The 71453-nt window shown below is 44.4% G+C and overlaps 2 protein-coding genes across 3 annotated transcripts; one reads left to right on the top strand and one right to left on the bottom strand.

Annotated features, from left to right (window-relative positions):
- Positions 1–8005: 8005 nt before the first annotated feature.
- CLIC2 (chloride intracellular channel 2) lies at positions 8006–25049 on the bottom strand. The gene is made up of 6 exons (XM_001512716.5): positions 24752–25049; positions 17166–17275; positions 16323–16448; positions 11544–11650; positions 8778–8959; positions 8006–8321 (listed from the first exon to the last, which is right to left on the bottom strand). Exons 1-6 carry the CDS (start codon positions 24806–24808, stop codon positions 8160–8162), a joined length of 744 nt encoding a protein of 247 aa, XP_001512766.1. The 5' UTR covers positions 24809–25049; the 3' UTR covers positions 8006–8159.
- A 16982-nt stretch (positions 25050–42031) lies between these two features.
- On the top strand, positions 42032–70364 carry LOC100083945 (protein eva-1 homolog C-like). 2 transcript variants are annotated; one of them, XM_001514447.4, is made up of 8 exons: positions 42032–43274; positions 56066–56265; positions 62170–62293; positions 63102–63254; positions 64130–64273; positions 65852–65923; positions 69064–69153; positions 69911–70364. In XM_001514447.4, the coding sequence occupies exons 1-8, from the start codon at positions 43169–43171 to the stop codon at positions 70297–70299; spliced, it is 1278 nt and encodes a 425-aa protein (XP_001514497.1). In that variant the 5' UTR covers positions 42032–43168; the 3' UTR covers positions 70300–70364. The 2 variants fall into 2 exon arrangements, with proteins under 2 accessions (XP_001514497.1, XP_007669752.1); XM_007671562.3 differs by lacking the exon at positions 69064–69153 and having other exon boundaries at positions 42034–43274.
- The last annotated feature ends 1089 nt before the right edge of the window (positions 70365–71453 follow it).

The following is a 71453-nucleotide window of genomic DNA, read 5'->3' as shown; positions in this document are numbered from 1 at the left end:
TCAGCCAGAAAGTGCTTGCAGGGCCCGGGACTCACCTCTCTCGACTGCTGTCTTCCTTCCCCCATCAATCACCCAAGTTTTGATTTCCAGCCTGAAAGAATCTGCCACTTTTTGTAAACAACATCTTCAAGGCATCATCTGTGTAAACCACCTCTTGAATATTTGAGCAGAAAAATATGATTGCTTAATCATTTAGATCAAGTATTCTAAACTGAAATAACTAAAGTTACTCAACATTGGTTACGTTTCAACAGTTAGCAATCTACCAAGGCAAAGAAGTGGGGTGGAGTTTTCAGACCTTGGTTTATTCAATTATTTTCAAAGTCATTCTTTTTATAAGGGACTTTTTCTTTTCCCACCACCTTTAATAGGCAGGGTGAAGTGTGGACAAAGAGAAATATTAGCTTCCAGAACCTCGAACGCTAGAGACGACGTCTCGGTGTACAGATGGCTGATAACCAAACACAGTTATTCAGGAAATGGATAACAACCAGCTGAGAGTGAATGAATAAATGCCTGATATCTCCCAGCCCTAAATGTGAAATTAAACCAGAAAAAGAAGAAAAAAAGCCAAAAAATTTCCAGGCTATGAGGCAACTTTTAAAATCTTTTTTTTTCCTGTAATGATCTTTAGGTTTCTTGCGCTAGTTCCCTGGGAATGAATGCCCCTTTCACCCATTTTATTTAATAAATCCTGTTATGTTGAATTATTCCTGGATTCACTGTGGGTTGAATTTCAATTCTACTCTCTCAGTCTTTCCCTTCTTACGTGCCTGGCTCCAGCCGATGCTTTTTATGTTCATGAATATAAAACGCTCATGGCCATAGGGAGATGGGTGCGAGAATTCCTTCCTATTTTCTTCTTTATCCAGACTCCCAATAGATGGTGTTTCAGAGCCCTGCAGTTTGTCCAGTGGGAGGAGTGCTGCGTGGCTCGGTGGAAAGAGCCCGGAATTGGGAGGCAGAGGTCATGAGTTCGAATTCCAGCTCCGCCACTTGTCAGCTGTGTGACAGTGGGCAAGTCTCTTAACTTCTCTGTGCCTCAGTTACCTCATCTGTAAATTGGGGATTAACTGTGAGCCTCACGTGGGGCAACCTGATTACCCTGTATCTACCCCGGTGCTTAGAACAGTCCTTGGCGCATAGTAAGCACTTAACGGATACCAACATTATTATTATTATGGAATTCAGGAGATCCGGATTCTCATCCCGATTCTGCCTTTAGCCGGTTTATGTGGTGATCCTGGGCAAGTCACTTGACTTCTCCGTGCCTCATTTTCCTCATCTGTAAAATGGGAATAAAGACCGTGAACCCCATGTGGATAGGGACTGTGCCCACTCCGATTATCTTGTATCTATCCCACCACTTAGTACAGTGCCTTGCACACAGTACGTGTTTAGCAAATACCACAATAAGACCAAATACCACAGTAAGACCACACGTGCATTTTGCAGTGATGAGTGTCTCTGTCTACCTCCTTGCATTTTGCACTCCTTGTCCTAGTGGAAACATGCCTGGCAGGATGAGAAGTTATGGGGTGTGAGTGGTCCTGCCTATTCACCATTATCAATTCTTCAATGTTGTTAGGTGGCCTAGTGGGAAGAGTGCAGGTCGAGGTCACACAGGCTCTGCTGCTTGCCTGCTGTGTGGTGTGACCTTGGTCAAGTCACTTAACTGCTCTGGGCTTCAGTGTCCTCATCTGTCACGTGGGTATTCAGTATCTGTCCTCTCTCCTATTTAGACTGTGTGCTCCATGTGGTTCAGGGATTGTGTCTGGCCTGATTACCTTGCATCTACCACAGCATTTAGTACGGTGCTTAAGTTACAGTTAGCACTTAGTATGGCAATTTATTATTATTATTAGGATCTCAGTCCTAAGGCTTTCCAGATAGGAGACTCTATCAGATAGGAAGAGTTCAGCTCTGCCCTGTAGCTTGATCAAGCCATCGCTTTCAAAATATGGGCGGGGGTGAAAAGGAGGTGTACTTGACATAGGTAAGCATCTTTCAGAGGATAAATGACTTGCCTTTATGAACAAGCTTTTTAAGAGAATAGGGTGTCCATTTCACAGTTTTCTTCTATCACCCCAAGGGGAAGGAGCCATATTGGATTTATTAACAGGTTTTACAAAATGTTTGGGTAAACACCCGAAACAGGCTCAAAAGGAGTTGATCTCCTATTTGGAAAAGATTGTACTCATGTTAACACTAGGGTTTTAGGGCTGACATGACTGAACCTTCTGTATATAAGGGATGCTAATGTGGGTCATAGATTTTTCCGCCTGCCAGCAATATGGGGTTATGTCATAGCTGGATCTTAGTATTCCTGGGCCTGTAGCAACTCTATATTTCAAAAGATTGCCTCTTTCTTTGTTCAAGTTGCTTTCCTCACATGGGATAAGGGAAGCAGTCCTCTCCCCCAATAAAGTATAATAATAATGGTATTTGTTAAGCGCTTACTATGTGCAAAGCACTATTCTAAGCGCTGGGGGGATACAAGGTGAACAGGTTGTCCCACATGGGGTTCACAGTCTTCATCCCTATTTTATAGATGTGGTAACTGAGGCACAGAGAAGTTAAGCGACTTGCCCAAAGTCACACAGCTGACAAGTGGTGGAGTTAGGATTAGAACCCATGACCTCTGCCTCCCAAGCCCGTGCTCTTTCCATTGAGCCACGCTGCTTCTCTATGTGTGACAGGGATAATTTGTTTTAGGGTCATGCTGCTCGAAAGAGGAACCTAAAGGGAAGATGGGAATTTTAGCAGGCTTTTCTACACTGAAATACAATTTGGAGTGAAAGGGAATGAAACCCTCTAGGATTTAATTAAATATTCCTGGTTTGCATAGCACCTGACCAGGATTTGCTATTAACCTGATGCACTTAAAAACAACTGGAGGGAAGCTTGGCCAACATTAACAACTGAAGAATGGCTAGGTCTCTGGCTTAAATTCTCACTGTTCATCCTTATGAATAATCTCTTTTCCTTCCTCTCTTGTGGCTACGATGCCTTCAAAGTTGCAAAGTTTAAATCTACAATGCTGTGAAACTTAGGTGCTCTTCTAAGCATTTGCATGGAATTTCATCCCAATTTGAGTCTTGGACAGCAACTTTTAACTGAGTAAAGGAAGCTTAAGGGCTAAGAGTCAGGAGTCTCTGTAATCTGTACTTTTGTTAAGTCTTTATTATGTATTAAGTGCTGGATAGCTACAAGATAATCCTAACTGTTCCACATAGGGGTCATAGCCTAAGTAGGAGGGAAGGCAGATATTGAGGAAACTGAGGTACAGAGGCATTATAAGTGACTTGCCCAAGGTCACCCAGAAGACAAGTGGCAGAGCCACCATTAGAACCCTGATCTCCTGACTTGTAGCCTGAGCTTTTTCCATTAGGCTACACTGCTCTAGACCCAGCTCCAACTGCTGGATTAAAAACAGCTTAGCTGACGAGCCCCAACCGACAATGATTCTTACTACAGGGAGTTCTGCTGAAGGAAAGACAACCGCATATACTGAATTTGCAGCATCCTAGTAATAGAAGTGCTTAGATACCAGCCCTACAGCTCAAATCTCCACCCAGATTTTCCTCAGCCAGGAAAAGTTGGGCAAGGTAAAGCAGCTCTGTGAACAATTATGTGGGCAAATTGGACATGCTCCCGGCTAACTTCGGGAGACGGGGTCTAGTTCTGAGGATGATGCATCTGACCTGATTCAAGTACTTAGTACAGTGCCCTGTACACAGTAAGTACTCAACAAATACAATCGTCCTGATTATCTTAGTATAGTACTTGATATAGAATACACTTAACATATCACAGTTATGATTATGCAGGATCCAGGAGGCAAAGGACAGAATCATGATTGGTCTGAGCTTTAATGAAGGGACACCTATGTCACATGTCCTGATTACCTTGTATCTCTCCCAGGCCTAAATACAGTGCTTGACATAGTACACATTTAACCAATACCATAGTTGTCATTAAGCAGGATCCAGGAGGAGAAGGGTAGAATCATGATTGTTCTGAGCTTTACTAAAAAGGGACACTTCTGTCAGTTGTCCTGATTTTCTTGTATCTACCTCAGAATTTAGTACAGTGCTTGACACAGGTGCTTAATGAATACTATGATTATTATTATACAGGAACCAGGAGGCAAAGGGTAGAATTACGACCACTCTGAGCTTTAATAAAATGACACCCGCATCAGACCAAAGGACTGGGAGTGCATCTTGTCTTCCTCTGTCTTCATTGCCAGAGCTCAGATCTGCAACCTCTATCAGGATCCTCCTGCCAAACCTTGATTCTCCTCAGACAATAGCCTGCAAGAAATGGAGGAAGTGATAGAATTTGGACAGTAGCTAGAAACCTTTAATGGTTTTCCTCTAGTGCTCCCATCCGCTTTCACTTTGCATCCTCAATGTAGATGGAGAGAGAAGTGGAAATAGAAACTGTGGAAATTCCCTCAACCAAAAGGAGTAGAATGTAACCAGCTGAATTTCTGTTTCACTCATCAGGTGAGGTTGATCTAGTTCCAGCTGAAACTTGTTGATTTGAATCTGGACTAAAACTGAGTCAACCTAATCTCAAAGTTGGTGAGAAGACTGGGCATTTTGAAAGGGTTGGGGTTCCTCTCCTGCATGCTTTGGGATACTCTTTTTGTTGTCCCTCTCCCAACTTGGTGAGATGGCAAGACTGGAACTAACCCATGGATCCGTCAGCACAACGTGTCACTTGGTTGGGGGGAAACTAAGGCTGAACAGGATTGAGCTGAATTCATTTTCCCCACTGTAGACTGCAAGCTTCTTGTGGAGAGGGATTGGATCTAATAATAATAATTAATAACCATGGTATTTGTTAAGCGCTTATCATGTGCCAAGCACTGTTCTAAGGACTGGGAGAGATGCAAGATAATCAGGTTATCCCATGTGGGGCTCACAGTCTTAATCCCCATTTTACAGATGAGGTAACTGAGGTACGGAGAAGTTAAGCGGCTTGCCCAAGGTCACACAGCAGACATGTGGCGGAGACATGGGGGAGCCCACATCCTCTGACTCCCAAGCCCGTGCTCTTTCCAATAAGCCATGCTGCTTCTCAGCTAACTACTAACTCTAATGTATTGTACTTTTCCAAACACTTAGTACAGTGCTCTGCACGTGATTGGCTCTGTTTTTGTTTTTTGGCTTCCCATGAGGCAAACAATAGGAAGGAGTTACACAAACAAGTGGCTTGTGTTGTCTTGAGTGGGTGGGTTATCCAAGTCAACCACTCCAGAAAGGAGCATGGCCTAGTGGGTAGAGCAAGGGCCTGGGAGTCAGCAGATCTGGGCTCTAATCCCAGTTCCACCACTTGTCTGCTGGGTGACCTAGGGCAAGTTGTTTAACTTTCCTCTGCCTCAGTTTCCTCACCTGTAAAATGAGGGTTCAATAGCTGTCCTCCCTCCTACTGTGAGCCCCATGACGGACAGGTAATGTGTCCAACCTAATTATCTCATATCTCCCCCAGTGTTTAGTACAGTGCTTGACATTCAGTAAGCTTTTGCCAGATACCATAAAGAGGAAAGTCAGGCCAAAGAATATCAGAAGTATGATTCTGATTAATTCCTGGTGGTGAAAAGAGAGTGGGATGAGCCAAGGTGGAAATAATGGCAGCCTCGATGTCAAGGACGGATGTCAGTAGCAGGGTTATTCATGATGACTAGATCTGGAGTTGTGAACCCCTCCTCCCACTGCATGACTTACACCCAGAATATCTGGCCACCCAGAGAGGCGCTGCTGCTGATGCACTCAAAACTAGGTTGCTTCAGTGGAAAATAAAATGTTTATTAATATTATCATTACAAAACAATCTGAAAAAAGAAAAACTAAGCATACATATCTTTTAGTGCAAAAATATAAATATTTTAGAAAGCTTAGTGACTTGCCTATTGTGCTTTACGTGTTACGTTCTTTTTAGTGCAGAACATATCCATATTTTAATATCTACTAGCGTGAATGTACAACTGAAATTGGCCTTTCGGGAGTTCAGCCTTTCAATTTTTCTCCAGAGTGAGCTAAATCCTCCCTTTCCCTCCCCACCGCTGAACCAAAGTGCCTAAAGAGCCCACCAATTTTAGGACCAGAAAAACATACATCTGTTTTATATGCATACACCGTAGCCCCTGTAAAGCCAAAACATCTATTATGTTTTTCTCCCCAGCCAGATATGGGGGTTGCAGATGGAATCTGCCATAGAGACCACATTGGCCTTCCTGACTAGAAAAGCATTTCCAGGAAAAGTTAAATTGGGAGGGTGACTGCATTCATGGGCTTCCCTCCAGAAAAGCTTGCAACAGCTCCAAATGGTGAGGAAAGAAGCAGTCATTGGCCTGGTTTCAAGATGAACACCCAACCCGGGACCAAAACCTCCCCCTGAAGAACGATTGCAGTTGATGCCCCTTAGCCATGTTGCAAATCCTCCCTTCTCAGAGCTCCGTAACTTGGCTGCAACTTCTTAGTCTTCCCAGCAAGATACGTTTACCAGTCTGCTGGATACATGCCAATTTGCCCAGCAATTGAATGGAGTTACAGGGCTGGGTTCTCATCTCTGTGACTCTCCGGGAAGCCCCCAGGCTCCTCGCACTGAAGAATGCTCCAGAGCCAGCTCAGACGGGCCACTAAAGGTTCCCATGGTTTCCTTGGCCAAGTCTCCCATCACAGTTTACCAAGTCATCTGGGTGATTCGAGCCGAAAAGCCATTTTAGTTTGAGTTTTAGTGGATAATTTGCTAAGTAGCCATGAACTAGACTATCTTTTCAAAATCTGTCTTCCAGTCTTCAAATTCTACTACTCCAAAGTACCCCAAAATAGCCATCCCTGATGTATGAAAAAAACCAAAACAACATAAGCTGGTTATGGGCAGGGAACTTGTCCACCAACTCTTTTGTATTTTACCCTCCTAAGTGCTTAATACAGTGCTCTGCACACAGTAAGTGCTCAATAAATACGATTGATTGATCATACCCTGTAAGCAAAGAAGTGGAAAGAACTATAAAATTTAAAGTCTTGGCCTTTTGGGTTCCAATTTGTGGGTTTGGGTTTTCCCCATCATAAACCACATTCCAAATGGACCACGAGCTTCCAGGTCTGTGACCCTTCAAGCCTTGAAGCCACACCATTTCTCCAGGCAAGCCAACTCACTCAGTATCCTTCAATCTCAACTTCCAAGGTCATCATCCACTCTTTTCACTGTGGCCTTTAGGGTTCGACTGCAAATCACTTCAAATGGGGAAACGGCTCTGCAGAGGAGAGTGGCCTACCAGAAAGAGGGTGGGCATGAGAGTCAGAGGACCTGGGTTCTCATCCCGACTCTGCCATACACCTGCTGTGTGACTTGAGCTAGTCACTTCACTTCTCTTGTCGCCAGTTTCCTCATCTGGAAAATGGGAATTCGATACCAGTAATTTCCTTCCCTTTTAGACAGCAAGTCAGGCACAGGGACCGTGCCCAACTTGATGATCTCGAATCTACTCCAGTGCTTAGTACAGTGCTTGGCACATAGTAAGCACTTAACACACTCCACGGTGATGAGGATGATGATGAAACAGCTTGAGACTTCCTCCTCTTAGAAGGTAAGCCCCAAGTGGGTCGGCAAGTACGTCTGATTAGTTTTCCTGAATTAACCCCACGCTTAGCACAGAACCTGGCACATAGGAAGCATTTAACAAATAACACAATTATTATTATTCCTCTTGACCTAAACCCTGGCTTCCTAGAATCCCGAGGAGAAGGGCTGGAGTACAAGACTCACTGTGACCACCGGAACTTGTATTCCTCCAGGTTTGCCACATCGAATGACTCGGGGATTAGAGAATAAGGCCAAGAAAGCTCTCCAAGCCACACTAAACTGAAGTGGAGCCAGCTTCACCGAGAGGATGGTAATTTATGCAATATTAAAGGGAAAATGGGCTCACCACAGGCCAGCTAAGCTGGGTGATGGGGCTTTGGAGGGTAAATGAATGCAAAACACAAACTTCCTTTACAAAGGAGTCTTTGTGAATGCAATGTTTCCCTTCCTTGAATGTCTCTAGTGAGCGACAAGGAAGACAGCGTACAGAAGAGAGCTTGGAGGGGAAGAGAAGGAGCTTCAAGGGGAAGAGGACTCCAGAAACACACAGTCTTTCATTCCTAGCTCATCTTCTTAGCAACACTGGCATACGTGCATTCAATCTCCTTGTCATCAGGACACGTGTGGGTGAACTCCTCCTGAGCATAGGCATTGTGGAGATAGCGCCAGACTCCTGAAAATTCGGCAGGGATGTCAAAATCACGATATTTCTTGGCCGCAACCTAGGGAGTCAGGAGGTAGAGACAAAGGTAAGAGACTTGGCAACCTGAAAAACTTTTACCCTGATGGTGACTGTTCTGTCACATGGCGTAACCAAGGAGCTATAAATAGTCTGTCTACCTAACTAAAGTAGATGATTACAAAATGGAGAGCTTTAAGGCAAACTGACAGCATCCTGCCTTTGTTTGAGAAGAAACAAGGCTTAGTGGAATGGGAACAGGACTGATAGATGCTTTGTGACCTAGTCGCTTGACTTCACTGTGCCTCAGTTTTCTCATCTTTAAAATGGAGATTAAATACGTGTTCTTCTTCCCCCTTAGTCTGAGGGTCCCATGTGGGACAGAGATGCTTAATCCAAATGTATTGCATATACCCCAGCTCTTAGCACATAGTAAGCGCTAACAAATACCACTATCATTATTATTGTCATGAATGAGTGGTGCAGGTGCATCATTTACCTTAATGATATTTAATTTGGGCAACAGGTTGCAGTCTGCTAATGTCAGATGATCCCCATCCAGGAACCTTCTTCTGGAAACCAAGACTTCATCTGCACTGTCCTGGTCAATTTCATCCAAAAGAGGGCTGTTTAGATAGTTGTCCAGGCGCTTAAACTCTCTCAGCAAAGCCTTTTCAAAATCTACATGAAGAGATGCAGGGTTAGTCCCAAAGGCTTTCACTTCTTTAAACTTTCATCCCAAAATACACTTTCTCCCTCTATCCCCCACCTCCCAAATCCTCATTCACACACCTCACTTCTCTACAAACTCACCACGGCTAAATCTGTAACTACTATTTCATTCTATGAGGATTCAATACCCGTTTTTCCTCCGCCTGTGACCGTAAGGCTCATGTGGAATGAAGATTCCATCTGATTTAATTATTTTGTATCTACTCCAGCACTGATTTTAATACTTGGCAAATACAAAGTGCTAACCAAATACAACAATCCAAAATCCTCTCCTGTTCTGGGTATAACTGAAAGTCCAAGTTATGTTGATAGTAGAGAGGCTTCTAGGATCGGATAGGTGTTATGTGTTATTGAAGAGCTATCATTGTAAGCTTCAAGCTTGGCTCCTTCCTGAATTTTCTGGGGTTCAATCACTAAGGGACTAGATTAACTCAGGTTTTGCAAACATGGGAGCTTGATTTATAGGCTTTGGTAGTGAGAACTCAAATTAGTTCTTAGTATTCTGAGTACTGGATTTAAGAGTATTGGATTGATGAGAAGTAGCATGGCCAAATGGAAAGACCCCAGGCCTGGGAGTTCGAGGACCTGAGTTCTAATCCCAACTCCTCCACTTGTCTGTTGTGTGACCTTGAACAAGTCACTTATATTCTCCCTGCCTAAATTACCTCATCTGAAAAATGGGGATTGAGACTGTGAACTCCATGTGGGACAAGGACTGTATCCAACCTGATTAGCTTGTATCCACCCCGGTACATAATACAGTTCCTGGCACATAATAAGTGTTCAACAAGTACCACTTAAGAAAAACAGAGAAGATTTCAAAGGAACAGCCATATCCAAAAATTGGAACTTGTTTATGCCACATTGGTTAATGCTGTGATGACTATTTTTACTTTCATTTGAGCCAGATTCCTTCTTTATTATGAATAATAAATAATCTGTCAAATGAGGATGAAGACTGTGAACCGCACATGGAACATGGACTGCGTCCAACCTGATTAGCTTGTGTCTACCCCAGCACTTATTACAATCCCTTGCAGATAGTAAGCACTTAAATACCATAAAAAATAATAATGCTAATAAAAATAATACCTTATTTTGGGGTATCGTTTTCATTTTCTTAAACCACTTTTTAATCAGTTTTTTTCATTTTCTCCTCACAATTTCCCCATAAGATACTTTGAGACTTAGTATCTCAAGTATTTAATACTTGATTGGGCAACTAATCTTTATCAATTGGATCTTAAGAGATACCATCTGGGTTCCTGTTTCCCGAGGACAAGTTACAATCAGCTGCCAATGATTACCAAGTTGATTGTGGAGCAGCTTCAACAAGTTTGTGGATTATCAAGGTCTTTTGCTTCTCTCCATCTTTGGATTATCAAGGTCTTTTGCTTCTCTCCATCTTTTCCACTGCCTGATTTTTCACCGTTTCCTTGCTCAATAACCCCTCGTTGAGGAAGATGACCAAGAAGAATGGTGAGTTGAAACTCAGTAGATGTGTTAGAAGCTCCAGTGTCCAATACGGTGAGAAATGAGGCTAAATTAGAGAAGCGGCATTGACTAATGGATAGAGCACAAGCTTGGGAGTCAGAAGGACCTGGATTCTAATCTTGACTCTGCTACTTGTCTGTTGTGTGATCTTGGGCAAGTCGCTTAACTTCTCTGTGCCTTGAACTTGCATCTACAGATTTACCTCATTTGTAAAATAGGGATTAAGACAGTGAGTCCCATGAGGGAAATGGATTGGGTCCAACTTGATTAGCTTCTATCTACCCCAGAGTTTAGAACAATACCTGGCACATAGCAAGCACCTAACAAATACCATAAAAGAAAAATAGATTTTTGGGTGGCAATAATCCATACTCTCCAGGACTTCTATCACCACAAATAATCGGTTGAAAATGATTCTTGAGCCCTGGAAGTCATTATCCCATTATCTCAGAGAAATGAGAGGCAACGTAGTCCAGTGGGAAGAGTGTGGGGCTAGGAGTTAAGTTACCCAGTTTTTCATTTCAACTCTGCCACTGGCTTGCTTTGTGTTACCTTAGGCCAATAACTAAAGCAGGCTGGGTCTCACTTTCCTCTGTAAAAATGGGAATGATAAAATCAGTCTCAAAGTATCTTATGGGGAAATTGTGAGGATAAAATGAAAAAAAACTGATTTAAAAGTGGTTTAAGAAAATGAAAACGGTACCCCAAAATAAAGTATTATTTTTATTAGCATTATTATTTTTTATGGTATTTAAGTGCTTACTATCTGCAAGGGATTGTAATAAGTGCTGGGGTAGACACAAGCTAATCAGGTTGGACGCAGTCCATGTTCCATGTGCGGTTCACAGTCTTCATCCTCATTTGACAGGTTATTTATTACTCATAATAAAGACTGGGGTAGAAAATACATCCACTCGTGGTGGAGGGGAGGGTGACTAGTAAGAGGGGTACCAGAAAACGAGACATGCGGAGGAAAGACTGTTTAGTTACTTCGGTGATCGCCAACCCAGAAAAGTAGAGGGAGATAGGAATGACTTACTCGGATTTGCCTCCTTCTGGGTGTTCTTGATGTAGGCTGAGAACTTGGCAAAGATGTCACTGCCCACGTCAAAGGACTCCTTGTATCTGGGACTCAGGTGTGGATATCTTAGGAAAAGGGAAATCATATAAGCAAAATAATTCATTTGCTCTAGCTGGTTGGCAGTCAGAGACGTGGATGACACCACATGCCCCAAATGCAGAGGCAGCTTTAAATAAATGAAATTTCTGCCAGACAACCACAACTCCTAAACCCTCTTTTCCTTTGCTTCCACTCCCTTCTGCGTCGCCTTGACTTGCTCCCTTTATTAACCCCCCCTCCCAGCCCCACAGCACTTATGTACATATCTGTAATTTTATTTATTTTTATTAATGTCTGTCTCCCCATCTAGACTGTATGCTCACTGTGGGCAGGGAATGTGTCCGTTTATTATTGTATTGTACTCTCCCAAGCACTTAGTACGGTGCTCAGCATAAAGTAAGCACTCGATAAATGTGGTTTATTGAATGAATGGATGGGCAGGGAATGTGTCTGTTATATTGTACTCTCCCAAGTGCTCAGTACAGTGCTCTACACACAGTAAGTGCTCAATAAATTCAATTGTCCGAGGGATAAACTGCTGTAGCTTCCACTGTACAGGTGGTAGGAACTGCACACAAGGTTTCGAGGTGCCCGCTAGCAGATCTGGCCCCAACCAGGTCCAGGATGATTTATTTAGGGCTTGAGGGATTATAGTGGGCTTGGAGAAGCAGTATTGCATAGTGGATAGAGCACAGGCCTTGGAGTCAGAAGGTCATGGATTCTAATCCAGGCTCTGCCACTTGTCTGCTATGTGACCTTGGGCAAGTCACTTCACTTCTCTGTGCTTCAGTTCCCTCATCTGTAAAATGGGGATTGAGACTGTGAGCCCCACATGGACCAGGGAGTGTGCCCAACCTGATTTACCTGTATCCATCCCAGTGCTTAGTACAGTGCCTGGCACATAGAAAGTGCTTAACAAATACAATAATAATAATAATTATTAAGGGGGTTCTCTCAATCAGGAATACTTATCAAGCCCTTACTGTGTGGGCAGAGCATTGTACTCAGCACTTGGGAGAGTACAAAACCATAGAATGGGGTAGACACAGTCCTGCCCACGAGAACCTCCAAACTGCAAACAATAGAATTGGCCTAGAGAGCCAGAAACCATCAGATTTCTGCCAGGCTACACATTTTAAACAGCGAGGCTTAGTGGATATAGCACAGGCCTGGGAGTCGGAAGGATCTAATACCGGTCCCGCCCCTTGTCTTCTGTGTGACCGTGGGCAAGTCACTTCATTTTCTGGGCCTCAGTTACTTCATCTATAAAATGGGGATTAAGATTGTGAGCCCCATGTGGGACAGGGATTGTGTCCAAACTGCTTAATTTGTATCTACCCCAGCACTTAGAACAGTGCGTGGCATGTGGTAAGTGCTTAACAAGTATATAGTAACTATTATGTTATGGATTATCCAAAGAAGGTGCCTCCTTTTTAATTACAATTATTATCACTGTATTTGTTAAGCACTTACTGTATGTCAAGCAGATCTGATGAGTGATTTTTCAGGGAACAGAGAATTACCACATGTCAGGAAGCATCATGCCTAGTGGAAAGAGCATGGGCCTGGGGGTCAGAGGCCCTGGGTTCTAATCCCAGCTCTGCCACTTGTCTGCCGTGTGACGTTGGGCATGTAACTTAGCTTCTTCATGCCTCAGCCTCCCCATCTGTAAAATGGGGATTAAATCCCTCTTCCTCCTACTCATGACTGACCTGATTATCTTGTATCTATCCCAGCGCTTAGTACAATACTTAGCATATAGTAAATATTTAACAAATACCATAATTAGCATTATTATACCCCATTTTCACCTGGGCACAACCAGGATTTGAAGGTATTTTTCCAGCATCAGGACGGAGTTCCAGTTTGGATGCTCAAACTGGGAGTCCAGCCATGGGGACTCCCTGTGGAGATTTGGGAGGCCCAGTGGATACCTTCACAGTCACTAACAACTTGGAACCAAAAGTGACCATCCTAATAGCCTTCAAAGGGCCTGAGTCCTCCAGTCAGTCAGTGGACTAGCGGATAGAGCACAGGCCTGGGAGTCAGAGGAGCTGGGTTCTAATCCCGGCTCTGCCACTTGTCAGACGTATGACCTTGGGCAAGTCACTTTGCTTCTCTGGATCTATTATCTCATCTGTAAAATGGGGTTTGAGACTGTGAGTCCCACATGGGACAGGGACTGTGTCCAATCTGGTCCAATTGGGGAAGCAGCGTGGCTCAGTGGAAAGAGCCTGGGCTTCGGAGTCAGGAGTCACGGGTTCGACTCCTGGCTCTGCCACTTGTCAGCTGTGTGACTGTGGGCAAGTCACAACTTCTCTGTGCCTCAGTTCCCTCATCTGTAAAATGGGGATTAACTGTGAGCCTCACGTGGGACGACCTGATTACCCTGTATCTATCCCAGCGCTTAGAACAGTTCTCGGCACATAGTAAGCGCTTAACAAATACCAACATTATTATTATTATTATTATTATCTGGTGTGCTTGTATCCACCCTGGCTCTTAGTACAGTGCTTGGCACATAGTAAGCGCTTAACAAATACCAACATTATTATTATTATTATTATTAATTGAGCATTTACTGTGTGCAGAGCACTGTACTAAGTGCTTTCTGTTCCTTTTGTGCCTCCTGTTTACTCCTGTAGCACATGAAAGTTGGCCATACAGATGAAGACTCAGCCCCTCCTTGGCCTTCCCCACTATCCTGGGTGGCTGGCTACACCCTCCTGTTTTTCCTAGATTAGCTAAACATGTCCAACTCCGTCCTTTAAGCTGAAGAAAATACGCCACTGTCTGATTTCTGTTTTCACTAGCTTCTTTTTGTCGCTCAAATGGCTGCTGCCAAGAGATAAATCTGGCTCAGTTTGACCAGGCCTGAATGAGGAGTCCTTTTAACTCTGGACTCAGAGTCCTTCACAGACCTCCCCGGCACCCCTCACAACAGGGACACTGAACCATCCATTTCCTCACTGCGCTATCTCTTAGATCCAACTGTTTCCTCACCGACCGGCTTTTTCGTGGATTAGAATGCAGCCAGGCTAAACCGTTCACCAATAAATCCTTCCTCTGACAAGAAGTTATCCATGATTGGTAAATAGGGAGATAAAATGCTGCCCTAACAAATCCCAAATCTGCATCTGGGATTAATCTGGAGCTGGATCCCACTCATTTTACAGGACAAGAAGTGTTACAAAAGAGCAATCAATAGTATCAATCAAAAGTTCAAGGAAAGGAAATCCCCTCGAAAAGAAGCTAATCCAGGAATATTTTAGAGTTTCCACAGGAATGATCAGAGGCTGGTAATACTGTGGGAAACAAAAGGCCAGCCCTCATGAATCAGTGATCTAGGATCAGCTTTTATACAAATTAAATCTCTTAGACAAGAGCATAAGTGGTGGCTAGGGTTTTCATAAACTCAAACAACAGGAAGTTAATGAATAAGACAATAAAGGCTGAAGCTGGAGCCAGGGGGAAGAGAGGGAGGACCCCCCACACACTTTTTTCTCCTTTCTCCTGATAAATCTCTCTCCATAACTCATCCCTCCACCATCCCCTACCTTCTCCATCCCAGATGAAGGAAAAAGTCAATAGGGCTTGGGCCAAAGATATTTAGAAATGAGTGGGGTAGTGTTTATGTCAAATATACCCTTTATTTTGCTTTCAGAAATCCAGTCTGTGGGATGAAATTTGCTCTTCCTTAATGTGCATGGTCCCTCTTGCACCTTCCCTCTCCCCTCAAGCGTTTTCTGATGCTGCTACTGATAATGCCATAGCCTTTGAGTCCCTTGAATTATTTAACAAATGAGATAATTAATGGAAGGACTTTGAAAAATTAAAGCTGGCAGGGGCTTAACTGAATAAAAGGGGATGAGGCTCAATTTAAATAGTCCTAAATTCTACTCCTTTGCCAGTGGACCTGACACCTGATATCACCAGCTGTGAAAAGGGTCTCAAAGAAGAGGCTAGCTGGACATTCATAATCTCCACCCAGTAGCTACTCTGAGAGGAGCTTAATTAGCTCAGGCACCTTTAGACCAAAATAAGCCAGATCAATTGCTTGCTAGCCTTAACAACAAAACCCCCCAAAACAAAAACTGATGAAAAAACAAACAAAAAAAAGGAGTTTACAGTCTGCAGGGGGAGACATCAAAATAGTGAATGGATAGGGAACCATCCTTGTCCAACAGTAAGATTCAGCTTTCCCCTCCCTTCCCAAGCCGAGTGGGCTGCTTTTCTCTGGACTAAGCACAGTCCTGGTCTCCCTGTGAAAGTACAGAGAGGCTTGCGGCACCATGGTTTAGAGAAGTTGCGTGTCCTAGTGGAAAGAGCATGGGCCTGAGAGTCAGAGGACCTGGGTTCTAATCCTGGCTCCGCCACGTGTCTCCTGTGTGACCTCTGGCAAGTCACTTAAGCTTCTCTGTGTTTCAGTTACCCAATCTGTAAAATGGAGGTTAAATCCTATCCCCTCCTACTTAGACTACGAGCCCCAAGAGGGACAGGGACTGGGTCCAAACTGATTAACTTCTATCTATCCCAGCGCTTAGAACAGTGTTTGTTACATAGTAAGCATTTAACAAGTACCATAATCATTATTATCATGGATGGAGTTGGCAATTCTGAATCTTGCCTTCCTGTATGCTATATTCTTGATTATTCTAAAGCAGCCTTTCAGCCACTTGAATTTCCCATATCTACTACCTTGGAGGAGCCAGTGTCTGTTCCAGGAACTCCTCAATTTTAATGAAGTCTGTTTTCAGTTCCTTGTTAAACACCAAGAAAGGAGGGTTGGTTCCTGGGGCTAATTCTTTCAACTCTTCCGGTTTCCTATAGGGATTGGAAAGAATGAATGATTAGGCACTAGTGCAGAGAAGTTCTTACCCACACCTCCTCACCAATTCCATGGCAGCCTTCAGTGCTCCTCCCTAGAATGATGAATTTAAAGGATAGTGTAGACAACTCTAGATTTTTCAGAGTGCAGATTTTCCACGGTGTGGATTATCCAAGTCTTTTGTTCCCCCTTCTCTGTCTCTGTCTTTCTCCTGCCCCTGACTATTCCTTGGTACTCCCATCGTAGGATGGGGAAAGGAGAATATAGTAGGCAACTCCAAATATTACTTTCCTGATTGTTCACTGCCCCAGTTAAAGCCTCGATGGAGTAGGAGATTAAAACCAATGTTTGAAATGAGCCGTTCTTCATCCATATTCACCCAGACACTTCTCTCCCAGATAATTAAAGATCAAATATATTATAAAGTGATGAGGGAAAAAAAAGACTGAATCTCCCTGAGCTACTATATTAGCCAGAAGGGGGGCTCGAGAGTACCAGTGCTTATCAGCAAAGAAAGCGACGAGAAATATAATTTGGCTTGGAGGTGAGTGGTGGTCCTTTCCCGAGGAGATAACAAAAGTAGAGACTCCTCCATCAACCCTGAAGACAGAGGCTACTGATCTTAGCCAATCCCAAAAGAAAACAAAGGAGACATCTCTGAGACCTGAGGAATTCCCAGCCCTCAGCATAAACGGTAACCCTACTTCTCTTACCTGGTCATGTCCACCGTGGTCACATTGAACTTAACCCCTTTGAGCCAGAGGACCATGAAGAGGCGTTGGCAAAAGGGACAATTCCCAATGCTCTCCCCGTCAATTCCAGCCTGCCAAGGGAAGGCAAGAAAACACTTAATAATATTCACCCCAAAAGAGGTCATCTAGTTACATAATGCTCACGATTAGTTGTTGCTGCAAAACAACAGCTGGACACAGATGCTGGTTCTCCCCGGATATTAGCTGCTAAAGGTCAGGGATGGAGGGTTAAAAAGAGGCTTATGGATTGTCCTTTAGTTCTAAAGAAGGGGTTATGACCGGTCCTTTGGAGGCATACTGAGTTTGAATTGGGTTTCCAAGTTTTCTTTCATCCTTGAAATGCACTCAGATTTCCCTCTTGAGTGATATTCCATTAAGGATGAAACCAGATACTTAGATAATAACTGTGGTGATTGTTAAGAGCTCGGTATGTGCCAAATATTGGGGTAAATCCAATACAATCAGATTAGAAACAGTTGCCGCCCTTCATGGGACTCACAGCAAAGAGGGAGGGAGGACAGATATTGAATCCCCATTTCACAGATGAGGAAACTGAAGCAAGACTTGCTCAAAGTCACACAGGGAGGGAAGTGGAAGAGTCAGGATTAAAACCCAGGTCTCATGATTCCCTGCCTGCACTTTCCATTAGGGCACACTGTTTCTCTGTCATCACTACCATTATCTAATTTTTTCTGAAGTCCCTTATACACCTAGTGTTTTTAACCTCAAGGATATTGCACTGCAGGGCAGGAAAGGAGGCCAGGCATGTTATACGGAGGAATAACCGATCCAAGGCTGAATGTAGACTTTGCGATTCTGACCAAGAATAGCATGGGGCTTGAGGAGTCTGAGGCCTCAGTTCGCTCCCCAGCTTCCTTTCTTCCCCAGTGCATTACACATTGTAGGCACGCTCCAAGCTCATTGATGCTGTGGTTCAGTACAGTTCAGAGAACAGGCACTAGAGAGAAACAGCATGGCCTTGTGGAAAGAGCACAGGCCTGTGACTCAGAGGACCTGGGTTCTAATTCCAGCTCCGCCACGTGTCTACTGTGTGCCCTTGGACAAGTCACGTCCCTTCTCTGTGTCTCAGTTGCCTTATCTGCAAAATGAGGATTCAATACCTGTTTTCCCTCCTACTTATATTGTGAGTTCCATGTGGAACCTGATTATCATCTATCTATGCCAATTCTTAATACCGTGCTTGGCGTATAGAAAGTGCTGGGAGAAGCAGTGTGGCTTAGTGGAAAGACCACACCCTGGGAGCTTTGCTACTTGTCTACTTTGCTACTTGTCTGCTGTGTGACCTTGGGCAAGTTGCTTAACTTCTCTGTGCCTTAGTTATCTCATCTTTAAAATGGGGATGAAGAAGGTGAGCCCTTTGTCAGACAGGGACTGTGACTAGCCTGATTTTCTTGAATCTAACCCAGCGTTTAGTATAACGTCTGGCATAAAGTGCTTAACAAATATTACAAAAAATAAAAACAAATGCCACTTTTACAGACACAACTGCAGCAACGTGATATGACTTACAGGCCCAGAAGATGTAGCTGGTTTAAAATCAAAATCCTTCAAATGATTTGAGGCTGCTGAACTGGCAGTGAGGCCCCCAAATCAATTAATCAAGCAGATTTATTGAGCACTTACTGTGTACAGAGCACTGTACTAAGTGTTTAGGAGAATACAACACAATACTACAGACATATTTCCAGCCTACAACGAGCTTACATTCTAGAGGAGGAGACATTAATATACATTATATATATATACACATATAGATATGCTATAAGTACATTATGGATGTGTAGAAAAGTGCTGTGGAGCAGGTGAGTGGGTGGTGAATAAGGGAGCAAGTCAGGGTGACACAGACTTGGTGGGAAAAGAGGAAAATGAGGGTTTAGTCAGGGAAGGCCTCTTGGAGAAGATGTACCTTCAATAAGACTTTGAAGGTGGGAAGAGTAATGGTCTGTCGGATATGAGGAGGGAGGGCATTCCAGGCCAGATGCAGGACGGGGGCTTGAGGTCGGTGGTGAGATAGACGAGATCGCAGTACAGTGAGTAGGTTGGCATTAGAGTCTGCTTGGTGACCTTAGTGGATGTTCCAGTGATGCAGACATGAGATACATAACCTAGCAAGATGCATCGGAGTAGTGGTGGGTAGTGGTGCCAAGTGGCGTATAGTTGGACCATTGCTGGGAAGGTACCGATCCCTGCCTGGGAGAAGCAGATCTGACTTTGGATCAAATGGGATTCATCTCACTCACCCTTCTATCGGGTCATCGTACCGGCAATCGGGAGGAACGTGTCAAAAACGGAATGGGAATCAGAACCCTGGAGAATGTAGCTTGATGGCAGACTGTCAGGAGCAAGTCTAGAAAGATAATGCTATGGGCCCTCATCTTGGCTCCATTCATATATATCTGTGTAAAACTGGATCTGTGCAAAATCAGTAATGGTATTTACGAGAGATTATTGTGGGCAGACTACTGTATTGGGCACTTGTGAGTGTACAATACAATAGATGAGGTAGAAATGATCCCTGCCCTTGAGGAGCTTACAATCTAATAGAAATGTTTTAATTTACTATCTAGTGGAAATACTTAATATCTTATATAACTGGGCTGGTTCCATCTAAAAAAGAGCAGGCTTAGGGGACAATAATTGCCTTTAAGGTAATTAAATGGTTGTATGATAAGTTGCTGGCCAGATATTCTCCACTTCCACTGAAGATCAAAAGGAAGTAGGCTGAAATTAGATCAGGAGAGACTTTGGTCAAAAGCAAGTAGAATCTTAACCGTCAAGGTGATAAAACAGGTTATTCTGGAGACTCCATCTCTGGAGATCATTGAGTAAATAATAGACAATCCTCCTTCTTGGATGATTTATTCATTCTCCTACCTAGAGACTGGGCCAGATGATCTCTTGGGGCTTCTAGTTCTGACTCCAAGGTTTAAAGATAGCAGAAACAAGATCACTTACTGAAGTGGCCAGGTACTCTACAACCTAATCAATCTGGATGGGAGGGCAGAAAGACCTGATGGGGTTCAGGTTCTGGGAACCCCCAGATGAGGACTGGAAGCCTGAGCCTTCAATAGGTCATTACCATTTTAACCTCAGTTTGTCTGTGGGAGTCTGTGGGAGTGAAAGTTATTGGCTTTGTGGAGGTTATGAGTGTGATGAAAGGGAGACAGGAGACTAATGAGGGGAGCAAGAGGAAACAGGAAATCCTTAAAAGGAGCAGAGTTCTCCCTGGACTAACCCCTAACCACTGAAATTGGGCTACTTTGGGTTACAGCTCAAAGCAGCTCTGTGAAAAGGGCAGAGTAAAGACTATGGGATATATCTGTATATACTTTAATATATTTTATAATTTAGATCTATAAATTATATATTATGAATTATTCATTTATATTAATGTGGTATTCATTAAGTACTTACTATCAGGCACTGTAATAATGTCTGTCTCCCTCTCTAGACTGTAAGCTCATTGTTGGCAGGGAATGTGTCTGCCAACTCTGTTGAATTGTACTCTCCCGGGTACTTAGTACAGGGCTTTGAACATAGTGAGTGCTCAATAAATACAATTGATGCTGATGATGCTGATGATATCCACCTCAACCAAACAGAGGATTCAACCCCAGGCTACAGGGAACCCTTCAGTGAGCTCGGGTTAAGATCAGACACAAAGTACTTCCAGACATTCTGATGTATTCTCCAATCCCCTCTTCCCCGCCATTAGTGAGAGCGGAACTAGGCAAGGGGGCAATAAATTATCCCTATTTCACAGATGGAAAAACTGAGGCTCTGAGGGTCAAGCAAATTGCTTCAAGCACAGATCCTCTGTCTCCCAGTGTTTTGGGAGGTTTTTTGATAGTATTTCATTCAATTGTATTTATTGACCGCTTACTGTGTGCAGAGCACGCTTGCATTTGTTACAATACTTACTATGTGCCAGGCACTGTACTAAGCACGGGGGTAGATACAACTTAACCAGATTGGACACAGTCCATGTCCTACACGGGGCTCACAGTGTTTATCCCCATTTTACAAAATTAGCGAACTGAAGCATTGAGAAATGATGTGTTGCTAGAAGCTATTACCGTGGAATAGAAGAGGGACAGTAGCCTTCTGCCCCACCTCTTTACTCACACTGAATTTGTTTCATTTCCCATTTCCCAAGAGGTGGGCTGCACTTTCAAAAGGAAGGTCCTTTTTCTCACTGCCTTTTTTGGAGACTCTATCTTTAGGAGAGTAATTTCTCAAGGAGGGAAGGGAGACCCAGGGACGGAGAGTGGTACATTCAGCACTGAGGTAAGTGGGTGGAAACTGAGGGATGGAGAATGGAATTTGATAACAGGAAGGGAGGCTCCTTTCTAGCAGGAGGAAAAGCTGCAGAGGGTGGGGAGGGTAAGGGGAAACGCAGTCAAGTTTCCAGGAAGACGGCCGTTTTGTTTTTTCTCCCCCCACTCACGGGCATGCTCACTTAAAGAGACACCACACAAATTTTGGGCCTGTGATTTTTCCAGTCTCATGAGTCACCTCCTAAGTGTGAGTCAATGAGAGCTTCCTTAGGGATGAAATAGTCTCTTTCCCCTCAGTCTTGGCTGGAGGTTTTGGTCCCCATAGCAATAACTTTAAAAAATAAATTCAAAATTTCAAAACAATGGACCCCTCCTGCTTCAAATCAGGAACCAGAGAAACAGCCAAGTTCTCCATACAAACAGCCACCTGTGGAGAGCTCCTCTTAGGAAACAAGTTGCTTGCTTACAATTACCATAATAATTCACAGTGTTCTCACTGAAAGTTTGACCCCACAAAGAGGCAGAGAAATGAGTAACAAACATCAAACCTCATTGCCCTGGTGGGGCAATGCTCCGATAAACCCACGGACTCTTGCCCACCCTCAGCTTCTTCCTGGCATGATAGACCAGGGCTCACCAAGGGCAGGGAGCTATGTACCACCTCCGGTGGCAGAAAGCAAACTTCCCTCTCTATAGTGTGTGCAGCAATTCCATTAACACAAGCTCTGGAAATCACTGCTGTAAGAAGTACAAAAGCCAAACAGAACACTTGAGTCCACTCAATTGAAGGCAGGTGAGCGCTTGAGATTGGGTGGCGAGAAAGAGAGAGGCTGAGTGGAGAGTGGAAGAGGTTAGGTAAAGAACAGTGAAGAGATGAAGAATGTGAAAAGGGTGGAAGGGGATAGGTTTATGAGAGGCTAAATTTGGCTTATTATAGACCACACTTCTTGCCTGCCGGTTAGTCGATCAGTAGTATCCATTGAGTGCCTACTCTGTGCGGAGCACTGAACTAAGTGTTCAGGTGAGTTCAAAACAGTTGGTAGGACATGTACCCTTTCTTCCAGATGCTTTCACTCCAGTGGCAAAGAGATGGGCATGATCTAGAGAATTCAGTTCCCAAACACTTGGAATTGCCCAGGTAGATTGAGAGGGGGAAAAAAAATTGATTTTTTGCCTGAATGATCTGATTTGATGGCTTCCCCAGCTCTAGTCTGCCACGTAAATACCAACTCTACTTCACTCTGTACTTGGCAGACTGGCAGAAGCTTCCACTTTGAAGTCTGCCTCTCCCAGTCCTTGGCCACTCTCTTCTCAGTGAATGTTTTCTTCTTAAAAAAAAAAAAGATCATGAAAATGCTCTGATGAAACTCTGGAAAATTCTTGCAAGGTCCAGCCCATGGAAAACAGTTCAAAAGGTCTGGATCTAGCTATTTTTATCAGAAAGTCCCTACTCCTTAAAGTGTTGAGTTGGCACGCCCAAGACACAATGCATTAACCCCCAGTGGCCTGGAGGGATAAATCAATCATATTTATTGAGTACTTACTGTGTTCAGAGCACAGTATTAAGCACTTGGAAGAGTGCAATGTAATAGAGTTGGTAAACACATTCCCTGCCTACAATGAGCTTACGGTCTAGAGGACTGTGAAGGATCCCTCTACCTGCTCCTCTCCTGAATTTCTGAGAAATGGAAGGAGTCTATCGGGGAATCCTAGAGATTCAATTTCTGCTTAAAAGTCATCTGGAGACCCAAGGCAAGGCCCAACATGTAGATCAAATGGCTGGGAGAGGAGTACAGTATTTTGCATACAGTAAGCGCTCAATAAATACACCTGAATGTTTTCTTATGCTCTTCCGAAAGAATACACTGGGCCAGTTGTGCCATCCCTGAGAAAGCATCCGTGCAGTCACGGCATAGTGGATAGAGCATGGGCCTGGGAGTCAGAAGGCTATGGGTTCTAATCCTGGCTCCACCACATGTGTGCTGTGTGACTTGGGGCAAGTTACTTCTTTTCTCTGTGCCTCACTTACCTCAACTGTAAAATGGGGATTGAGACTGTTAGGACCCAAGTGGGAGAAGGACTGTGCCCAGCTCGATTTGCTCGTATTCAGCCCAGCGGTCAGTTCAGTACTTGGCACTTAGTAAGCACTTAAATACCATTATCTTTATTATTGTTTCCACCTCCCCTTTGCCCAAAGATGAGCAATTACAAAAGAATGTAGGATTTTGTGAATATCAACTGTTTATGTTCAGGATTGGTAAAGATCTCGTTGGCAAAGTCCACGTAAGTTGCTACGAAAGTACCCTTAACAGGAAGGAACACGTAAACGTAGGGAGATATTTTTGAACTTTGGGTTGCACATCTATATATATGTTTGATTTTGCATATAACGTTTGTGCTCGGTGTGACCATTAATTTAAAAATACTAAGCTCTGTCATCATCTCCATGTGGTTTCTTAGGGTTTTACTTCTTAAAATCAATACCCCGAAAGAGGAAGTAGGGTTCTAAAAAAGATAGTCCCTGCAGCTGTGAAATTTCCCCATTCTAACTCCTGCTGTTTTATCCCTGAGATCCCAGGGCTCCCCAGCCCAGTAACTCTAGCACCGGGGAAAACTTTAGACCTGGGGGATCTCAGCAGGTCTGATTTCTCTGGGATGAGGAAAGTGTAGGGCAGGGAGGCTTAAAGTCCCGTCCCCTAGGTGTGGCTCTCTTCAAAGCCTTCCTGAAGACACATCTCCCCCAAGAGGCCTCCCTTCCTCTTCTCCCACTCCCTTCTGCCTCTCCCTGACTCGCTCCCTTTATTCATCTCACTCCCAGTCCCACACCACATAGGTACATATCTGTAATTCATTTATATTAATGTCTATCTCCCTCTCTAGACTGCAAGATGGTCGTGGGCAGGGAACGTATCTGTTTATTGTTATAGTGTACTCTCCCAAGCGCTTAGTAAACACTCACTAAATATGACTGACAGACTCCCTGCCTACAATTGCCTTGCTGACCTTACCTGAAAATGCCAAATCCACAGGAATTCCCCAGAGCTTAAAGAAGGGAAAACTTTAGGGGGGGAATTCTCTCAGTCCTCTCCCACCCAGACTCCTTGTAAGCTGCTAGGCAATAGTGGCTAAAATCAGATCCACCGGACTATCCCCATGCCAGTGCAGAGGACTGGAATATGTACTCTCCCAGGCATCTGTGCTCTACACCACAGTAAGCGCTCAGTAGATACCACTGAGTGGCAAACTCACCTTCACGAAAAGCTCAATTTCTGGTTCCCTCTGGGAGCTGGATCTCAGGTCTGCCATCTTTTCTTCTCAGCTCACAGTGCTCAGCAGTTCCACCAACTCCAAAGTCTCTCCGTCTGCTGCCACTAGAGCTCCAGAGGCCTTTGCCTAAGAAACAGGTAGTGCCTTAGGGAGCAGGAAGCGGCCCTGTAAAGGAAAGAGTCACTTTAATCCAGATGCCTGGCAGGCTGAACTCCAGTTGCTTGAGAGCAGTTCTTTTTGGAGTGTTTTTTTTTTTCCCCTCTCGACTTTAAATTTTGAATCAAGGAGGAGCAAAAGGGGTGTGAGCAATGACCTACTGGAAGAGAGGGAGGGGGAGTTTCCAGTGAGACCTCAGAGCCATGACTCAGCACCAGTCTATCAGAGAACACACACGAGGTCCTGCTTCCATATATCGAGCAGACCAGATGCTATCCTGGAAGCTCTCTGAGCCCGGGCTTCTGTCCCAGAAAAAGAGCCTCCCATTCTGTTCCTGTAACCTGACAGCAGCTTAAAGTGTCCTTACAGGAAATTGACTGGAAATGCCTTGGGCTTCATCTTTGAGGAGGTCACTTATCTAATTATCCTGCCCAGAAGGAAAAAGCTTGAAAAAAGTTTCCCTACCCCTCCTCAACCTTCCCTACCCAAATATATTCTTTTTTTTTTTCCTGGAGGTCAATGTTCAGAAACAGATTTACCAAAGGAAGAGACACCCATGTGATATACACAAAGGCAGGGTTGTGTTGCTTAATAGAGAGAGTCTGGGCCTGGGTATCAGAAGGAATTGGGGCCTAATTGTGGCTCTGCTACTTGTCTGCTGTGTGACTGCTGGGCAAATCACTTTACTTCTCTGTGCCTCAGCTACCTCATCTGTAAAATGGGGATTAAGGCTGTGAGCCCCATGAGGGACACGGATTGGGTCTAACCTGATTAACCTGTATCTACACCAACACCAACAATGCCTAGCCACATAGTAAACACTTCACAAATATCTATTTGTATATATATATATATAAAAAACACTTGAAAATTTCCCCTCATTATGGACACCAAGCATAATTATGTGAAAGGAGTTTACTTTTATTTTTTTTAGCCAGCTTTGCAGACTGCCACACGTTTTGGCCAAGTCCCGCTCAGAGGCAGGATAGACTAAATGACCCTCAAAGTCCTTTCTGCAGTCTGTGATTCCACAAGCTACTGGCTCTCCATGGCCTTGCTCATCCTATTTAAACCCTAAAAGGTGGATCCGAGTTCAGGAAACTCCCAGTTTAGGCAGTCAAATCAGTTAATTGTATTTACTGAGCACTTACTGTGTGGAGAGCACTGTATTAAGCACTTGGGAGAGCACAGTATAACAATATAACAGACACCTTCCTGGCCCGCAACAATTCAATTCAGTTTCCTGAGCACTGTCTAGTACATAGGTAGTATCCAACTTGCCAAGTGATTATTTCTGAGCCATAAATGTCCAGCACGGTGTCCACACTAATTGTGTAAGGTGGCTGACCTCACCCAAGGCCAACTCAGAGCCATGGGAGGGCTGAGAGTTGGTGGTCGTGGCAGCTCAGGTCATGGCAGGATGACTTCAGGTGTGGTGACAGTTAAAAATGTGAAAGCACCAAACTTGCCTCCAGTTGGGAAACGAGGCCTGTGTCAACAAGGGCCTAGACGGGGAATTTAAGAGATGTGGAGCAAGTTGGGAGTATTCGGGGGGGGGGGTCCCCCTGGGACAAATGTTCCAAACGCTGTAGGTGACATCATAACGCTCCACTGCCTGCTCACTCAGCGTAACATAATGATATTATGTGGAACGGTAGGTGGAGGGTGGTGACAAAATTTTCCCTTCCTTAATACAGCCCCAAATTAAAAACTTGCCCCGCCATGCATGTGGAAGGTGAAAGAGACTTCCTTGTCTATGATTATGTGTTCTCCAAGAAGGACTCGTGCAAAAGCAGTGTGGCCTATTTGTTAATTCATTCAATCGTATTTAATGAGCACTTTCTATGTGCAGAGCACTGTACTAAGCACTTGGGAAAGTACAATATAACAATGAACAGTGACATTCCCTGCCCACAACGAGCTTACAGTCTAGAGGCGGGGAGACAGACATCAATATAAATAAATAAAATTACAGATATGTAGACAAATGCTATGAGGCCTAGTAGAAAGAGCATCAGCCTGGGAGTCAGTGGACCTGGGGTGTAAATTTGGGCAAGTCACTTAACCTTTCTGTGCCTCTGCTTCCTCATTTGTAAAATAGAGAATCAATACCTGTTTTCCTTAGTGTGAGCACCTCATGGGACAGGGACCTGATTATCTTGTATCTACCCCAGCACTTAAAATGGGGTTTACAAATACCACAGTTATTACTGATCCAGGGGCAGAAAGACCAGAAATTAATCCAAGAAGAGGTACAATCCTGGCCCATTAAAGAGTTTACAACCAGGAGGGAAAATAGTACTGGTATAGGCAAGCTTGAAAGGAGAAGCGGTCCCACCTTCATCAAATTGCTAAAATCCACCCTTTCCTCCCCATCCAAACTGCTACCGTGTTAATATAATCACCAATCCTATCCTGCCTGGATTACTGCAACAGCCTTCTTGCTGACCTCCCAGCCTCCTTTCTCTCCCCACTTCAGTCCATACTTCACTCTGCTGCCCAGATAATTTTTCTACAAAAATGTTTAGGATATGTCAACCCCTTCTCAAAATACTCCAGTGGTTGCCCATCCACCTCTGTATCAAACAAAAACTCCTCACTATTGACTTTAAAGCACTCCATCATCTTGTCCCCTTCCATCTCACCTCACTTGTCTCCTTCTACAACCCAGCCTGCACACTTCTCTGTTCTAAAGCTAACCTTCTTGCTGTTTTTCAATCTCATCTGTCTCACCGTCGACCCCTAGCCCATGTCCTGCCTCTGGCCTGGGATACCCTCCCTCCTCAAATCCAACAATTACTTTCCCCCCCTTCAAAGCCTTATTGAAGGCACATCTCCTCCAAGAAGCCTTTCCAGACTAAGCCCTACTTTTTATCATCTTCCACTCCCTTCTCTGTCACCCTGACTTGTTCCATTTGCACTTTCCCCTCCCAGTCCCACAGCCCTTAAGTACATACTTGTCATTTTATTTATTTGTATTGATGTCTGTCTCCCCTCCCTTAGACTGTAAGGTACGGAATATCACTGTTCATTGTTGTATTGTACTTTCCCAAGTGCTTAGTACAGTGCTCTCACATAGTAAGTGCTCAATAAATACAATTGAATGAATGAAGGAATAAGAACCAGCAGAAAAGATGAAAGCCAAACACTTTTACCCTTCTTTTTGCTGCTTTTTTTTATATATCATTTAATTTTTCCCCTGAGTGCAGTGGGTGAGGGGTAAGCAGAGGGGAATAGTCTTGATAAAGAATGTACTTGGTAGTATCACATGGTTTTTCTTCTATTCCCGGAAGGCTTCAGGTGGCTGTTGGAGTTGCTGGTTCTTTCACTTCTGAAACAAAGTGAAACTCTGGGGGCCACTAGCATCTTGAGCTAAAAAGAGAAGCCTACTGACTCTCAGGACACAGAGAAGATGGTAGCCATCTGTGTAGGCAAGAGTTTGCGGGAAGTGTGTTAAGTTCTTAGTTGGGACCTCCTCTGGGCTAAGGGAGGGAGTCTCATTCACCGTAAAGTCAAGAATGTGTTTTGTGAAAGAAATACCTTCTTCTATAAATACCCACCCTGAGAAAACAGGGATGGAGTCTCCCAGTAATAATAATGATAATAACTGTAGTATTTGTTAAGCGCTTATTATGTGCCAGGCACTGAATTAAGCGCTGGGGTGGGATACAAACAAATCAGGTTGGACACAGTCTTTGTCCCACATGGGGCTCACAGTGTCAATCCCCATTTTATAGATGAAGTAACTGAGACCCAGAGAAGTGAAATGACTTGCCCAAGGCCACACAGCAGACAGGTGGCAGAGCCAGGATTAGAACCTACGACCTTCTGACTTCCAGGCCATGCTCTATCCACTACGCCTGCAAGGATGGGTATGGTTCCAAGGTCATCAAGGTCCCCGAACTTCCACCAGGGCCCAGAATTTCCACTAGATTGAAGCTCCTTGTAGACAGGGATTGTGTGTACTTATTCTATTATCCTTCTCAAACATTTAGTACACTGGTCTGCCCAGAGTAAACATTCAGCATTATTAATTGATTGGTGCCTAGTACCTCTATTAGATCAGAAGCTCCTTGAGGGTAGGGATCATGCTGACTTACTCCATTGTCTTCTCCCAATGCTTATACAATGCTCTGCATATGACAAATACCACTGAATGACTTTATTATAGTGCTCAAAAAAACACCATACTAGCTTAGAAAACAGGAGGCATTTCTGACGGAAAAAACCCTATAAAGCAAAAAACGGATAAAGCAAAAGCCTTCATCTCTTCACGCATTTTTGTAGCCCTTAGGTAAAAATCCTTCTTTGGTACACATCTTGTGCAGATGGAGGGGAGAAGGGAGGGTGTTTCTGAAAGAAGCAAACACTATCTGCATTGAAGCTGGCAGGGTCAGTTTGGTTGGTGTGGTATTAGAGAACGAACCCAGTGCCTGTTTAGGTCACTCTTGATCGTTAAACCTGCATTCCAGAATTATTACAACAATCTTTTGAGTTTATTTTATCCTTCTCCCAAGGGCTCAGAGCACTTCAACCTCCTTATCTCAGAGACCCTGGGGGAAACAGGAGGATTGTCCTTGTCAGAGATACAAAAAGGAAGCAGAAGACCAAAGAGATTAAGATGGGCAAGAATCAGCATAATAATGATGATGATAATAATATTAATAATTATGGCTTTTGTTAAGCACTTACTATGTGCAAACATTGTACTAAGTGCCGGGGTAGATACAAGATAATCAGATCAGACACAGTCCCTGTCCCACGTGGGACTCAGATTTAATCCCCACTTTACAGATGAGGAAACTGAGGCACAGAGCGGGCAAATGACTTACCCAAGAGAATATTTTGTCAGGGCTCTGACCCTGGAGCCTGAAGGATTGGAGTCCCGGATGTAGCTGGGCATCAACAGGAAGCCAGAATCATCACTCTCCCTTCTCAATCTGGCCCAGGCTCAGAGAGAACATACCCTGGGTTGCCCAGATCACATACCCCCAAGCATTATTAATAATAATAATAATAATAATAATGTTGGTATTTGTTAAGCGCTTACTATGTGCCGAGCACTGTTCTAAGCGCTGGGGTAGACATAGGGGAATCAGGTTGTCCCACGTGGGGCTCACAGTCTTAATCCCCATTTTACAGATGAGGGAACTGAGGCACAGAGAAGTTAAGTGACTTGCCCACAGTCACACAGCCGACGAGTGGCAGAGCTGGGATTCGAACTCATGAGCCCTGACGCCAAAGCCCGTGCTCTTTCCACTGAGCCACGCTGCTCAAGCATTTGTCTCTGATGCTCAGATTGGCAGTGACATGCACTTATCAGGGCGTTCAGCTTTGTGAATGTATAATAAAGGACAAATATTGTCCTTACCAGGGTGAAGGTCCAACACAAATATTTTCCATTCTTCACTGTCATCCTGAGAAACACAAGGAGTAGGCTGGTGGCTTCCTGTGGGGGAGAAAACAGACCCAGAAAGGGAGATAGAGGCAATGCCTAGTGGGGAGCACAGAGGAAGGGGTAATGCAGAGTGATACAAAGCCCTGCATACCACAAAAACAGAGAGTTAATAATTGTGGTGTTTGTTAAGTGCTTCCTATGTACTCAGCACTGGGGTAGTTAAATACAAGATAACCAAACTGGACACAGTCTCTGTCCCACATGGGTCTCATGGTCTAAGGAGGAGAACAGGTATTGAATTCCCCTTTTAAAGTTTAAAGTTAAGGAAACGGAGACCCAGAGAATTGAGGCGACTTGCCTAAGGTGACACAGCAGTTCAGGATTAAAACCTAGGTACTCTGACTCCCGGCCTGTGCTCTGGAGCAGAACGTCCCTGCCAGGATATCCTTTAAAAGCTGGCTCCTGGAAATGAGGTGATCAAAGTGGAAAAAGTGACAGACTCCCTCTCCTTCTCCCGGTTAGGAAATGGAAGTCGGTATCCCGGAGCCCCGGCTGTCTCTTTAAAGGCACGGGGTGGATTTTGGATGTCATTTTCCTGGAAGAGAGCAGAGGCCCTCTCGACTTTCCAACTTGAGAGAACTCACTAGCCAAGGGTCAGGATGGAAATTCTCCCTGGGGTTCTGTAGTGTCTAATTAGCTGCCCTCATGGCCCACCTTGCTCAGCAGGGCCCAGCCCGTTGGAGACAGGATGTCGGGCCAGACGGATGGATGGCCTCTTTTCTGCTTTGGCGCCTTTTCTCTTCCTAGGTCTGAATGCATTTCAGAAAGGCACCGGGTGGCTCACCTCTGGAGGGTGAGTCAGCCCAGAACTGTAGGCAGGGGCCGGAATGGAAGGCAGAGGGGAGTGGGACAGGGGGTGGTATCTTCCCACTGACCAATAGAAGAGTCAGAGAGGGGGCTGAGGAAACCATAGCAAACCAAATCGGCCTTCCAGAGGAAACTCGTTTTCCTGCCAGTTACCATGCGAAATGTACCGCTGCTTCTCAAGATCGAACTATGTGTTGCCTTTGATGGGAATTTTAATTACATGTCTTCAAGCTGGTATCTTTTTCCTATGCTAGTTTAAAAATATGGATACATTCTAAAAGAAATCTGTAGATTGGAAGCAGCATGGTCTACTGGAGAGAGCACAGGCCCAGAAGTCAGAGGACCTGGGTTCTAATCCCAGCTCTGCCCTGTTTGACCTTGGGCAAGTCGCTTTACTTCTCTGGGCCTCTGTTCCCACATCTGTAAAGTGGCAATTAAATCCTACTCTCTCCTACATTCTAAGAATGTGAATCCCATGCGGTACAGGGACTGAATCTGACCTGATTATCTTTTTATCAACCTCAGGGTTTAGTACAGTGCTTAGGACATAGTAAATGCTGAACAGTACCATTAGAAAAAAATAGCCTGTGGTTTAGGGCAGCCATTAGTCCCAGTGCACCTCCCAAACCACTTCTGTGTTTAGATGACCTAGCCTGAGGTCCTGGGACACAATCAAAGCAGGGCTTGCCCCTTCACACTTTGGCTAGGTAGGACAGGTTGGGAGAAAGGACAGGATCAAATAGCTGCTCTCTGGTGAGCTGAAATGGAGTAATAGTGGAAAGCGTTGAGAAGAAACACTTTAAAGAAACAGTGAAGCAACACCATAACATGATGTAGCGGGGAAGTGGACAGCTGAAAGACATCTGTCGAAGGCAGATTAGCTGGGGGTGCAGCAATCAGAAATGGGGCATCCCTTCTCCATGGGAGGCTTTGGCAGAAAGAAATGAAAACAGCTGAAGGCACTGTGGGTCACAACTGCAACAGCACAGCAATGACCATCTTTACATGTGGAGGATGTGGAAGAGACTGCAGCTACTTTTGATCTTAGCCACACTCCCGTGCATCAATAATAATTGTGGTCCTTTTTTTTAAATGGTATTTCCTAAGTGCTTACAATGTGCCACTCACTGTACTAACCATTGAGTCCTCATCATCAGAATCATCCTCTTTGAATTTGTTCAATCAATTAAGCACTCAGTCAATGGTATTTTTTGAGGGCTTACTGTGTTCAGAGCCATCAGTCAGTCAATCAACAGCACTGAACACTTAACTCTACGCAATGCACTGTTCTAAGCGCTTGAGACGGTACAAAACAATAGCATTTGTAGATTCAATCCCTGTCTTGTAGGAGCTCACACGTTAGCTGGGGAGTCAGACATTAAAAGAAGTTACAGATAGAGGAAGCAGCAGATTATAAAGATGCGTATATAAGGGTTGAAGCACTGTGTTTCAAAGTGCTTAGGGAGCAAGGGCCCAAGTGCAAAGCGGCACAGTAGGGAAGAAGAATAGGATGGGAAGATGGGAGGTTAGTCAGGGAAGCCTTCCTGGAGGAGATGGGATTTTAATAGGGTTTTGGGAATGGGGAGAATGGTGATCTATTGAGACTGTACTAGGAGAGAGCGACAGACAGGAGGACATAAGCAAGGATCCAAAGCAAGAGAGATGAGATTGAGGCATGGTAAGTAGGTTGGTGTTAGAGGAGTGAAGTGTGCAGGATGGGTTGTAGTGTTTATTCATTCAATTCATTCAATAGTATTTATTTAGCGCTTACTATGTGCAGAGCACTGTACTAAGCGCTTGGAATGAACAAGTCGGCAACAGATAGAGACAGTCCCTGCCGTTTGACGGGCTTACAGTCTAATCGACGGGCTTACAGTCTGGAGATCAGCATGGTAAAGTAGGAGGGGGAGAGCAGGCTGACTGCTTTAAAGCTGATGGTAAGGAATTTCTGTCTCATGCAGAGGTGGATGGGTAAACACTGGAGGTTTTGGAGGAGTGGGGAAATATGTACTGAATCTTTGTGAGGAGGTGAGTGGCAGAGGAGCGGAGTGTATGGGATGGGCAGTAGAAAGAGAGAAGAGAGGTGAGGTAGGAGGGGGCAAGGTGATGAAGAGCTCTGAAACCAAGAGTGAGGAGTTTTTATATATATGTAATAAAATGGAGTAGAAAACGAAATCATTTGGAGCTGAAACTAATTCAAGTAATTGAAAGTTTGGATACTCAGACAAAATGGGGTTTGGCAATATCGGATAGGCATGTCTCAATTTTATTCAGTTTATCATGCATTTTGTTGTTATTATTATCATTATTATTACCATTATGATTTTAGCTGGGAGTCATAACAAATAGTCACCTAGGGTCATTTTTGATGGGGAGGGACATTGAGACTTTCCAAGTTTCTTTGGTAAATATGAATTTTCTTTTGGGGATTTTCCTCATGAAACCACCTCTTTTCCAGAAAATGTTTCAAGAGAAAACTTTAAATTTAGGAACATCTGGCAGAAAGCCATAATTTCCTCACCCTTTCCTCCCCAAAAAAACCCTCCCCACCTCATCACCTCCCATTTGAATCCTTCCAAGGAAAACTGAGTGCAGGCCCCCCATGTCCCCCTTATTCTTAGATTGTGAACCCCTTGGGAACCAGGACCTGTATTTTAGGGGGTTGGATTTGACCTGCTGGTTGACTCGCTCTGACACTTGTTGGGCGATGAAGTGGGCTCAGAGGCGTTAGAAACTGTAGCAAATGGAAGTTCAGCTGTTTCCACCTCTAAAACTCACCTCCTCTTCCCTCCTCATTCTTGAGTGACGGGCAGCAATGGAAAAGGGGCCTGACTTTCAGCCCCTCAGCATCTCCCTGTTTACAAACTGAGCACAAAGTAATTTATGAGGGCGGTCTTCAGCAGCCTATTAAATTCAAGAAATAGCCATCCAAGCCAAGTAATTGTCCACTTCTGGTAGCTAGCCAATGGTTTGGCATACTAAAGGGAGTCTATTTGGTATGTAAATATGAGCCCTGCAACATAGTTTATAAGAGGCAGAAAGTCTGAGATTCCAGTTCTATCCCACTTAGTCAAAGCAGCAATCAGTGATGATTCTAGTAGGAAGGCAGGCATTTCATCTTAACTGGCTCTTCTTTTCTTTTTTTTTTTTTGTTTACAATAATTTGTTAAGCGCTATGTGCCAGGCAGTGTTCTAAACGCTGAGGTAGATACAAACTCAGCATGTTGGACAAAATCCATGTCCCACATGGGGCTCACAGTCTTAATTCCCATTTTACAGATGAGGTAATTGAGGTACAACTCAGTTGGCCTAGTGGATAGAGCACAGGCCTGGGAGTCAGAAGGTCTTGGGTTCTAATCCTGGCTCCACCACTTGTCTGGTAAATGACCTCGGGCAAGTCACTTCACTTATCTGTGCTTAGTTACTAGTTACCTCATCTGTAAAATGGTTATTAAGAACATGATCCCCATGTGTCTAACTTTGTATCTACCCCAGCGTTTAGTACAATGTAAACCTAGTGTCCAATCTCACCTCAACTTCAGCTTTTGGGTAACATCTGCTCTTAGTTTTCTTGCAGAGAAGGGAGAGACCAGGAGGCTAGACAGAAGATCAAAGGTGTATAGTCTCAGTGATAGGGACATTTATCCATCCAACCAGGCACTGAGAAGTAGTGTGGCCTAGTCAAAAGAGCACAGGCAGGAAATACGAGGACCTCGATTTTAAACCCAGCTCAGTCACTTGCCCTCTATGTGACCTTGGGCAAGTCATTTAATTTCTCTGTGCCTCAGTTACCTCATCAATGAATCATTGGTAATTATTGATTACTAACTGTGCGCAAGAGCACAGTACTAAACCTTTGGGAAAAGGTGCGGCTCAGTTACCTCATCAATAAATCATTGGTAATTATTGCGTACTTACTGTGCGCAAGAGCATTGTACTAAACCTTTGGGAAAATACAATACAACAGAACTGGTTGATGTGTTCCCTGCCTACAGTGAGCTTACAGTCTAGAGGGGGAGATAGACAATATAAATAAATAAGTTTTGGTTACATGTGCAAGTGCAGAGGGGTGGGGTGAATATCTAATGCCCAGAGTGTACAGATCCAAGTTTCTCATCTACAAAATGGGGATTCCATACCTGTTCTCCCTCCTACTTGGACCGTGAGCCCCATGTGATTCAGGGACTGTGTCTGACCTGATTTTCTTGCATCTACCTTAGCGCTTAGTATAGATCTAGTCACAGAATCAGCACTTGAAAAAAATCACAATTATTCATTATCGTTATTATTGCTCCAGACACCCTCAGACCCTACTCACTTTGGTCCATTAGCTGTTGCTTGTCTTGTTTTATGCAAATGAGACTCCACATGGGGCTCACAGTCTTATTCCCCATTTTACAGATGAGGGAACTGAGGCCCAGAAAAGTTAAGTGACTTGCCCAAGGTCACACAGTAGACAAGTGGTGGAGCTGAGATTAGAACCCAGGTCCTTCTGGCTCCCAGGCCCGAGCTCTAGCCACTAGGCCACACTGAATCCCTTCTTCCCTTAGCCTCTCAGCCTTCCCTTTTTTTTTTAATGGTGTTTGTTAAGCACTTACTATGTGTGAAGGACTATTCTAAATGCTAAGTCCTGGGTTAGATCCAAGTTAATCAGATCGGATACAATCCCTGTCCCACATGGGGCTTTCAGCCTAAAAAGGAGGAAGAACAGGTATTGAATCCCCATTTTACAGTTGAGGAAACTGAGGCACAGAGAAGTTAAGTGATTTGCCTGAGATCACATACCGGGCAAGTGGTGGAACCGGGATTAGAACTCAGATCCTCTGGCTCCCAGGCCCGGGCTTTATCCACTAAACCAGATGCTTTCCTCTTCTCCAAAACAAACGTTTTCCTTGTGTCTTATCTTCAGGAAAAACTTAAAACCGAAACCCGGTCTGTAAGCCCTCCCACCAGCCAAAGCAAATCTCTATTCCTCCGCAAAGCCCAAGCAAAGCCTTTGGCTTTCCTTCTTGTTGATGCCTTGCGGTTAGAGCGAGTTCCGAACTAATCTAGAGCCATACTGAAGACTTCCACCCTGATTCCATTGCCACCTGGTTGAATTGAGGGTCTGCTATCTGGAATGAATGAGTCCTCTTGGTCCATGAGCTATCGTAATCCGCCATTTGCAATCGGGCATGGTCTGCATCGGCCGTGGGGCTGGAAAGCACGCCCTTCCTACTCCAAATATCCCCTGTGCCTTCACAGGGTCAAATTATTACTCACTTCCCTTTCTTAAGAAAGCAATTGTGCAACAGTGCTGGGTGGGTGTTAGACAGTCAGGACTTTCCATCCTGGTTCAGAGCTGGGTTAGCGAGGATGGGGTGGGGGTGGGGTGGGGGGCGGTTGTGGCTGCATTTTGGGGGTGTTTAGGGTTAGAACTTCAGTTGGAGAAGGGTATTCAGGGTCCAGCCATTATTAGATTATAGTCTAGTTCTTGGGTCACCATGTGTCATCGCTCCACTAAGTGGGCAGGAAGGAGGAGCCAGGAGATGGTGCTTCGGGTGAGGAGTGTCTGGAGCTTTGAATCAAATATGTGAAACAGTCACATGACTAAAACCAATACACAATCCCTTTCCAAAATTCCTAGAACAGGTTTGAAAGTGTAAAGGAAGGTTTCGAAAAAAAGAGGGATCTGTAGACCATGGGTGTGACGTCTAAAGAAAACAATAACAGGCCCAAAACAGAACTCCTTATCTTCCCGCCTATGTCCTGAACTCCCCCTGTCTTTCTCATCACAGTAGATAATGCCACTATCCTCCCTATCTTACAAACCCATTACATCAACATTGTCCTCAACTCATCTTTCTCATACAACCCACAAATTCTTTGTCATCAAATCCTGTCTGTTCTACTTTCACAACACTGCTAAAATTCTCCCTTTCCTCCACTCAGACTGCTACCACACTGATCCAAGCACTTAGCCTACCCTGCCTTGACTACTGCATCTACCTCCTGTCTCTCCCTACTCCAATCCATATTTCACTGTGCTGCATGATCCGCATCTATAAAATACTGTCCAGTCCACATCTCCCCCGTCCTCGAGAACTGCCAGTGGTTGCCCATCCACCGCTGCGTAAAACAGAAACTCCTAACCTTGGACTTTATAACAGTTAATCAGCTTACTCTCTCCTGCCTTACCTCACTGCTCTCCTAGTACAGCCTAGTTCACCCGCTATGCTCCTCTGGAGACAACTTGCTCAGTGTTCCCCAAATTCGTCTATGTCACTGTAAACCCCTTTCCCATGTCCTCCCTCTGGCTTGGAATGCCCTCCCTCTCCACAAATGCCAGAACACTTTCAAACCCTCTTTAAAGTCACATCTCCTTTAAAAGGCCTTTCCTGATTAGGCTTTTCCCTTGACTCCCTATCTATCCCTTTTTTGTCGTCTATGAACTTGGATCTCTACCCTGTGAGCATTTGGTATTCATTCCACCCTCAGCCCTACAGCACTCATATATATATATATATATATATATGTGGAAATTATTTATTTATTTAAATGTCTATCTCCCACTCTAGACTGTAAGCTCCCAAGCACTTAGTACAGTGCTCTGCACAGAGTACTCGCTTAAGAAGTAATTATGGTATTTGTTAAGCACTTATTATGTGCCAAGCACCGTTCTAAGCACTGGGATAGACCAGGTAATCAGGTTAGACAGAGTCTCTGTCCCACATGGGGCTCATACTCTTAATGCCCATTGTACAGATGAGGTAACTGAGGCACAGAGAAGTAAAGTGACTTGCCCAAGGTCACACAGCAGACAAGTGGTGAAGGTGGGACCAGTACCTTCTGACTCCCAAGTCCATACTCTTGCCGCTAGACCATGCTCCTTCTCTACTGATTGAAAGAGCACTGGGTTGGGCCTCTGCTACTGCTCTGTTAAATTGAGATTACACTGATCAATCATCGATCAATGGCATTGATTGAGCATTCACTGTGTGCAGAACACAGTACTAACAGCTTGGGAGAGTATAATGCAACAAAGCTGGGAGACACATTTTCTGCCCACAAAGTGCTTGCAAGTCTCTTTTCTGTCTCAGGGCTTTGCCTAAAATCAAGCAATGACATTACTTGAGAACTTGCTGCAGACAGAACACTGTACTAAGCACTTAGGAGAGTACACTCCAAGTTGGTAAACATGATTGCTGCCTAAGAGCTTACAGTCTAGAGAGGTACTGGTTCTCTCTTTATCCTACCTCTCAGAGTGCTCTTCAAAATCAATGGAGTGATTGATCTGGAAGTGCCTGGGTATGATTGCTCATTTTAATGTCTCAAACAAATTTGACCTTTACACATTATAACAATAAAGATATTTGTCACCTAACTAGAATCTCTTTCCAGTTTAAAATCTCCTCATTAGAGAAATGGCAGCCAGAAGCAGCACTTTTGTGAGATGAGGCTGGTGTATAGGTGAAACCACCCCAGTCCTGAGGGGATCCTTGACTTTGCCATGTTTCCCAGTTATTGTTCGCTCTTCCTTCACTTTCTTCATCCCCTCGGAGTCGATCTCCATCTTCTTACTCAGTATCACCAGGGTCTCTTCATCTAGGTTGTAAGCTCTTCATGGGCAGGGTATGTGTCTATTGTATTTACTCCTCTGAGCCCTTAGTACAGTGCTCTGCACACAGTAAGAGCTCAATAAATACCACTGATTGAACTATCACATGTGAGGAGTGTTTGGTCATCTTGTACTCTCAGTCTTAACTCCTGTCCCCTTCCATTGTTGCCTCTGCTGACCTGCTCTTCCATTGTTCAGAACATTCCCAAGCCGCGGGTGCTAAAGACCACTGGTACAATCAATCAATTAATCAGTCAATAGTTATTGATCACTTAATGTGCTGAGCACTGTACTGAGCACTTGGGAAAGTACAATAGAGTTAGTAGACATGATCTCTCCAATCAAGGAGTTCATTACCTAGCAAAGGAGACAGGAAACTACTATAAATTACAGATAGGGGAAGAAACTGAGTACAAAGATATGTATGTTCCTAAGTGCTGTAGGGGGGAGTGGCCAAGTGTTTGGGGGTTAGGACTCCAGTGCATTAATGACACAATAATCAATCATTCGTATTTACTGAGCACTTGTGTGCAGAGCACTGCACTAAGTGCTTGGGATAATACAATATAACAGAGTTGGTAGGCATATTCCCTGCCCTCAAGAAGTGTCAGGGAAAAAAGGGAGATGAGAGATTACTCAGGGAAGGCTTCCTGGGGAGGTGTTACTTTAATAGGGTCTTAAAGATGGGGAGATTAGCGGTCTGGTGGACAATAATAAATATGATATTTATTAAGCACTGACTATGAGCTAGCCACTGTACTAAGCGCTGGGGTGGTTACAAGGTAATCAGGTTGGACAAGGTCCCTGTCCCACATGGGGCTCAAGGTCTCAATTCCCATTTTCCAGATGGGGTAACTGAGGCCCAGAGAAGTGAAGTGACTTGCCCAAGGTCACACAGCAGACAAGTGGCAGATCCAGATTAGAACCCATGACCTTCTAACTCCCAGGCCTATGCTGGGCTGCTTCTTGAGGGGCGGAGGTGAAGTAGGAGGGAGAGTTCCAGGCAGCAGGGAGGACATGAGCAAGAGGTGGAGGTTAGAAAGAAGAGATAGAGGCACAGTCGGTAGGTTGACAGTCATATCAGCCTATTAGCACTTCACCTCTAATTACCCTTTCCATTGTAAGTATTTTTAGTAGTAGTAATAATAATAATAATAAAAATAAGAATAATAAACATTGTCAAAGAAGCCTGTCAGCTGAAGAACAGTGGATTTAGACCAGGGGCTTCATGGTCCAAGGAACAGGAATCGGGATGAGGGTCCAAACCAGATCTGCCACTGAAGCCAAAACCTCTGGATGAGATAAAGTCAGGTTGGTTTGTGGTGGTGGTTGAGGGAGAAAAATGTCCAAATTCCAAACTGAACAATATATTCTGGGTTTTACCACAGATCAGGCCTTGGTAGAAATGGCAGTTTTGGAGGATGCTGTACCTGATGGTCGTGATGATGAAGATGGTATTTTTTAAGTGCTTACTATGTGTCAAGCATCATTCTAAGTGTTTGGGTAGATATGAATTAATCAGTTCAGACATAACTCATGTGGAGCTCACAGTCTAAGAAGGAAGGAGAACAGGCGTTGGATCTCCATTTTACAGATGAAGAAACTGGGGCCCAGAGAAGTGAAGTGAATGCCCAAGGTCACACAGCAGGCAAGGGAACAGTGTGGCTTAAGTGAAGCAGCACGGCCTAGTAGAAAAAGAACAGGCCTGGGAGCCAGAGGACATGGGGTTCTAATACTGGCTCCACGACTTGCCCGTTGTATGACCTCGGACAAGTCACCTCATTTCTCTGTACTTCAGTTTCCTCAACTGCAAAATGGAGATTCAATACCCGGTCTCTCTCCGACTTGGACTGTGAGCCCCATGTGGGACAGGGACTGTATCTGGCCTGATTAACTTGTACCTACCCAGCACTTAGAACAGGGCTCGACACATAGCAAGCTCTTAACAAATATCATGAGAAAAAAACAAAAGCAACAGAGCCAGGGTTAGAACCCAGGTCCTCTGACTCCCAGGCCCATCCTCTTTCCATTAGACCATACTGAATACCTGAATGCCAAATGAGCTGCCTCTCATTCCAGTGCTGCTTATCTAGGGAATGTGCTACCCTTCTGGGGAACAAGCTGAATCCCTGCTTCCTTCCCCTCCCCTCCCAACATCGTTGCTAGGGTGTTAGCTCACCCACCCTACCCACGAGCCCAAGTCAACTCCCTCCCTGCCCTGAGCTCCTTCCCCGAGACCTCGGGCACTGGGTTGGGGCTTGCCCTTACAGTGAAGCTACTCAGGATAGGGGAATAAGTGGCCGCAGAGGATCAGGGCCGGGCCTACGTACGGGGGGGGGAGGGGGGGGACCAAAGAGGCAACGGCCTTCCTACGCGGAGACTTCTCAATTGACGTCACAGAAGGGACAGTTGGTTCTTTTCCCTGTGGAAGGGCAGTGGGGAGAAGTTGTCAGCTTGCCTGGCTAATCTTTCCCAGTTAAACAAACATAACCTCCTGTGAAAGCCCCAGGGCTCCAGTTGCCTGACCCCGTCTTCTTGCTGATGCAGCCCAGATTGGAGGCCTGCTGAGGGGGCAGACTCACTGGGCAGTTCCTTAAAGGGCAAAGGTTTGAAGGCAGGGGGGCAGGTTTTAACCCCCTCAGGACATGACGCTGGCAAAGATCGGGCACTTGATCCAGTCACTTCCCTCTCTGTGAGGGCCCCGGGGACCCTGAAATGGTTAAATGAAGTTTTGGCTCCAGCAACTGGGTTTTGAGGCTGGGGAACCAAGCTGGTAGAAGGGAACTGGCATGGGAGAAAGGCAGGGGGTGGGGGTGGGGGGAAGGAGGGGTTCTCTCAAGGGTCTAGAAATGCTGTTGCAAGCACACAACCTCCCCTCCCCCATAGACAGGAGGCATTTCTGCATAGCCGACGTGGGTCAGGGTTGCTCAGAATCCTTCAGCTCCTTGAAGCAACCAAATGACGATGAAACGGCCCCCAAAGCCGTTTGACTGGTGGTCAGGATTTGGAAAGGCTGGGCAGGGTCCCCACCTCAGAAGCAGCGTGGCCTAGTGGATAGAGCACAGGTGTAAGAGTCAGAAGGGCCTGGATTCTAATGTCTGCTGTGTGAGCTTGGGCAAGTCAGTTCACTTCTCTATGCCTCATTTTCCTCATGTGATAATCCCCATTTTACAGATTAATGGGAGTTAACATTGTGACCTCCACGTGGGACATGGACTATGTCCAACCTGATTAGCTTGAATCTACACCAGTTCTTAGTACAGTGCCTGGCAGATAGTAAGCACTTAAATTCCATAAAAAAAAACTAACCCCAAAACCTCAGGTCTGGGCACAGTCAGAGAGAAACAGGGAAGGCAATGGGGAGGGTATAGGTCCTTCTTCCAACTTCTCCTAGGCTCTCCTCACATCCCACCCCTACTAGAATATAAACTTGAAGGTAGGGATCATGTCTGCAAACTCTAATGCACTGTACTTTCCAAAGGACCTAATACAGTGCTCTGCCTACAATCAGTGCTCAATAAATATCACTGATTGATCTCATCCCTCCTGGCAGGATGGCTAATCAGCATTTCTCTGGTGGTCACACTCAAATTTCTGGGTGGTTTCCCTTTCTCTCATTCATTTGCACCCTCCCTCCCCATTGTTTTCCCATAATTCCCTGCCTCAGCTGTGATAGATTTTAAATTCATTAAGGGCAATAACTGTGTCTACTTTAGGCTCTTTAGGGAGGATCCATCAGTCAAGTAATCAATGGTATTTTTTGAGTGTTTATTTTATGACATTGAAGATGGCCAGGAAGTAATATTTTGGGTAGTTCTTTGTGGTTACTGGAAGGGGTAAAATGGATCTCTAAAACCACTCACAGGATTGGAGATGGCTTAGGACCAACCTAGGCCCCCTGAAGCCACTCTGGTTTGAAATGAATCCCCCGGGCATAGTTTGGTTATCCACCCCTGATGCCGGGCCAGATGGTTTCTAAGGTTAGGATGGGATGGTGGGACTTAGGTGTTCTCTTCTCTGTCAGGCTTCACCTAGGCTCTTTCCCTAACAGAGAGTTGGCCAAGAGGGCTCAGTGAATGCTAAGGAATACTGCAACTCTGGGTAATAAAACCTTCCTGGACTTGGCTGGTTAATTGAAATGAGTCACTTTGCACATAAGCAGAGAAGTGTACACACACACACACACACACACACACACACACACACACGAGTGCACGCCCAGAATAATTCTGGCCATGCAAAGAACTAAGTCATTGTTCTTGGACAATGGGAGCCTATGGGAGATGCAGCCACTGATTAAAGATGAGGGGTTTCTCGAGCCTTCCTCTCCTACTTGCTCTGGATCTGGGAAGCAGCAGAAACAAGGATCGACTGGCATAAAATGCTCACGGCTCAGCTCCTGCCCGGGGTCCGGGTCTCGGCTTCGGGGACGGTCCTGGGTTTCCTCTGCCTGTCGACTGTGCTGAGAGCCGCCCCCGAGTTTTCAGGTGAGTGAAGACTTATGTACAGTGTGGGTTCCCTCCAAGATGGAGTAGGAGAGGGAGCCAGCCTCCAGCTTCTGAGCCAGTCTTAGCTCCATCCTCTATCCCACTGGTTCTCTTGGCTCCCAAACCCCTACCAGGGCCCTCTTCCTCCTCATGCCCAGGCCGGGGACCCCAGTGCCACAGGCCACCCCGATCCCTCCATGGCCCTCGGCCAATGTCGGTGGGTAAATAAATTGATGGGGGATGAGGGATTTTGTAACCCCTGCCCCGACCCTGCCCCTCCCAGCTGCTAAGCCCTGGGTCCTGGGCCGGGCCAAAGGGTTCTGGTTATCGTGGCGGTCTCTCCAAAGACAATGGCGGGGGGCGGAGGTGGGAGGGCACCTTCCTCTCATTGTAGCCCTGAGATCTCAGATGCTGAGAACTTTGGCAGGGCGGAGTTCCTCGTGTGGCCCCTGGGAGTTGTGTGGGGAGAGGCTGTCTGGGTTTACCAGAGGAAGGAGGAGGGCGCTGGCTGAGCCCGACATTTGTTTTGGTGGGGCAGGAAAAGATGGCATGCCACAGCTATTGACCAATGAGGTCACTCACCATCTCCCACTCAGTTCGCCCCTCCCTGAGACTAAGGCGTTGCTCTCCAGGGGTGAATATTCCCGAAGTGGGTGCCTTCCTGCTACTTCTGGAAACATCCCAGTCGACTGGCGTACAGACCCACAGTGCAAAGGCGAGGAATGATCAGGGGTGGAGAGTGAAAGTGACTGTGGAATTGAGGAATTCCAGAATCTCTTCCATCCCATCTGAAGGGCCATGTCTACTCAGACAAGGGTACGGATGGAAGGGAGGCTAGTCTATTATCTGAACCTTCAGCAGCCAGAACCTATGCTGAGGGGAAAGTGGGGAACCTGGGTCCTGAATGATCCGAATTGGCTACTTATAAGGATCCAATCCACCAGGCGGAGTGAGCCAATTCTTCCCTGCAGTGATACAATTCTCCCCTTGGCCTGTGTGGCAAAGCAGGGCCATCTTAAGGGTAGTGAGCCAGTGAGGTATTCGTTTCAGTGTGCAGCATCGGGGTGGCAATGAAGAGGCAGAGGTGAAAAGTTTTCCTGTCAACAGTGGCACCTATGCGAACAATTATCTGGGAAGGGAAGGCAGTGAAGCAAGGGGGAATCCTCTCAGAAAAAACTCTAGGTTGGGGATTCCAGTGGACCCCATTAGGGTGGCAATATATTCCTCTTGAATAGTGATGGTATGCAGACTGGAAAGGAGGATGGAGGGTGCAATTTTTTCCCTGCCTCAGGACAAACAAATGTCTAAACTCAAACCTGTCTTTAAATGAGGGAATGAGGTTGTGTCATCAAAGAACCCGGGCCTTGAGAATACAACAAATGTCAAATGGGAATTCTACAGGTGTGGCTCCTTGTGACCACACTCATAGCTGTGGGGAGGTGGAGCTAATAATAGTCGTGGTATTTTTTTAATGCTTATTATATGTCAAGCCTGGGGTAGAGGAAAGATAAGTCAAATAAAATCTCTGTCCCACATGGGGCTAAAAGTCAACAGAGTAAGCAACCCCCTTTTTACAGATGAGGAAACAGAAGCATGAGAAGTTAAAAGACCTGTCCAAGGTCACAAAGCAGGCAAATGGCTGAGTCAAGATTAAAACCAGGTACTCTGACTTCCAAAGTCTAGCTTCTTTTCACTAGGCCATGATGCTTTGCTGAAACCTTCTTCCCCCTGCCCTCATCCTAAACAAAACATTGGTCACAGAGCAGGTAAATCTAGACCACCATCTTCATAGCCCTCCCAAAATGACATCTCCTCCAAGAGGCCTTCCTTGAATAGCTCCTCACTTCTCTCATTCACCCTTCCTTCTGTGCTATGTATGCACCTTGATCTGTACCTTCTTAAGCACTCACTATTAACTCCACCCTCAGACCCACAGCACTTATGTAGACATTCTTATAATCTGCCATTTTCCCTATCTGCGATTTATTTTAATCTCTGTCTCCTACTCTATACTATAAATTCCTTATAGGGAGGGATCATGTCTAATAATTCTAGTGATTTGGATGGTGTCCAAAATGATTCATTATGTCTACCCCAGTGCTTAGACTAGTGCTTGATACATAGTAAGCGCTTAACAAATACCAACATCATTTTTATCATTATTGCTCTCCCAAGTTCTTAGTTCAGTGCTCTGCACAGAGTAAACACTCAACAAATGTCATCGATTGAGCGATTGATTGGAAGTGTATGTGTTTCTTTTCCCTCCACCCTGTACAATATTCTATTCCTTATTAATAATAATAATTGCAGTATTTGTTAAGTGCTTACTATGTGCCAGGAACTGTACTAAGTGCTGGGGTGCATACAAGTAAATCAGGTTGGACAGAGTCCCTGCTCAACATGGGGCTCATAGTCTCAATCCCTGTTTTACAATTAAGGTAACTGAGGCCCAGAGAAGTAAAGCGACTTGCCAAGATCACACAGCAGACAAGGGGTGGAGCCTAGATCTGAACCTTCTGACTCCCGGACCAGTGCTCTATCCACTATGCCATGCTTAAAGGATGGGTTCTGTTTTTTGCAGCTTAAATTTTCAATTCCGTGATTTGGTGTGCGGGGAGTTAAAAGGACCCAGACCCAGTGGAACAAACACTAGTGTCTGTCTTCGAACCCTTGAGAATGGGGGCATATGTGAGTTCTTGGGATCGAACATTGTCTCAGAACCAAAGCTGGGCAGCAGTTGGGTCTGGTGAACTTAGAATGTAAAAAATATAACAAAAAAACTCACCCAAAAACATGATTCTACTTCTAGAGTGCAGGCCAGAAATAGTAGGGGCTGAAGCAAGATTAGAGAAACTGATTTCACTGTGGAGCTGCCAGTACATTTACTCTCATTAGGAGACCTATGAGTCGAGCTTGAAATGGAATACGTTCCATAGCATTTACTGTAAGTCCATTAACTAATCAGTCATATTTATTGATCACTTTCTGTGTGCATAGCACTGTGCTAAGTGCTTGGTGCAGTTCAATATAACAATATAAGAGACTTGCTAAACACATCTTCTGATCAAAATGTAAACACAAATATACATATGTAAATATATACGTGTATATATATGTACAACTAACTAGAGGTAGATACATGCAAATATTTGAGAAGAATTACTTTTAAGGGTTCTCTATATAAAAGCAATCCTTATCTCCTGTGCCATATCTAGTCAGAAATCAATTTAAATAGGAATAAACATTTTGAACGTTTAAATGACGGGCCCCAGGTAACATTCAATCGTATTTATTGAGCACTTACTGTGTGCAGAGCACTGTACTAAGCACTTGGGAGAGTACAATACAACAATAAACAGACACATTCCCTCCCCTCAGTGAGCTTATGGTCTAGAGGGAATCTGTGTAGTGGAAAGATGTGGGTGTGTGGTAGAAGAGGTTAGAATAAGGTTAGGAAGTTGAGTAGTGTAGGTCGTGGTAAATTTATTCTGAGGAGTGAGAAAAGGTCACCTAGATGTTGCTGCAAATTTTTCACCCACTCAGATTACTCTTAGAAAAAAAAAAGACATGGAAGCAGGGACAATTCTGTGATTCATTTAAATAGCTAAAGATTCAACACAGTGGAGCTTATCCACATACTTCGCCCTGTATCCCATGACCTATTGCGTAAACTGATGCTAAGTGCCGGTTAAGATGTCCTGACTTGTAATGATCTCTTTCCCCTAATTAAATGACTCCAGTAGTGATCTAACATTCTTACTGAGGATGGGGGAAGGCCAAATAACCATCAAGAGATTGAAGTTTAGAAAAGGAAACTATGAAAAAATGTGGACCAAAGTTAGGAAGAAGCTGAAAAAGGCAACCAAGAGACCAGTGACTTATTAGAAGCCTGGAAGCACTTAAAAATAATAAAAACTAATACAATTTTGGAAAGTCAGTACACTTGAGCTCCCAAACTAGAAAAACAGCAGGTGACCAAAAGTTGAGAAGTGTCGCCTTGCAGGAAGAGTACGGGGCTGGAAGTCAGAAAACTGGGTTCTAATCCCAGTTCTACCACTTGTCTGCCATGTGACTTTGGACAGATCACTTAACTTCTCTGTCCCTCAGCTTCCTCATCTGTAAAATGGGAATTCATACTTTTTCTCCCTCCTACTTAGACTGTGAGCCCCACATGGAACAGAGATTGTGTCCAACCTGATTATCTTCAATCTACCTCAGAGCTCAGTACAGTGCTTAGCACACATTAAACACTTAAATATAATAATAACAATGATAGTAATAACCAATGAGAACTCCGCACTGATGTCCTCAGTGGGAAAAAGTCATCCTTTTTAAAGTGGAAAGGTCACTTGAAAGAGGACAGGAAGGCCCTTTTAAAATATGTCTGGTCAGGTGCACACAGGAAATTAAGTAAGTAAAAAAGAAATTTGAAGAGCATCTTAGAAGAGATGCTTGAGCTAATACCAAATATGTTTAGAGTAGGACGTCAACTAAGAAATCAGTGGTACCACTTGATTATAGGTGATCTTGAAGATGCACTCAGAGATGAAAAGGGGATAGCTGGGTGCTTACATTAATTTTTTGGGTCAGATTTTACTCAGGAAGGTTTTAGAATGTTTGTCACATTCAAAATGTTTTTTGGAGCAAAGAAGTCAGAGGAACTGAATCAAATTATGGTGACTATCGAGGATACTTTAGACCAAATTGATAAATTATATATAGACAAATTACCAAGTATAGATGACATCCACCTGAAGTACTGGAATCTGGAAGGAAGATTGTGGATCATCTCACAAGAGTGTGTAACTTATTGTTACAAACAGCCACTATATAAAAAACTGGCAGCTCACCAGTGTAGTTCTTATCTACAAAAGGATTATCCTGAAAATTATAGACAAGTAAATATCATGTCTTCACCTCGTATATTAGTAGCACCAATTGATTAGGTTCAGTTAGAACTTAGAAAAATTCAACTTTGTGGGGAAAAGACAAAATTGTTTCCCTATAGGCAAGTCAAGCCTCACTAAATCTCTGGACTTCCCTGGAGTAGACAATAAATATGTTGCTAGAGGGGAACAGGATATGTTTATGTAATCATAATATATTTAGATTTTCAAAATGCCTTTGCAAGCTTCCACACTAGAGGCTTTCAAAAATCGGACTGGGTTTAGTAGGAATGTTTTGTTATGGTTAGAAAAGCAGCTAAAAGATAGGAAACAAGGGTAGGACTAAACTTCTACTTTCGAATTGGAGGAATCCAGTGCTATGATTTGTTTCCAGATAAATATTGTGCAAGAAAGAGTTTGCAAATTTCCAGATAACTTTAAAATATATTGGGTGGTAAAATCCAACTCGGATAATTGTTATTGTTATTAAAATACTACTATTCTTTAAAAACTGACAATAAGCAAAGTAGTGTATTAAATATTGGGTAATTATATGCAAAATAAAAGGTCTTGCTCCATAAGGGGCTGGCAATTTCAAGAGGAGGACAACTAGCACACATGACAGTAAGAATATAGTTCCATCAATAATAAAAACAGGATGCATCAAAATAGCAACAGGAACATGTGTAAGGAAAGCATAACTAAGAGGGGTTGTCTTCAGCTAGCTACTCACTCCAGGCAAATAGCCCTGGATGAGAGTTTTGTTTTTTTTTTTAATGGTATTTGTTACAGGCACTGTACTAAGTGCAGGGCTAAATGCAAACTAATCAGGTTGGATTCAGTCCTTGTTTCACCTGGGACTCAAAAGTCTTAATTCCCATTTTTCAGATGAGGTGACTGAAGCAGGTACAGGAAAGTTAAGTGACTTGTCCAAGGTCACACAGGAGACAAGTGGCAGAGTCTGGATTAGAACTCAGATCCCCAGGCCCTTGCTCCTTCCCAAGGTTCCGGCAGGAAGACCTCAAAAATTAAGTGAGTGGACTGATGAATGGTGAGTAAATGCAAAAAAAAAAAGTAATCCAAATCAAATCCAAATCACCAGTGACTCTGTCAGTCACCACCGAAAAAATAGATATTTTAGCGTCATTTTTGAGTGTTCTTTCAAATCATCAGTCCAGTCTGTGACGTTAGTCAAAAAGGGCCAACTAAAGTTTGAGTAGCGTCAGCAAGGGGATAAACATCAAACAAAAAGCTAGTGTTGCCACTACTCAACACCATGGAATCCTCAGTGCATTTTAGGAAAGTCATAGAATGGTGGAAAAAACACAAAGACAACAAAGTTAATGAGAAGGAGGGAAAGTTTCCTTGGGAGAATAGACTAACGGGATTAGGACCCTTCAGTATAGAAAGAGAAAACTTGAGGGAAGACATAAAGTCTGCAAAATCAGGAAGGGTGAGGATGACAGACTTGGAATTGCTGTTTGCCAAATCTCACAACAGGGTGGGGAGGCTGCCTTTGAAGCTTGAAGGAGGTAGATTCAAAATCAACAGGAGGAAACATTTCACTCAGTGGCAACTGTTTAGAACTCTCTACCAGAGGAAACCATGTAGGTGGGAAATATGGGTAGGTTCAATTAAAGTTGGATGGAGTTATGAACAAGAGATGCATAATGGATCATTAGAGGGAAAGAGGGAAAGTTACTCCATGATTTCCCCATACCTAATCTATTTTAATGTCCGTTTTCCCTTACAGACTGTAAACTCTTTGTGGGCAGGGATTGTGTCTCTCATCTCTTGAACTGTCCTTTTGCAAGCACCTAGTACAGAGCTCTGCACACAGTAAATGCTCCTTAAATAACACTGATTGATTGATTAAATGGCACATCCCTATATCTCTTAGCATTAGGATCAGTCAACAGATCAAATTCAAGGAGGATGATCATCACACGTTTCACCAAGCATCTTGTTGCCATTGTCAGAGTTGAAACCCAGGGTCAGATGGACCAATGATATGAACCAGCTGTGGCATTGGATTGCTTACTGGTTTAACTGGGTTGCCAACTGATAGTTTAAGCCATACTACCATGTCGGAAATTTTCTGGCCCTAGTCCTTGTGTGACTTGATAGTTGTGGATAGAGCTCATGAAAAGTGGGTTATATTAATCCCCATGGCATTTATGTATATGATGATGGTATCTGCTAAACGCTTACTCTGTGCCAAGCACCGTTCTAAGCGCTGGGGTAGACACAGGGGAATCAGGTTGTCCCACGTGGGGCTCACAGTCTTAATTCCCATTTTACAGATGAGGTAACTGAGGCACAGAGAAGTTAAGTGGCTTGTCCAAGATCACGCGGCAGACAGGTGGAGGAGCAGGGATTAGAATCCATGTCCTCTGACTCCCAAGCCCATGCTCTTTCCACTGAGCCATGCTGAATATCTGTCTCCCCCTCTAGACTGTAAACTCATTTGGAAAGGGAATGTGTCTGTTAAATTGGACTCTTCCAAGCTCTTAGTATAGTATAGTGAGCACTCAATAAATATGACTGACTGACTGACCTGAGCCAGTTCTTGGTAGCTGGAAGCCCCTATCCCTAACTGGAAAGGTAACAGACTCTTGTGTCTACTTGGCGAGGCCAGCCACTTGAGCAAGGTTTGGAAAAGAGGTGTAGGACTTTGTGGGTAACAGTGAGGAATGGGGATGCTTATGTTAGGGGAAGAACTGGTTGGGTGAATAGGTGATTGGGGGGGAGGGGTGTGTGTTTATGGTATTTGTTCAGTGCATACTATGCTCCAGTCGCTGAACTAAGCGCTCAAGATAGATAAAGCTTATTGTGTTAGTCACGGTTCCTGTCCCACATGGGGATCACAGTCTTAATCCCCATTTTTCAGATGAGGTAACTGAGACACAGAGAAGTGAAGTGATTTGCCCAATCAGACAAGTGTTGTAGCGGGGATTAGAGCCCAAGTCCTTCTGATTCCCAGGCACATAGTTGTATGATAAGATTGGACTTTATTAATCAGTGGTATTTACTGAGTGCTGGCAGTTTACAGAGCACTTGGGAGAGCACAGTACAATAAAGTACTTGTAACTTTTTATAAGGTAGGGAGATTAATCTGATGTTTCTCACCCATAGAGAATGCTTTTAGACAAAAAAAGATAATCATGGAAGCATGGCCTAGTGGAAAAATCACAAGCCATGGAATCAGGGGGCCTGGATTCTATTCCTGTCTCCACCACCTGCCTGCTGTATGACCTTGGGCAAGTCACTTAGCTTCACTGTGCCTTGGTTTCCTCATATGTAAAATGGAGATAAATTACCCATTCTCCCCCCTCTTAGACTGTGAGCCCTTTGTAGGACAGCAACTACATCTAATCTGCTTGTATCATTTCAACTCTAGTGTCTAGTACAGTGCTTGTCACACAGTAAGCATATAGCAATTACCACAATTATTATTAGACTACATAGTGCCAAAATATCCCCAGCTCTTTCCTTTAAGAAATGTCTTCATTTACTACAGCCGGGGGTATGACCCTGTTTCACAATCTTGACCCTTACATTTTTGTTTCCTTTCCCTCTCCATCTTGGCCCAAAAGAGAGACTAATGAACCCACCAAGAGGGAGCAAAAGATTAAAGTAATGGATTTCAGAAGGACATTGCTCTTTAAGTATAATGGAAAGAAGGACAGAGCAGAAGTAGATGAAATTTTCACAAGACTAAGGTCAAAATGCCCAATTAACTCCTCTAACCAGTGAACTCTAAGCAGTCGCCTTCTCTGTCCTTTTCTGATGACTCAGAAGCCCAGAAGCAAAATCCTCACCCCTTTACCAGGTTTCTCCAATCCTCAAATTCTGTGCTTGCTCTCTCCTTCCTATGAACATCCTTTTAGCCAATTTCCACTTCCAATCTTGACCTTGAAATCTCTCCAACTGTCTGCCCTAATTTATACTTCTTTAGTTCTTTCCCCCTTTTCCCACTCCTTTCTTCCCTTCATTCTACCCTATCCTCTCTCATCACTGTCTTCCAGTTTCTCTCTTCTTTCCTTTGTGCTGTCTTCCTATTTATTCCATTAGCCAATTCTCTCTTGTCCATCTCCCCTTTGAGACTCCGAGGAAGTCTGTAGAGACTGTGTCTTTTACAACTTTTACAAGACTTGCAGAGCTGGTCTTTCTTTCGTTGAGGGACTGAGGTTAGAGATGAGGAGTCTTCCTGACAGCGGCAGTTACTAGGTATTTGAAGGGAGAGAATGATTTATAGACAGGATGCTCATCTGGTGGAGCAGCATGGCTTAGTGGATAGAGAACGGGTCAGGGAGTCAGAAGGTCATGGGTTCTAATTCCAGCTCTGCCACTTGTCTGCTGTTTGGCCTTGGGCAAGCCACTTCATTTTTCTGTGCCTCAGTTATCTCATCTGTAAAATGGGGATGAAGACTGTGAGCCTTTTGTGGGATAGGTACTGTGTCCAACTCGATTGGCTTATATTGATTCAATCATATTTATTGAGCGTTTACTGCGTGCAGAATACAGAGTACTAAGCACTTGGGAAGTACAATTCAGCAACAAATAGAGACAGTATCCACCCCAGTGCTTAGTACAGTGCCTGGTACATAGTTGGTGCTTAACAAATACCATCAGCAAACCGCCTGCAGGGGGCTGGATAAGATGACCTCTCCAAGTCCCCTTCCCGGCTTTTGATTCTGTGACTTTTGGAAGGGGTTATCATTCTCCCCTCATGCCTGGAAGTGGTTCTCTGTGCTCCCTCTCAAAGATGGAAGGGAGAAGAGGTCCTTTCCCATATTCCCGGGTTCATTAGGGCTTGCAGGCAATAAGCCTGGAAAAATAGCCCAGAGCCCTATTAATAGCCCTATTAATGAACTCTCCTTGCTGGGAAAGGGGCTCAGCAGGGGATGTTAAATGAGTGTTCCTGGTGCCCCCTAGAGGAACCAGCAAAGGCGCTCCGGAGAATTGATCTTTAAAGCTGGATGCAGAGGACCATGCTCAGATGACAAATCCGTCAGCTAAGGAAGGTGCTCTGTTTTCCACCGAGTAAACACGAGATAAGGTTCCCTAGACCATCCCCTTCCTCCCACCTCCCACCTCAATTAAAGGGAGAATTTTGCCTATCTAAAAATTTGTACTTGAGTCTCAAATTGGGTGCCTGAGTGCCTCTGGACAGACGGGTAGGCTCCGGTACCGGCATTAAAGAGTTAGTGTCTGCCTTGGAGAAACTGAACTAAAAGCTCTTTGTGGAGCGGAGGCTGGTACCAGGCTTTCTCAGTGGATGAGAAGCACGAGTTGGTGAGCTGGCATTCTGGATATAAATGGTGCAGATGGATGGGGTTTTCACTATCTTGCCAGGCTGCCGTGGCCTCCTTCCCTCATCCCCAGGGGGTGGATGAGCCTCCACCATAATGACAACGCATTACTATTAATGGCAATAATACCTTGGAATAGCCTAATCCCTTATGCAGACTTAGCTGCATAATTGGAGAAAACAATGAGTCTTGTTTTTCAGGCTTAAGTTTGCTTGAAAGCTTGTGCAGTGTATGGCCCTTTATTAAGGAACAGACCCTTAGAGAGAGTAATTCATTTAAATGTTGGCTCATTAAATGTCTCTTAAGGGTGACACAGGCTCCCATCACACTTTGTAGAATGTGTGACACCTTGGATTTCTACCGCACTTATTTTCTGTAGCATTTTCTCATCAATGGTCATTTGTCAATAATGGTATTTCATCTTCAGTGGTATTTCCTGAGTGCTTACTGTGTGCGGTACATTGTGCTAAGTACTTTAGAGAGTACAGTAATGTGTTGGAAGACATATTCCCCGCCCACAGTGATCTTATAGTCTACAAAGGGAGACACACATTAATATATATAATTTATAATATAAAATTTGTATATTATGTACATAAGTGCAGTATATATGTACATATTTTATGTGGTTTCCAGAACATCCCTGGGAAGCACGGAGAAGGATTTAATTATCCCCATTTTACAGATGAGGAAGCAAAGGTCCCCGTGTCTTAATTACGGTATTTGTTAAGAGCTTACTACGCGTCAATCATTGTTCTCAGTGCTGAGGTAGATATGAGTTAATCAGATTGGACCTAGTCCTTGTCCCACAAGGGACTAACAGTAAATTGGAGGGAGAACAAGCACTGAAACCCCATTTTACAGTTGAGGAAACTGAATCCCAGAGAAATTAAATAACTTCCCTAGAGTTACCTAGCAGGTGTGTGGCAGAGCAGAATTAGAACCCAAGTCCTCTGATTCTTAGGTGTGTGCCCTTTCTCTGGGCCACACTACTCCTCAAATGGTTGGGGGAGAGGTCTGGGGGGTATTTAGCACAAAACCTCCCATCAGGATAATGATTGAGTTGGAACTAAAATCCACATCTTCTAGGACCACGATACTGACCCTACTGAGAAACATTGGGGTCTGCCAAAGATTAATAATGGAAGTTTTGAAACTGATTGATTGAAATACACTTTATCCCTAAAAGAGGCTTTTCAGCTCAGGATCTGGGCCTAGAAAGGTTGTGTTTATTACCTGTTTTTGTTTTTTTGTTCTTTTTTTCATGGAATTTGTTAAGCGCTTAATGTGCCAGGAACTGTACTGAACTCTGGGGTAGATAGAAGATAATCAGGTTGGACAAAGTCCATGTCTCACATGGGCTCACAGTCTTAATCCCCATTTTACAGATGAGATAACTCAGGCACAGAGAGTGAAGTGACTTGCCCAGGGTCACACAGAAGACAAGTGGCAGAGCCAGGAATAGAACACAGGTCCCTCTGGCTCCTGGGCCTGTACATTATCCCCTAGGCCAAACTGCTTCTCTAGTTGCTAGGTAAAGGGTGTAGTGTAGTTCTGGATAAGCTGGCCAATCAGTCAGCAGTAATCAATAACTCAACACCCTTTATGCACAGCAGCCTAGAACCTGTGCTAAGGGAACTAGACCCAGTCTTACCTTGTAATGATCAGTTCAGTGGACCGTTATTTCAGTCAGTATCTCTCTGAATTTTGTGTTTTCTGGATACCTTTAAGCACTTGATATTCACCTCACCCTCAGCCCCACAGCATTTATGTACATTTATTTTAACATCTGCCTCCTCTAGACTGTAAGCTCCTTGAGGACAGGGACCATATCTACCTATCCCGTTGAGCTGTACGGTTCCTAGGACTTAGTACGGTGCTCTGCATTCATTCATTCATTCAATAGTATTTATTGAGTGCTTTCTAGGTGCAGAGCACTGTACTAAGGGCTTGGAATGTACAATTCGGCAACAGATAGAGACAATCCCTGCCCATTGACGGGCTTACAGTCTAATCGATTCATTCATTCAATCATATTCATTGAGCATTTACAGTGTGCAGAGCATTGTACTAAGCACTTGGGAGGGTACAATACAAAAATAGACAGTCCCTGCCCACAACGAGGTTACAGTCTAGAGAGGGGGATGCAGACATTAACATAAATTAATTACAGATATGTACATAAGTGCTTTGGGGATGGGAGGGGGTGAAGAGCAAAGGGAGCAAGTCGAGGTGATGCAGAAGGGAGTGGGAGAAGAGGAAGAGGGGGTGCTTAGGGAAGGCTTCCTGGAGGAAATGTGCCTTCAAAAACTTTGAAGGAAGAGAGAGTAATTAATCCGTGGGTCCCTGTGCTTGGCATTTATTTTCATTGCATCAGTGGGGAATTCTAGAATGAGTAAAGATTCCCTCGACGCTGAAGCACACACACAGTAAGCGCTCAACAGATACTATTGATCGATGGTCTGCACTGAGAATTGTCTTGGAAATGGGGCTCTTTCCCTAATTCTTTGATTATGGTATGATTCTGAAGGCAGTCTCGCTGTTGTTTTGCCCCAGGCCTGTGACCCTTTTATCTGTGACCCTCCCCCAGGTTATCTGAAGAAGGTTCTGAAGAACCACACAGCTCACGCGTGTGACGGAGAGCAACTGGGGGTCACCTGTCCCCACAGGACGACCATCAGCATCCTCTCAGCATTTTATGGCCGGCGGATCCCCAGCCAGAACCTCTGTCCCGGTCCGGGGGGTTCGGCCCGAGAAAGCACCAACTGCCTGTCGGTCACGGCCCAACAGGTAATGGTGGGAAAGAGCACAGGCCTGGGAGTCAGAGGACTTGGGTTCTAGTTCCCACTTTGCCATTTGCCTGCAGGGGGACCTTGGACAAATCACTTCTCTGTGCCTCCGTTTCCTCGTCTGTAACTAGGATTAAATACTTGATTCTCCCTCCTGCTTAGACTAGCTTGGCCTAGTGGATGGAACGTGGACTGGGGAGTCAGAAGAACTTGGGTTCTAATCCCAACTCTTGCTACTTGTCTGCTGTGTCACCTTGGGCAAGTCACTTTTACATCTCTGTGACTCAGTTACCTCATGTGTAAAATGGAGATTAAAGCTGTGAGCCCATTTGGGATATATGTCCAACCTGATTATCCTGAATCTACCCCAGAGTTTAGAAGAGTGCTTGACATATAGTAAGTGCTTGTTAAATACCTTCATTATTATTATTATTATTACATTGGTCCCCAGGTGGGGCAGAGACTGTGTCTGATTTAACTGCATCTACCCTAGTACTTAGCACAGCGTTTCACACCTAGTAAGAGCTTAACAAACACCATAGTTATTATTATTACTATTATTTTAAATTCTCTTGTGACAAGAGGGAAATTCTTCTTGTTTGGCCAGATCAAGAACTAGGGGAGGAAGGAAAATCCCAGGACAAGGGGAATCAACTCTGAAAGAGAGGAGAACGAGAGGTAGGGGTTGTGGAACGTGTCTCCCTGGTACCTTCTAGTGGCTCACAGAAGAATGTTCCATTGATAAATTATATATCTTACTCTCTCCATCCTTAGCAGCCAGACCTGTCATTGGTAACTTCCTCTGTTGGGTCTTTTGTGAACTTAATCAATCAATCGATCCATCGTATTGAGTATGTGCTGTGTGCAGGGTTTGGGAAAGTACAATATAACAGTATAGCAGAGTTGGATATGTTCCCTGCCCACAACAGGCTTAGAGTCTTATGTCTGCTTCCTGATAGCTTAGAGCTGGCTGCTTTCCAACTTGGCATTAACCAGATTTCCTGGCTCTCCATCTGAGTTCTATCCCCCAACTCTGGCCCAGTAGAAGTTGTCATTGTATTTACTGAGTGACTAAATCATAAATTACTTGAAAGCAGGGATCATATTTCCTAACTTGAAGGCAGGGAAAAAAATGTACTTTTCCAAGCTCTTAGACCAGTGCTCTATACAGAATAAACATTCAGTAAATACTATTGATGATACTATCGATTAAGTGATATGAAATACAAAGGCATTCCCCCTGCTTCCTCCCTGCAAGGTAATATCACTGAAAACATTATTCTAACCCTCTCAAGTTTGAGGGGAAATTAAGTGGCAGAAATGGTGGGTGGGGTTAAGTTGGGGAAAGGGAATGAAAATTTTAATGAGTTGGAGTATTATGTCAGATCCAACAAAATCTTGGTTGAATTTTTGAACAAAAGAAGAAATGAAGAAGGAAGCTGACGCAACTTCTGGGGAGGGACTGATGGGAAATTCGTTGCTGTTCATAAAATCCAGTGTTAATGAGAAAGTGAAGTTGCCAACAGCAGACCAGCTCGTTTAACAGCTAGGCTGAGAGTAATATGTACATCACAGCAGACTAAACAGAGTTTGGAGACTCAAGTACTGTGGATTCTAAGCCAGTCTTTATCTAGCCTGGACAAAAAAAAAAACAAAACAACAACATACTCTCTGTGCTTCTTTCACTCATCTGAAAATGAAGATTATAGTATTCATTTATACCCCAAATAGAAAAGTCAAAAATAGAAGGGATTCTCAAACACTTTGCCTAGGTATTAAAATTAACAAAGGAGCAGAGATGACCTAATGCTGAGAAGGAAAAGTACAGTCCTGGGAGTCACAGAACCTGTGTTCTAATTGTGTCTCCACCAATTGCCCATGTGGCCTTGGGAAAGTCACTTAACTTTTCTGTGCCTCAGTTTCCTCATCAGTAAAATAGGGGTGAAGTTTCCATTTTCTTTCCCATTTAGTTGATGAGGGACAGGGACTGTATCAACTCCAGTGCAAAGTACAGTGCTTGGCATATAGTAAGGGCTTAACAAATACCACATTTTATTATTATTATCATCATTAGAGAAGCAGGTCAAAATAGAAGCTGTTCATAATTCCACCAATCCCTAGCTCCAGAACCCACTTAGACCAGTGGACTGATCTGTAAATTCTATTCCTTGAAGACTGTAACGATCTGCACCTCCACCTCAGGAAGAAATCAATTTCCAGGTAATAATAACAATAATAATAATACTTGTGGTATTTGTTAAGTGCCAGGCACTGTACTCAGCACTGGGGTATATGCAAAATAATAGGGTTGGGCATGATCCCTATCGCACATATGGCTCACGATACTAATCCCCATTTGAAAGATGAGAAGTTAACTGACTTGTTCAAGGTCACACAGCAAAGTGACAAACCCAGGACTGAACTCAAGGTGACTTGCCCAAGTTCACATAGCAAGCAACTGGCAGAGCTGGGATTACAGCCTTGGACCTCTGATTCCTAGACCACGCTCTTTCCACTAGCCATTGCTGCTTAGCCCTCTACCTTTCTTTAATTCTTTCTTTTGGAGATTATTATCATTATATTTGTTAAGCGCTTACTATGTGTCAGGCACTGCCCTAAAGACTGGGGTGAATACAAGCAAATGGGATTGGAGACCCTCCCAGTCGCAAGTAGGGCTCGCAGTTTCATAACCCGTGACCTTCTGGTTCCCAGACCCGTGTTGTATCCACTACACCATGCTGCTGGGGATTGATACTATTCATTAAGCACCTAGAGTAAGTAGGATCTCTCGAGGAAGTATTTATAGAACCTATAAAATGGGAGGTGTTTGGGGTAGCTGGGGTCGAAAAAAATAGCCACGTTCATTCTGGACTGGTTTTCCTTGCCTCCTTTTGGGACAATGAGGTAAATGAGCAACATCTAGTGATCTTTTGTCTTTATGCAAATGACACAGCAGAGATTCAGAAATCAAACGGAATTTATTGAGTGTTTGTGCTAAGCTCATGGGAGAGTACAATAAGGTTATTAGACAGAATTTCTGCCCTCGAGAAGCATACAGTCTAATGGGGGAAGACAGATACTAGAAGAAATTACAGGGAGGGGGAAAAAGATAGTGAATATGTGCTTTTCGAGGGTGGGCTTGAGGTGGGTATTCAAATGTTTAGTTGACATGGATGTTCTGTAATGGCAATATTGAGGTAAATAGTTCGGGGATATGGGAGATTAATTGGAGAAGGCTCCTGGAGAGGATGTGATTTCAAAAGGATATGGAAGGTGGAGGGAGCTGTGGTCTGCTGACTGTGAAGGGGGAGGGTGTTCTAGGCAGAAAGGAAGGCATAAGCAAGAGTTCAGTAAGGAGTGAGTTGAGGATGAAGAACAGTCAGTAGGTTGGCTTGAGAAGAGTGAAGAGTGTGAGCTGGTGTATAGTGGAAGAGGAGAGAGGAAAAATAGCTAATAGAATGTCTTAAAGTCAACGGTCAGGAGTTTCTTCTTTTATGTGGGCTTCCTCTGATGGTTCATGAAAAATACAGAACTGTCTAAAAATGATGTTTTAGAAAAATGATCTGTGCAACAGAGTGAAATACAGACTGAAGAAGGGGGAGTGACCAAAGGCAAAGAGGCCAACGAGGATGATGACGCAGTAGTAGAGCAGCATGACCTAGTGGAAAGAAGACCTGGGTATTAATCCCATGTCCACAACTTGTCTTCCATATGACACTGGGTCACTTAAATTCCCTGTGATGCAGTTACCTCATCTATAAAAGGGGAACTGTCCCAAGTGCTTAGTACAGTGCTTTGCACACAGTAAGCACTCAAAAAATACGATTAAATGAATGAACGAGTGAACCCCACATGGGACCTGGACCGTGTCCAACCCGATTAGCTTGTTTCTTCTCCAGCACTTAATATAGTTCCTGGTACATAGTAAAGACCTTAACAAATGCCATTAAAAAACAGGGTGGGGATATGACAAGTACTTGGACCAGTGTAGTGGCTGTTGGGGTGGAAAGGAAGGGGTAGAATCTCATAAAGAAAGAAATGACATGATTTGGTGACAGAGTGAACTTGGAGGTTGAATGAGAAAGAAGGAATAGTGGATAATGACAAAGTTGTGGGCTTGAGACATGAGGATGGTGGTGTTATTCACAGTGATGTTCCAGAAAGTTGGATGGAAGAGAAGATTTGGGATGGAAGGTGAGAAATTCAGTTTTGGACATGTTGAGCTTGAAGTATTTGCAGAATATCCATGTAGAGAGGTTGTATAGGTAGGAGGAGGCATGAAAATGCAAGGCTAGTGAAATAGATTCTCCCCGCCTAAACTCTAAGCTCATTAGGGACAGGGAACGTGCCTGCTAATTCTGTTGTAATGTACTCTCCCAAGCACTTAGTATGGTGCTCTGCATATAGTAAGCACTTAATAAATACCATTTATTGATCAAATGATTAATCAACTTGGAAACCACTTGCATAGTCTTGTCTTATGCTGTCGAGTTGTCTCCGACTCATAGCGATGGCATGGTCACATCTTTCCCAGAACACCCCACCTCCATCTGCAGTCATTCTGGTAGTGGGTCCAAAGCGTTTTCTTGGTAAAAATATGGAAGTGGCTTACCATTGCCTCCTTCTGCACAGTAAACTGGAGTGTCTGTCCTCAACTCTCTCCCACGCAATTGCCGTCCAGGACAGGTGAGTTTTGACTTGTAGCGGATTGCCTTCCACTTGCTAGCCACTGGCCAAGCTAGGAATGGAGTGGATATGCCTCTGTTTGACTCTTCCTCCTGTAGTTGAGGCTGGTAGAGTACTGGAAACTCTCTAGGTGTGACCTTCAAAGGGGTATTCGCATAGTAGTGATAGTTAAAACTGGGAGAGTAGCTGAGCTCATGAAGGGAATGAGTGTGGTTAGAAAATAAAATGGGACACTGATCTGAGCCTTGAGAGAAGTGAGAGACAGGAAAAGCCAGTCAAAGAGATGGAGATAGGGCAGCCAGTCAGGTAGGAGGAGAATCAAAAGAGGACAGTGTCAGAGAAACCAAGGTTGCAAAATATTTTGGGAGAAATGGGTGGATCACAGTGTCAAAGGCAGGTCAGAGAGAATTAAGTTAAGTGACTTGCCCAAGGTCACATAGCTGACAAGTGATGGAGTAGGGATTAGAACCCATGACCTCTGACTCCCAAGCCCGTGCTTGTTCCACTGAGCCTCGTTGCTTCTCTAGCAAGGACTAGCAACTGAGAGAACTTAATGTTTCCTGGAACAGCACCACATGCTATCCAAGTAACTTGGTAAGGGACCCTGGTATTTCTAAACTGACACAGGGATATAAAATAGGAATAATAATAATGGTACCTATTAAGCACTTACTGTATGCTATGCACTAAACTAAGCGCTGAGATAGATACAAGAAAATCAGGTTGGACCCAGTCCCTGACCCCCATGGAGCTCCCATTCTAAGTTGGATTGAATAGATATAATGCCCAATTTTTTACAGCTGAGGAAATTGATGCACAGAGAAGTTAAGTGGCTTGCCCAAGGTCACACAGCAAAAAATGGTGGAGTCTGGATTAGGTCCTCTGACTCCCAACCTGTGCACTTTCCACTAGGCCATGTTTCTTCTCCATCTTCCTCAATATTGATGATGGACAGCTCAGGAGGAGAACATGCACAGTTTCTGGAGATGGAGAAAGCTGGAGAAGTTCCATAAAGATCTCTGCTTCCTTCTTTTGCATTTCTTTTACCTTCGCCTCCCCGTCCCCTTCTCCTGAATCCTGGGCTCTGAAAATGGAATCACTTGGGGTAATTGGTGTCTAGTGTCAACATTCTGTCTCAGAATGTTTAAGGATGGAAAAATCCGACTGGCTGAAATGACAGTCTATTGACCCATTCGTATCTGTCTGTCTCCCTCACCAGAAGCTTCTAGATGAATGTCAAGACCAGCAATGGTGCCATTTCTCGGTGAACAGCCGTGTGTTTGGTCCAGACCCTTGTCCTGGGACCCACAAGTACTTGATTGTTTCCTACAAGTGTAGACCAGGTGAGTCCTTCCAATTTTCAGTTTGGAGGAAACTCCACAGAGCATGGACGAGAGCTGGTGATCTGAAAAAGCTTTGTTCCATGGGAGAATTCGATGGGTGTCGGGCGTGAGTCTAAGAATGATCCTGACAATTTCTTCAACTCATAATTTAGCTCAACCCTTGTCCCAGTCAATCAGTGAATGGTATTTATTGAGCACTTACTATGTGGAGAGCACTGTACTAAGCACATAGGAGTTGGTTATCTTGTTTTCTGCCCACAAGGAGCTTATAGTCTTGAGGATCAACCTTTGACATCAGTGGAGCAAGCAGCTAAATCCCTGTCTGAGAAAAGAAAGAAATGCAGCCTCTGCTTAGATCTTGTAATTGTGGTATTTATTAAGCGCTTACTATGTGCCAGGGACTGTACTGACGACAGTCCAGGGGTAGATACAAGTTTATCAGGTTGGATACAGTCCCTGTCCCATATGGGGCCCACAGTCTCAATCCCCATTTTTCAGGTGAGGTAACTGAGGCAAAGAGAAGTCACACAGCAGACAAATGGTGGAGGCAGGATTAGAACCCATGACCTTCTATAATAATCTTTGCTTTCTTAGATCTTGGCTGAAGCATTTTGTGTCCCTAAAGCTGCTTGGCCCAGGCTCAGATAGACAGCTTTGGGAATTTCTCATCGGACCTACTGCTCTCAGATGCTCTACCAGACACAGATGATACCTCAGGTGACTGACAGGAATTCCAGAACCGGCTGATAGGTCTGGAGCTCTACGGGAGTGAATTTTAAGAGGTTTTAACCCCCGGCTTGTTTCCTAGAGAACCATCGAACGAAGACCGTGTGTGAAAATGACAAGCTGAGGCTGCAGTGCCGCAACAGCTCCGTTCTGGCAATATACTCAGCCAGTTATGGGAGGTTCCTAGAGGGAAAATCAGAGTGTGATTCCAAGAACCAAACCATGCCTGACATAGGTATGTTGAGAAAGCTGGGACTGGAGGCTGCTGGGTTCTGTTCACCCCATTCCCCATTATTTCAGGGAGTGACTGAAGCCTGACTTAGACCTATCTAATCTAAGCTACCTGTCACATTTGTATCTGAAAGATGTTTACTGAGATGTGATTAATGGCCTATATATGTAAGGGGCAGTTATGTAGAGAATGGCATAAATTCAGGTTCTGACACGTAACACACACACACACACACACAATCTTCATGCCTGACTAGTTCACAGTAATATGGACTTAAATTATAAACATGACAGCATCTAAAGAAGGGTGCTCTTCCTAGGACATACATCAATGGTATCTATGTTCAATTCTAACATAGCTTTTAACTTCCTCCCCCCGGCCCCATCCATTCAGATACTCCAATAGGCAATGGGCCACCATTTTTCCCATTAGGCACCTATAGGCATAAATCATTTTCAAGGTTTCCTCTTCCCAAGACACCACTTCTTCACCCTTTCATTTCTCCAGCTTTCTGAGCTGTCCCTCCCATCACTACCCACCAGTCCCCGATTACTATCTCCTACGATATCCTTCTCTAGCCTCTCTCCCCAACTGAGCTTTTCCATCCTTTTCTTGGGTCCCTCATCCTCCTGGATATTCCTGGTTCCAGAGCACCCATAAAAGCCAACTTGGGGGCTCACCGCTTGAAGATCCACACAGCTTCTCAATCATGACGAGATCATTGGCTTGTTTAGAGAGTTCCTCCATGGGAAACACACAATGAGAGCTATTCATAATTTAGGTTTGCCCTCTTCCTTGATCTTATCAGAATGCTGTTTATATCCTTCCAGAGAGCAAAATGACTGGTATCTGATCTTGGTCCCCCTGTTCACTGTTAGAATGCTTAGCTCCTGGAGCCTTGAGGAGAGTTTCCAAGAAGTGTCACAGGAAGGAGAACTGCACCATATTTGCAGACATGGCCACTTTTGGTAACCCCTGTTTCCCAGGAGTGAAGAAGCAGCTGAGAGTCTCTTATGTGTGTGGTAAGAGAAATTCAGTATTCATTCATTCATTCATTCAATAGTATTTATTGAGCTCTAACTATGTGCAGAGCACTGTACTAAGTGCTTGGAATGTACAATTTGGCAACAGAGACAATCCCTGCCCATTGACGGGCTTACAGTCTAATCGGGGGAGACAGACAGAAACAGTAGCAATAAATAGAATCAAGGGGATGTACACCTCATTAACAAAATAAATAGGGTAATAAAAATATATACAAATGAGCAAATAAGTACAGTGCTGAGGGGAGGGGAAGGGGGGTGAGCAGAGGGAAAGGGGGGAATAATGTTGGAGTTTGTTAAGCGCTTACGATGTGCAGAGCACTGTTCTAAGCGCTGGGGTAGATACAGGGTAATCAGGTTGTCCCACACGGGGCTCACAGTCTTCATCCTCATTTTACAGATGAGGTCACTGAGGCCCAGAGAAGTTAAGTGACTTGCCCACAGTCACCCAGCTGACAAGCGTCAGAGCCGGCATTCGAACCCATGACCTCAGACTCCCCAGCCCGGGCTCTTTCCACTGAGCCACAGTATGCTCACCTTTCTTTCTGGGGAAGGTCAGTCAATCAATCAGTGGTATATATTGAGTGCATGGGAGATGCTTTGTCTCATTTAGCTAAGAAAAAGCTAGCTATTCTTTTTTTATGATATTTGTTAAGTGTTTACTGTGTGCCAGGCACTGTTCCGAGCACTGATGTAGATACAAACTAAGCCGATTGGACATAGTCCAGGTTCTCCAATAGGCAGTAGACCACCACTGCCTCTGACTCACAAGCCCAAGCTCTATCCACTAGGCCATTTGTTCCACACGGGGCTTATGGTCTATTCTTATGGTCTATTTAATGTAATATTGCCACACAGAGCCTTTTACAAAAATCCACAGAAGCTAGAGCGTTTTGCCAGAGGGACCCCCTGACCCACACCCTCACTCCAAAGCCATTGTGCTCCTCTCTCAGGTCCCTAAGCACTCAGATACCACCGACTGATTGATTAATAGATAACATTTGTGCAGCTTCTTAGTCACACGACTTGGCAGCGGGAACTGAGGGGGAGAGAGGCTGGTCATTTAAAAATAAACCTTCTGAATACTAAGGTGTCTGGTGTCAAATAATAACAGTAATTATTAATAATAATAATAGCATTTGTTATGCATTTACTTTGTACCAAGCACTGTAATAAGCCCTAAGATAGATGCATGAGATAACCGGGTTGGACACAGTCCTTGTTCCACATCGGGCTCACAGTTTAGGTAGCAGAGTCAGAAAGGGGACAGAACAGCTGAAAACCAAATGAGTTGCCTTCTTGGTGGTGACTCAGGAAAACCTTTTCATTCATTCATTCAATCGTATTTATTGAGCACTTACTATGGGCAGAGCACTATACTAGATGCTTGGAAAGTACAGTTCTGCAATAAAGAGAGACAATCCCTGCCCAGGCTTACAGTCTGGGACCGGGGAGAAGGTTTTCCTTGGTTGGAAGATCCTTCTACTTGTAGGTCTCATGATGTTCTTCCCTTGTGGCTTCTCTCAGTTCTTTCATTAAATTTTTCTTTCCTTTCAGTGCCCAAACAGCTGCTGCAGCAAGTGGACCTGGAGTCTCCAGATCCATTTTCTCTCTCAGACTACACGCATGGTGAGTGCCTGATTTGTTCCAGCCAGGAAAACTCTGCTCTTGGGGTCACTGGGGTTGATTCATCATCAATGACAGCATTATCAACAAATATTTATTGATATTGACTGCACCAACAGGGTGCAAAACACTTTGCTGGAGCTAGAGGAAAACTGAAAACAAAAGATCGGAGTCAGTTTTCAAGGAAGTGACAGTTTAATGGGAGAGTTCCTATTTAGGTCCCTGACTGCGTTTGTGGGCAGGACACAGGTGACTTTTTTTTTAATGGCACTAGGTAAGCACTTACTATGTGCCAGGCACTGTAGTAAGAGCTGGGGTAGATGGAAGGTAATCAGGTTAGACACAGTCCATGTCCCACTGGGGGCTCACAGTCTTAATCCCCATTTTACAGATGAGGTAACTGAGGCACGGAGAAGTTAAGTGACTTGCCCAAAATCACACAGCAGCACACTTCTACAACTATCACCACTTCCAGTACCCCTTTTACTACTGATCTTAGACTGTGAGCCCCACATAGTGCAGGGTCCTCTGTAATTCCCTCCTGTATATTCTCACCTAGTGCTTAGTATAATGCTCAGCACACAGTAAGTGTTTAAATACTATTACTACAACTACTACTCTGAGGGTGGCCCGATATGTCACTGGTGAACTGCCTCAGTTTTGTCATCTATAAAATGGAGCAATCAAGGAGGCCCAGGTCAACATTTAGAAATAGAGTCATAGCCTTGGAGAAAATGTCCTGGCACCGGAAAAGGGGCTCTAATCTAATTCAGAATACAGCCTTTGATCCCCATCCCAACTGTAAATACAGTCACTCATCCTATCCTGCCTAGATTACTGCATCAGCCTCCTTGCTGACCACCCAACCTCCTGTCTCTTCCCACTCCAGTCCATACTTTACGCTTCTGCCCAGATCAACATTCAGGAGGTCACCACCCTCCTCAAAAATCTCCAGTGTTTGCCTATCCACCTCTGTATAAAGCACCTCACCCTTGGCTTTGAAGCAGTCCATCACCTTGCCCCCTCCTACCTCACCTTACTTCTCTCCTTCTACAACCCAGCCCACATATTTCTATCCTCCAGTGCCAACCTTCTCACTATGCCTTGATCTCAATCCCTCACACCAATCCCAGGTCTACGTCCTGCCTCTGGCCTGGGATACCCTCCCTCCTCGTATCTGACAGACAATTACTCTCTCCGTGCTTCAAAGCCTTATTGAAGGCCCATCTCCTCCAAGAGGCTTTCCCAGACTAAGCCCCACTTTTCCTCATCTCCCTCTCCCTTCTGTGTCACCCTAACTTGCTCCCTTTGCTCTTCCCCCTTCCCAGTCCCACAGCACTTATGTACATATCTGTAATTTTATTTATCTGTATCAATGTCTTTCTCCCCTGCCCCATCATCATCATCATATTGGTATTTGTTAAGCGCTTACTTTGTGCCGAGCACTGTTCTAAGCGCTGGGGTAGATACAGAGTCATCGGGTTGTCCCACGTGAGGCTCACAGTCTTGATCTCTATTTTACAGATGAGGTCACTGAGGCACAGAGAAGTGAGGTGACTTGCCCACAGTCACACAGCTGACAAGTGGCAGAGCTGGGATTCGAACCCGTGACCTCTGACTCCCAAGCCCATGCTCTTTCCACTGAGCCACACTGCTGCCCCAGACAGTGAGCTCATTGTGGACAGGGATTGTCACCGTTTATTGTTGTATTGTTCTTTCCCAAGTGCTTAGTACAGTGCTCTACACACAATAAATGCTTAATAAATGCAATTGAATGAATGAATGAATGAATCCCAGTGGTTTGCCAGCAGAAGCAGGAAGTGTGTGATGCTGTCCCTGCAATAAGTGGAATCGATCAATCAACCAATCTTATTTTTGAGTGCTTACTGCGTGCAGAGCACTGTACTAAGTGCTTGGGAGAGTACGATACAACAATGTAACATATACATTCCCTGCTCATAGCAGAGACAGGCAGGCAGGGCAGACTTTTTTCCCCCTTGTCTTTGTTTTAAAGGCCACAAAGTTCTGTTCTCTCCTTGGAATACGGTCACTGTCAAAACAGTTCTTGTTAAGTTTCCACTGTTTCCTTACTTAGTCCAGGGTTCCCAGAGAAGGCTTGAGAGCCATTGGCTTTGACTTGGCTTCCCCTCACCTTCCCCCTTCTGTATAGTTTGTCTCCACTGACTGGGGCTCTCCTAGTGGGTTGAGAGAAGCTTCAGTTCCCATGTTGATTCAATCCTGAGTGTCCCCATCTTGCTCTGAGAAAAGCTTAGCTCTGTCTTGGGGAGATCAGCACTTTCTCGAGGATGACAGTCTTAGATCGTAGAGTGGAAGTTAGCTATGGAAATTCTATATTTCAGGCCTAAAAGAAATCAGGCAGCAGGGTTAATGAAAATCAGAAAAACAGGAAGCATTTCTGAGTGGCATTTAATATACTCTGCCTCTTAATCTATTCTCTTCGTGTTTGAATACATTCTATGTAGGCTAATCCTTGTTCTCTCTCATCTTTTGAGCTAGGAGAAACAATATGTAGTGATGACAATGCTTAGAAAGGCATTCTTCTCCAGCTTCTCTTTTTTCTTCTCTTCCTTGTTTTCTTTGTTCTCCTTTTCCTTCTTCTCTTCCTCTTCCCCCTCTTCTGCCTTCTCTTTCTCCTTCTACTCTTTCTTCTTTTCCTTTTCTCTCCCTTTCCTCTTTCTCCTCTTCTTTCTTCTTCATTTATTGACCCCCACCAGGGTGCATGGTTCAAGACACAGTAGGTTTTCGTTGGTGTTGGTTAGACATAGTGCATAGTCTCATCATTTTGAAGCAGAAAGGGAATGAGCAACAGCACACAGTTGTTCCAAAATCCCAGGGAGCATTTGAGTGAAAAAGATCTGAGTCTAAAGGATTCTCAGCATTGGCAAAATGAAGGCACTTGTGGGGAAGAGAGCAAAGAAAGTAAGAAAGGGCTGCAGTCGAGGGAAGCATGAGAGCCAATGAGGGAGAGTGGAGGAATCAGAACAAGAGCAGAAGAGCATACTGGTTACAGATAATATTCAAGAACTGGACTGAGTGGGAACAAAAGTCTCTGCCAGGGTTTTCTTATTACCCTATCACCCCTGTCTCCATGAGTAAGACCCTGTCCCCCTTGTTCACTGCAGGTGGATGGTATAAAGGGCCCAGAGTTTTCAAACTCCATGAAGATGTGGTGATTGTTACTAGTTCTCTGGAATTGCTTGTCCATATTTGGGGTAGGTGGCTTCTATGAGTGTCTGGTGGGAAGGGGCTGTAGGGAGCAAAAGAAGGTCCCTCTGAGAGGACTTACATGTCCCAGTTTGAATCTCCTGAATCCAAAAGTGAGTCTATCTACTTAGATACAAGCTGATGCCTCTGATCTAGCTTTGCCCAATGTCATGGCTGCTCCAGTTGACCAGGCTCTCAGTGGGCAACTACTAGAACCATCCTAGGCTCCACACCCAGGCCCGGGTGGGATAAAGGTGATGAGAGCGGGGATAGAAAGGGGAAGGAGCATCAAGGAGGCTCAGAAACTGAATGAACATGAAGGCTCAGACCAGCTTTTAGCCTATTTGGCTGGTTCAGCCACCCCAAGTAGCAAACCACCAGCGATCCTCCCTGCCTTCCTCTGCCTCCCTGCCCCAGGACTCAGATTGGTTTGTGAAAGACACATACCTTTCCCATTCCTTTTTCTCCTCAGAAGCCCACTTGGGGAGCAGCAGTGTGCTGCTCTGCTGGGCACCCTAGAAGCAGAGGACACTGAGGAATGAATTTTCTTAGGGCAAAAGAAAGATAATTTCTCTCCCTGGGACTTGCTGTATCCCCAAAGAACCAGAGTTCCTAGCATATTTGTCATTCCAGGCTCTGCACTGCAACTCCTGAAGGTTCTATTTTGGAGCCAACCCTCTGGTTCTGACTGGACCCTTCCCTCGAAGCACCTTGCCCATATCACAGGACCTCACTGATTGATCTTTATTCCCCCTTTCTCTACAGGCATGCCAGAGAAACTGGGACTCTACTTCCTTTGTGGGGTCTCCGCAGGCCTCGTCTTCCTGCTCTGCGTCTTTGCCCCCAAAATGGCCTTCATTCAGGATGTGAAAGAAGCTTTCTGGGACCTGAAGATCGGAGGAGAGTCCAAGTTGGGTGGGACCAAGCTGCAGGATCAAGAGGAGGACGACAACCACAATGACGACAGCTCTTCAGACTCCTCCTTCCGCCGACTTACCCGCATCTATCGAGCTTCGGACAACATCTTCGGCCCTGAGCTGACTGCGGCTCTGGAGGGGGCAGCTGAAGAGAGGGGCCAGGAGGGAGATGAGATATGGATGCCAAAGGAGTCCAGCCCTTATGCAATTCACAAAATCAAATCCGCCACCAAATGAAGCAATGTGACCTAGTGGAAAGAGCCCAGGTCTGGAAGTCAGAGGACCTGGGTTCCAATTCTGGTTCTGCCAGTTGTCTGCTGCGTGACCTTGGGTAAGTTACTCAACTTCTCTGTGCCTTGGTTACTGTAGAATGGAGATTAACTCCTACTGCCTCCTACTTAGACTGTGAGCTCCATGTGGGACAGGGACTGTATCCAATCTGATGAACTAGTATCTTCCCCAGCGATTACAGTAGTGCTTGGCACATAGTAAGCACTTAACAAGTACTATAATTCTTCTTTCTTTCTTCTTCCTTCATCCTTCTTTCTCCTTTCTTCTTCTTCTTTCTTCTTCTTCTAGACAGATGCCAGCCAGCATTGCAACAGCCTGAAATATAGGTGCCTTTTCTTAAACCATAATTTCATCAAGATGTGGTGAGGAATAAACATTGCTCTTGGGCTGTATCTGCTTCTCCTGTCTAGTGATCTTTGTGAGTGGAGAAGCCTGAGGGACTGAGGAACTCCATCTTAGAGGGGACTGTTTAGTAGAGACCAAAGATGGAAAATCAAGTCAACTCATGCTTATAATGCCCAAAGGTGCAGGACACAATACTGTCTTTTGATTACCCTATGCCCCCCTTATGGCCTGGCAGAGACTTGATTAAGAAATTTTTCTCTAAGCAGCTTCTGTCCAGACTTAATAAGCATGCCTATACATTCCCTTTCATGGAAACTAAAAAACCCAAAAACCTTCTGATGAAACACCACCTGTCCGCTTGCACTCGAGTTAGAATTGCCACTTTGCTCTTTCTCGTGCCTGGATTTCCACAGACTCCATGCCTTATCCTTCCACCTCCCACTTCCACTTGTGTAACCTTGATCCTAATAAAAGCTTAATTTCATCCTCATTCTTCTTTGGGAAACCGAAAGGCAGAGTTTGTTTTTAGAGATGCAGTGGGTATTATCCATCCAGATTTCTTACAAAACCTCAGCCTGTTGGTCATGATTAAGTTTTGGCTCACCTTCTGTTCTTTTCATTTTTATGGTGTTTGTTAAGCATTTAACTATATGTCAGACACTGTTCTAATACAGTAGGTACAAGTTAATTAGGTTGGACAGCAATCCCTGTCCCACATGGAGCTCACAGTCCCTGATTATTTCTTCTTAAAGTCT

The sequence above is a fragment of the Ornithorhynchus anatinus genome, chromosome 6, assembly GCF_004115215.2.
Source record: "Ornithorhynchus anatinus isolate Pmale09 chromosome 6, mOrnAna1.pri.v4, whole genome shotgun sequence".
In the NCBI taxonomy this organism is placed as follows: Eukaryota; Metazoa; Chordata; class Mammalia; order Monotremata; family Ornithorhynchidae; genus Ornithorhynchus; species Ornithorhynchus anatinus.
Note: the sequence above shows the minus strand (reverse complement) of the source record. Positions and strands in the feature narration are given on the sequence as shown.

What these genes read in the sequence shown, in the direction of transcription:
- CLIC2 (XM_001512716.5), bottom strand. Translation starts at nt 24,808, where the DNA reads ATGGCAGACCTGAGATCCAGCTCCCAGAGGGAACCAGAAATTGAGCTT. An exon ending in CAGACACTGGCTCCTCCAAG is followed by an intron (nt 11,651 to 16,322) that starts GTAGTAGATATG and finishes CCTTTTCCTAAG; the next exon opens with ATATCCACACCTGAGTCCCA. An exon ending in CCAGAAGGAGGCAAATCCGA is followed by an intron (nt 8,960 to 11,543) that starts GTAAGTCATTCC and finishes CTCTTCATGTAG; the next exon opens with ATTTTGAAAAGGCTTTGCTG.
- LOC100083945 (XM_001514447.4), top strand. Translation starts at nt 43,169, where the DNA reads ATGCTCACGGCTCAGCTCCTGCCCGGGGTCCGGGTCTCGGCTTCGGGG. An exon ending in AGCCGCCCCCGAGTTTTCAG is followed by an intron (nt 43,275 to 56,065) that starts GTGAGTGAAGAC and finishes ACCCTCCCCCAG; the next exon opens with GTTATCTGAAGAAGGTTCTG. An exon ending in TCTCTCAGACTACACGCATG is followed by an intron (nt 65,924 to 69,063) that starts GTGAGTGCCTGA and finishes TGTTCACTGCAG; the next exon opens with GTGGATGGTATAAAGGGCCC.